Consider the following 72,089-nt stretch of genomic DNA (forward strand, 5'->3'; position numbering starts at 1 on the left):
AAATCAATAATTCCAACAAAAATGCCACCATGTGTACATTATGGTGTCCGATCTCGGCCCGATCGGCTAAGTCATCTCACTTGAGACATAACCTCTTTCAATTGTTCACTAAATTCACATTTCTTTCCCATCTTTCGTTACATGGCACGAACAGCCTCATTTATTAAGTAGTTCTTGGCACTTGGGAACATTTTACAATTCAAGTCTTTCCCTTTTTATCCGTTCAAATAACATCATCATTCATGCTGATAAGTACCATCACATAAGGCATTGCACACATAAGGGAAGGAGCTTGGAAAAAAACATAATTACGTTCTCAAATAGCATGATGACATGGTAACCATCTAAAACAATTAGGGAACATGAATCTTTCAATCCAACACACTAAGACAAACAATTCTAGTATGATCAAGTCGGAACTTACACCAATTATTCGGACACCAAGAGTTCGATTCTAAGAAAAACAGAGTTAGCCATACATACCTCAACTGCGCTTCTTTAGACTCTACAATTATCTGGAACCCTTAGCAACCTCAATCTATTTTAACAATATACAAATTGAACCCAAAATTAGGAAAACGTTCATGGTTCTAGTTCACTTTTTATTTTTCCCACACTCTTTATTACATGCATGAAAGATGAACCACCCTCATACCCATGAAGTATCACACTAATACCCCATTATAGCTATGTTTGAAATTAAGAGCTGAGGTAATGAAGTCTTACCTTTTTGGATGAAGAATTTGGTGCTCTACTTAAATATTTCCAAAGCTTTAAGTGATGGTTGAAGATCAATTTGATAAAAAATTAGGCCCTCCCTCTAGAACCCTCTCTCTCACTCTAGAAATATCAGAAATGAGCTTCAAAATAGACTAAAGGGGTGTTTTAATGGAATAGGGGTCCGGTTTTAAATTAAGAAAATGGGTGCCCCGACACAGGTCTGCGGTCGCATATGCGACCGCATAATGGTTATGTGGTCCGCAAAGTGACCGCAGAAATGGCCCTCAGGGGCCTGAACTTTCGGCCCAGGTATGCGACCAGTATGCAGTCCGCATACTTGTTCTGCGGTCGCATAATGCACCGCAGAACTCCCTCCGCAGGAACCCAAGAGGGATTATGCGACCGATATGCGGTCGCACAATCGACCGCCAAAACTGACCTCCAATTGGCCAAACTTTCTGCTTCACTCTGCGGCCATTATGCAGTCCGCATATTGATTATGCGGCCGCATAATGGGCCGTAGAAATGTGTTCTTCTGCGAAATATTTTCCTCTCAGTCCCAAATTTGCCTAACTATAATAATGCAGGAATCTATCTTGGCGCCATGAAACCCCGAGTTCTTATGTTAAATTTTTACTGGTCCTTACATCCTCCCCCACTTAAGATCATTCGTCCTCGAATGAGTATCAAGGTTCACTTAATACAGCTTCAGTTATACCACATACCATCAGCCCCAAATTTGCCTAACTTCCTAACTTCCTGAAAATTTTGCCAGAGTTTCCTTTGCAATTAGGCCTATCCACTTGCCAGAGAGCCCCAGAAACACATCCTAACATGCATTCGTACGGTCAAATAATGCAACACAACACAAAATAACACTCACCGAGGCCTCATAAAGAACATATAGCTTAGAAGGAATATCTTTTATATTAGCCGAACAAGTGATACAAAATTTATGGGAAACAACTTCATAGAGCTATTACATGGCTATTCAAACAAATGAGGGTACTTTTCTTTCATTTCATTCTCGGCATCCCAAGTAGCTTCTTCGACTTGTTGGTTTCGCCATAACACCTTCACGGATGCAATTTCTTTGTTTCTCAACTTTTTGGACCTGTCTATCAAGAATAGCAATCGGAATTTCTTCATATGACAATTCTTCACTAACCTCGATGGTCTCAACCGGCACAATAGCAGACGGATCTCCAACTACCTTCTTCAACATAGACACATGGAATACCGGGTGTACTAATGACATCTCAGGTGGTAGTTCAAGCTTGTACGCCACCTGACCTATCCTTTGAATGATTCTATACGGCCCGACATACCTCGAACTTAATTTTCCTTTCTTTCCAAACCGCAGGAATCTATCTTGGCGCCACGAAACCCCGAGTTTTTAGTTTAAATATTTAGGGGTCCTTACAATCCCGCAGGAGATAACCCACCTACTTAGCCTCAACTTGGCATTTCACTATGCCCTACCATGGCCATAACCATCATGCAATCACTATATCTTCCCGAGTCTGAACTCATCAACAAAACATAGGAATTTACTTCATCCAATAATTGGACAACATGAAAGATCCCCTAACACACTCATAACTTGAGACTATACAACATATCAAGACAGAAATCAAGCACCCAATAGTCCTTTCCATATCTCTAAGCAAACTCTTCTTGTCACATTCAAACCATCTGAACACATCCCGCAGTCATATCATACTCATCATATAATCATCCAACCAATAACCGAGCCATAAATTCCACTCATAGGGACACTACCATACATATAAGTCCAAAAGCACATGCTCACATAACTGAACCGCCGAGCCCAAACTGTGGTCAAAACCCGGGCTCAAGTTCTCCTGATTGGACCATCTCCAAAACACAGAGAACACGTCTCGTGCCTCATCCATGGAATCACAAGTTGTCGGTGCACAACTGATACCGAGTGCTCACATACGCGTACGAATGAGTGGAAGGAATTCAAAGAGATATGCTTCAAGCTGAATCAATACCGCACGATAAGGAAAGAAAGATGGGAAGTTTATCCTAAATGCCCTATAGCCTCTCGAAGATAGGTATGGACGTCATCATACCGATCCGCAAGACTCTACTAGACACTTGCTCATGACTCGTAGAACCTATGAACCTAGAGATCTGATACCAGCTTGTCATGACCCAAAATCTAACTAGTCGTGATGGCACCTAACCCAACCCACTAGGTAAGCCAATTAACAACTATCCAGTTTAATGAGATTTATTGAGACAAATAAATGATAAACTATCTGAACCTTTATACATTTCCCAAGGACTAGTAGTACAAATTATGAGCTTCTAAGATTTAGAGTTTACAAAGCTGGTATGAAATAAATACATCATTTGTTTGAAATATACATGAACAGATTAAAATTCTAAAGCTACCAAGATCAAGAGGCAGTTATGACCGGAACGTAGTTACATCTTCAAATCCGGCTCCCACCATACATAGCAACATCAACATCCAATGTTTGCACGCAAGGTGTAGAAGTGTAGTATGATTACAACCGACACCATGTACTCAATAAGTAACAAACCTAACCTTAGGTTGAAAGTAGTGACGAGCTGAGACAATGGTCAGAGTCCAACACCAATAGCCAACAACAACTCATAACAATATTATAAAAGTGGTACAAGAAATAACTCAGAGATATAATGCTCAGCTTGTTCACAGTTATGGAAAATAGTCATATTTTTCAAGTATAACAGTAAAACACAGTTCCTTCACCGAAATCACCAAAATATGAGTTAGTCCAAAAAACTGTGATTTTTTCCAAAACTTTTAAACAATAAATAAGATGTTTCATTATCAGATGGCATAAGGAAAGTATATCTCTATGCCTACATGTCAATGTGCATGTGAAGTCATAAATGTCACAAAGTCGTGTAACATGAGGGAATGCATCTCTTTGCCCGTGTGTCAAGTATACATATCGATGCAATGCACCACAGTGATGAACTCATGTACCCACACTCTCAGAGTACTCAATCTCACTGTCTTACACTCTCACTCATCACGCTCAATCACTCAACACACTCAATCACTCAGCACCGAACATGGCAGATCCAGTCCAGGGCAGATCCAGCCCAAAAGCTAATAAATCCCGTTGCGGCGCGCAGCCCCATCACATCGTGAATCAATAGCAGTTGCGCTCACTGTGGGTGTGCAGACTCCGGAGGGGCAGATCCAGCCTAATCGCTATAATAAGCCAATCCTTGCATGAATCAATAAAGCTTGCTGTGGCGTGCAACCCGATAACATCATGAATCAATAATACCTATTGCGGCGTGCAGCCCGATTCCATCAATATCACTCACAATCCGGCCCTCAGGACCTAACTAAGTCATCAATCTCTCTAGTCTCTCGGGCTTACATTGTCATGCAAATCAGTCCAAAAATGATGATATGACGTATAAATAAATAGCAATATGGACTAAGATATGATATGAAAATGAATGAGTATGACTGAGTATGTAACTGCAATTTAAGCAAATAACTTAACAACAGATATGACCTTAGTGGGTCCTAACAGAATAAGAATATAGCCTAAACATGATTTCTAACATGGATCACAGCTCAGTTACCCTAGCACGTAGAGATCTCATGGATAAAAATAGGATTAGGTAGCTACACAGTACCACAAAAACAACCGAGTCATAATTCACATGGTGCACGCCCACACGTTCGTCACCTAGCATGTGCATCACCTCAACACCAAAACATAACATGTATATTCAGGGGTTCATATCATCATCACCAAGTTTAGAAATGTTACTTACCTTGAACAAGCCAAATCTAATACCAAGCAAGCCACAATACTCTAGAAATACCATCCCGCGCGTAGCGACCTCTGAATGGCTCGACACTAGCCAAAAGCAACTCAAGAACATCAAATAATGCCAAAGGAAGCAAACCCAATTGATAAAGGTCAAATCATTAATCATAAGCCCAAAGTCAACCAAAAAGTCAAATCCATGCTCGCACCTCAAAACCCGACAAAACTCACAAAATCTGACAACTCATTCACTTACGAGTCCAACCAAGTCAAAAATACTTACCCCAATCCATGTGGTGAAATCTTCTCAAAAATCGCCCAAATCTGAGTTCCCTAGCTCCAAAAATATTGAAATGAGCTTATAAAAAAAGCTGCCCAATAAAAATACTAATGTGATCGCTAAAAGTCCAATACCCGTCGCTAAAAGTACCAAATCTGGTCACTAAAGGTGCACACTAGAACTTGCTTGCACCAGCAATTTATTTTTCACTAAAAAGACTCTAACTCCCTCATACGAACTCGGAATTCGACGATTGTTGCTCCTATGCGTCACAACTAATAATAAGAACCTAATATTTCATTCGAAACTCAATTCGGAGCTCATTTTCTCAATGCGATACCAACTTCGGTCGTTAAATAATTAATTCATGCTTCAAAGTAAAAACCCAATCGCGACTTAATAAAATTAGACCAAATATTCCAAATCATTCCTATAAATCATTATCAAACTCCCGAAAGTCTCGAAATCGAATTCCGTTCTCTAGAACTAAAAATGGACATATTGGATCATTATATGCTTATGCTCAAAACAATGCCAAAACATCAAACACGTTAAAAACCCATCTGAAAGACATTACGCAAGACACTACTAGATATTTGCTCATGACTCGTACAACCTATGAACCTAGAGCTCTGATACCAACTTGCCACGACCCAAAATTCAACTAGACGTGATGACACCTAACCCAACATGCTAGGTAAGTCAATTAACTATAATCTAATTCAAATGAGATTTACTAAGAAAATAAATGATAAAATAGTTGAAATTTTATACAATAACCCAAGTACTGGTAGTACAAATCGTGAGCTTCTAAGATTTAGAGTTTACAAAGCTGGTATGAAATAAATACATCATCTGTTCGAAATATACATAAACAGATTTATAAAATCTAAAGCTACCAAGAACAAGAGGCAGTTATAACGGGAACGCAGGTACATATTCAGTGCCAGCTCCCGCCATACGCAACAACATCAGCTCCAAAATTTGCACGCAAGGTGCAGAAGTACTCAATAATTAACAAACCTAACCTTAGGTTAAAAGCAGTGACGAGCTTAGATAACGGTCAGAGTCCAACACCAATAACCAAGAACAACTCGTAATAAATATAATAAAATCAGTACAAGTAATAACTCAAAGATATGATGCTCAGCTCGTTCACAGTTACGGAATACAAGCATACTTTTCAGGTATAACAGTAAAACTCAAATCTTTTACCGAAATCACCAAAATATGAGGATATCATGAAACTGTGATTTTTTCCAAAACCTTTCAACAACCGATAAGATATTTTATTATCAGATAGCTTGAGGTAAGTACATCTCTATGCCTACATGTCAATATGCATATCAAGTCATGAATGTCACAATACCTTATAGAATGAGAAAATGCATCTTTATGCCTACATACCAAGTATGCATGTCAAATGTAATACATCATAATGATAAACTCATTTACTCACACTCTCAGAGTACTCAATCTCATTGTCTCACACTCCCACTCATCACACTCAATCACTCAGCACACTCAATCATTCAACACACTCAATCACTCGACACTCGGTTACTCGGTATCTGCGTTCACTACTGGTATGTCAGACTCTGGAGGGGCGGATCTTGCCTAAGCACTAATATAAGCCAACATGGCATGCTGCTCGATCCCATAATGAGTCAATAAAACTTGTTACGGCGTGCAACACTATACAATAAATGTCACTCACAACTCGGCCCCAACTCAATCATCAATCTCTCCAGTCTCTCGGACTCACAAATCTCATGCCAATCAGCCCAAACAATGATAACAATGAATGATAAACAGAGACTGAGATATGATATGCAAACAAAGAATCATGAATGAGTGTATGATTACATTTAGAGAAGACAACTCAAAATAACAGAAATAACCTCATTAGGTCTCAACCGAATAAGCATATAGCCTAAGCATGATTTCTAATACGGTTCACGTCTCATACAATTATACAAGTAGGGAGAACATGGATGTAACAAGATATAACAGCAAAACAAGTTCGGTCATAGTCTAATAGTAGACTAGAATCATGATTTCCTTAATGCATGCCCACACGCTCGTCACCTAGCATATGCGTCACCTCAATAGATCTCTTATAACACATTTCCCAAGTTAAATATACCCTTAAATCCAAATTTAGATAAGTTACTTACATCGAACAAGCCGAATCCAATACCGAGCAAACCAAACAATACTCTAAAAATTTCACCTCGCACGTACCGACCTCCGAACGGCTCGAAATTAGCCAAAAACAACTCAAGAACATCAAATAATTCCAAAGGAAACAAAACCCAAGATAAATGTTGAATCTTTAATCAAAAGCCCAAAGTCAACCAAAAAGTCAAACCCGGGATCGTACCTCAGAACCCGACAAAACTAATAAATCCGATAACTCATTCAATTACGAGTCCAACCATATTAGTTTCAACTAATTTCGAATCCGAATCGATATTCAAAACCCAATTATTCTCTTTAAAAATATTTTTGATAAACCCCCTCCCCCCTCAATTCTCCAATTAAAATATGGATTAATTCACAAATGAACTACTAAAATCGTGCTAAAATACATAAATTGAGATTAAAATTGACCTCCATGAAAATACGAGAAGAACGGCGCGAAAATCACCTCAATCGGAGCTCTAGAACTCAAGATATGCTCAAAATACCAAAAGAACGCAATCTGATTTTTTTTTATTCATAGGCATTTTCGCTTTTGCGCCCAAAGAGCCGCACCTGCACATTTTCAGCTGTCATTTCCGCTTTTGTGGACCATTTTGCGCACCTGCGGGGTCGCAGATTCGGACCCAACTTCGCATCTGAGAAGCACCAGCACCAACTCTCTTCTCCAACACTAAAATGAGCATAACTCCCTCATACGATGTTTTAATTAGACGATTCTTTTTGCTATGACTCAGTAATTATGATACGGATCTAATGCTTCAATCAAAAGAGAAACTGGATCTTATCTGCTTAATATTTTTCCATTTATGCTTGAATAAACGACGTCGAAACATAAAAAAACGAGCGCAGCACAACCCAAACATATCTGAAATTCACCCGAGCCCCTCGGGACCTCGCCTGAATATACCAACAAGTGCCATAACATAACACAGACTTACTCGAGACCTCAAATCACACATAACAACATCAAAACCATGAATCGCACATCAAATCGAACTTAATGAACTTTTGAACTTTCAACTTCCAAAACTCGTGTCGAACCATATTAAATAAACTCGGAATGACCTCAAATTTTGCACCTAAGTCCCAATTGACATATCGAAGCTATTCAAATTCCCGGAACAATAATCCGAACCCTATATCATCAAGGTCAACTCCTGGTCAATCTTATGAACATTTCAAACCTTCAAATTGCCAACTTTCGCCAAATAGTGTCGAAACCTTCTAGAAGCATCCAAATGCAAATTCGGGCATACACCCAAGTTCAAAATCACCATCTGGACCTAACGGAACCATCAAAACTTCGATCCGGGATCAAATATACAAAAGTCAAACTTGGTAACTCTTCCAACTTTAAGCTTCCTAGTTGAAAATCATTCTTCTAATTCAATCCCGAATCACCTGAAAATCAAAACTGACGATTCACACTAGTCATAATACATTGTATGAAACTACTCAATATTTCAAATAGCTGAATGGAATGCAAATACTCAAAACGACCTGCTGAGTCGTTACAGATAGGAAGACCACGATTAGAAACTGGAGGAAGTTCTAGCATTCCTAGATATAGAAAGTTGAATTTCCCATGTTTTAGTGGCCAAGAGGACTCTTTGGGATGGTTGAGCATTTGCAAAGACTTCTTTCGACACCAGCAAACTGCAGAAAAAAAGGTTGGACTTGGTTCTTTTCATTGGATAGGAATGTACAACTCTGCTTCTATCAACTAGAGGCAGATATGCCTCAACCGTCTTGAGATGAATTTAAATATCAATGTAACCTTCATTTTGGGCCACCAATCAGAAGTCAGAAATTGGGAGAATTAGCTAAGTTATGCCAGATCGGGTCTGTGGCAAATTACCAGAAAAAGTCTGAGCAATTAGTTTTATGGGCTGGTACCCTCATACAACCGCAACAAATTTGAGATTTATATCAATGGTCTTGCTGACTATATAGCAACTGAAATAGAATTGCATAATCCTCCAGATTTGGCTACAACAATGAGTATGTCCCGGCTTTATGAGCGTAAGGGACAACCCCTTCATTTGGAGTTATCAGATGTCCATAGATCCAAGACAATAGATTTCTCACCTCAACAACACACCAGATTTGTGAAAAACATTGACCAGGTCTAATATGAAAATATGCCCTGCGACTTTGTTTCAATTGTGATGAACCATTCACCCAAGGCCATCAATGCAAGAAATTATTCTGGTTTGAAGAGAAAGAATTTGACGCACAAGAGTCAAATCCTAGCACTAATTTGACTACTAACAACATTTTTCACACTTCCCGCTTGAGGAAAAGCACGATTTGAAGAAGGGGAGTAATGTTAGCACCCCTTAAGTTTACCAACAATTTACACATGGAAAGCTTCAAAAGATCAGGAAGTAGATGAGTTCAGCAACTTTAGGCATCTACTGGTTATGTTCATACATTTCATGTAGCAGTTATAAGTAGTAGGACAACTGATATTAGTAGTAGCAGTTATCAGTAGTCAGCCACTTTCTCACTCCAGTTGTGTTAGGAAGTTATTTTTTAATTTTTAGGTGGGTGGTTAATCCATCAGTGTTTGTATTTAAAGCTATTTGAATTCAGTGAAAGGTATGCAGAAAATTATTCCAGTCTTTGAGTACTTTAACTCAAGAAATTGCAGGTTCTCTCTTAATGAACCAACACCATAAGTCAAAAAGAAAACCTTTTCCCAAACTCCTAATTTTACTCAATATTAGCTCTGATTTGGTCTTGCGTCGTCCCATAACTAGATCTGTAACAGGGGACCGCAATAGTTTCTCTTCTCTGAGAGCTTCACTTATCTTCCTGAGTTAATGTTTGCATGTGAGAGATCGGAGAGAGAGTTAATTCCGACCGACATAAGCGGATCCAGGATTTAAACTCTATGAGTTCAGCCTTTAAGGTTCTTACCATGAACTCATTGTATTTTTAAAATTATGAGTTCATATATATTATTTATTGCAATTCTAGTGAACGTTTACATACAAACTTATGTTCCGCATCAAAAGTTATGGGTTCAATTAAACCCGGTGTAACTTAGCTTGATCCGCCTCTGCGGCAACAGATGATCAAAACGCGTGCATCATGAAGGTTTGTACATGACCCCTAGCTATTTATAGGCCTCAAACATCTTAACTTATGATTAAAGGGATTACACATTGGAGTTATGGTCTCCCATAACATTTCTCTTCTGCTCGTGTTAATCTCTATTCCCTATTAGAAAATTATCGTAATGTTTTAGGCTTTTAGCGTGAAGCCAAAAAGGCCATCAAAAGTTAAACTCTTTCTACATAAATTTCTAATGTTTAAGAATTAAAGTGCGAGATATATTATATTGATGTTAGCTAATTGTCAAGTCCAATTATAGTTTACAGGATTGGAAAGAGCTAGCTCATGCTACAGTACTTTCCTCCTCCTTTTTTCCCCTCACTTCCACATGCTGCTCCTAACCCAAATGAGATATAACTGAGAAGATTGAACACTTGAACTTATCAGGTGAAAATTGATTTCAGTTAAAAAAAAAAATTAAATCTTATCATAAATGTTGCACAAAAAAAATAGAGCCTGTATTTGAATGAAACTTCACCTTCCAAACAAATCCCATCAGGCATTCATGCGTTTGGGCATGACGGAAAATGAAACGACATTTTCTGATAAGTAAACACTAGAAAATGATGAAAAACCAAACACCCCAAATTAAGAAACTTTTAGGAGCCTTACAACCTAGGGTACCTCCACAATTACCCGATGATCAAATATCAACACCGCCAGCATCTCAACGCACGAGCAACCTAATCATCTTCTATGTTTGCTGCTAAAATAAATTCAATAGCCACTAGCGAAAACAAAAAACCAGGTGTTCCATCTATCTACAAACGTCTAAAAGGAACTACTATTGCTCAATGATGGTAACAGTAACAAAAATTGGAAGCAAAAGCTCACTTCTCAAAGTTACGTAGGTACAACTTCAGCATCATCAGGTGAAATCTGCAAGAGAAACAGCCCAAGGACTACCAGCAATACCAACTGTATTAAAAAACAGGCGCTGTACTTCCAGACTCTCTTCTGCAGCTTTAGCATTTCATCTGTGCTCATGATATCTTCACAGCAATTTTCCAACTTCTTAGCCTGTGTTTTAAGCGTTGCAGCCTTTGATTCTGCATCTCCAAGATTTTTCACAATCTGCGCTTGTTCTGAAGCTAATGTTTTTTGTTCTTCCAAAAGCTTAACTTGTTCAACTGCTGCAGTTCTCAACTTTTCGACTGTTCTTGATATAGTCAAATATTTAACTTCAGCTTCAATTTTCTGTCTGAAGAGATCCTCAAGCTCAATTTCAATATCTCTAGTTCTCTCATGCAACTCAATTCCAACACTCTTTTCTTCCTTCTCTGAGCAATTACTTAAGATGGATTGCAGTTCGGTAACCCTGGCTTCCTTAAACTTAACCAGCTTAGCTGCTTCATACAAGTTATTTTGCAGCAGTGTCACATTCTGCTTTAAGCTAACCACTTCAGAATCCAAGTCAAAAGAATGTTGCATGCCATTCCTGGATTGTGACGGCTCAGATGTGCTCGGTCCTGGGAAATCTCCGCCACCTGAAGTGAACTCTGAAGGTATCCCAACATCCTGAAGTGGTTGGTCATTGATAAAATCTACGTTGCTAATTTCTCTGAAACTCCAAAGTTCTGCAGAGAAAGCGCATCAACTAAATTAATGGCTTAATGCAACTGGATAATGAAGCTCCAACGAGTAACTGATTTCTGAAAATAGAGAATGAAATATATTTCCACCAAATTTGGTAAAAACAAACATGGGCAACCCTGAGGACTATGCTAGCTAATACAAACAAAGGAAAACCAAATGCAATGGAAAAAAGTTGAGAGTGAAACAAGCTGGTCAATGGTTTCAAAGTCCCCAAATATGCTTTTAGATACAACAATAATAACTTCAACACATCCTTGCATGGAAATAAGATGGTGACTTAACTGAGACCCTGAGCTACTTAGGCCTCCGTCCACTAGATTCTTTGGAAACAATGAAGCCTTCTCATAACTATCAAGCTCACATAACACTTTTTGCCTCTGCATAGTTCACTTTATCTACTGTTTCAAAGGAAGACCACCTTTGATGTGGCAAGATTGAACAGGCAAATTAAACAAAATAATTGCAGAAGAATCAACCAAACTTCTTAACTCTCTTTTATTTACTTGAGAGGGTTATATAGCTAAATGAGTCACTTTTATAATCATAAGTAGTCCATTTATATAATGAAAGATCATATCTAGTACATTTTCTTAACACAATCGTTTTGATTTGATAATGACTAGGAGTTCAGATAGAAAATACTAATTCAGTATTTTAACACAATAAACTTTTGGTTCATCATGCTATTCCTCTTGTTTTACATACAGGTAAATTGATCTTTGCAAAAGGTACTTTAGATGATGGTTTGGGACAAGAAGCTAAAATTATGGCCTTCGCTGACAAGTAGGAAATGGAATTGCTTTGACATCCTAAAGTTATCCTGTAATTATTCACATCAGTCGAGTGTGGTTTCATCCACTTGAACTTGAAAAAGACTTTTCTTCTGTTCATTGGCCAATTTTATGTCAGCCAACTTGCATACTTTGACAATTTATCCATATTCATATCATCTTATTCTCTGAACAATCGGAATTTCGTACTTCTGTCGGATCCTCCCAGCGCCAAACCAGTAACTCCAATCAATGAAAAGGGAATTGACAAGCTCAATAGATTTTTATTTTATTTTTTTTGTGGGGGGGGGGGGGGGTAAGGGGGAGGAACAAGATGGCTGAAATCATCTAAGATGCCACAGAAGGCTGGTTTTTGACCTATCACATCACACAATGGAGGAGTTCATGGAGCCAAAAAGGGAAGTTGAAATCTCAATGCCATGATGACGTCTCACTTGCATAGAGCCCTTAACAGAACACCAGGCTAATACTACATTAAGACCCGAATATTAACTAAGCAATAAAGTAAACCTTCATTGGCCAGATCGTGGGCATGAATGCCATTCTTGCTATGGGGTTACTAACCCCCAAGGACAACATTCAAGACCAATTGTAGCCCAAGTATGTTGCCAAGTGCAGTTCAACTGTAACAGCAAATACAGACTCCTAGCAGAAGAATTTCAGTGCTTATGAAGGAAATATTATTTAGTTCTCTCACAGATCCCGCACCAGCACCCTGCAAGTTAAAGTGCTTTACAGAGGTAATCTAAGCTTTCAGAGATCCTTATTTGCAAAGCTTCAACTTGCATCGTGATGTTGATTCGTATAGTTATTTTAAATACCAAAGGTCAAATTTTCAGAATTTGATTCTTCCGAAGTGAGGTACAAAGGGAGAGAAAATTCAGATTTCCAGCCTGTGGGGTGGGTGGGGGGGTGGGGAATGAATGAGTCCAGTAGTTTCGGGAGAAACGTGGGGAGGGGAAGAAGATAGCTGAAACTGAAATCATCTAAGAAGCCATAGAAGGATGGTTATTGGCCTGCCACATCACACAATCAAGGAGCATATATCCATGCTTGTCAGAGATAAATACATGCATAGACTGGGTTGGGGGATAAGCCAGGAAATATATTCGACAATGACAACCTTATTTAGAATGATACTCACTCCGTTCTATTTTATGTGAACCTATTTGACTAGGCACGGAGTTTAAGAAAGAGATGAAGACTTTTGAAACATGTGGACCTAAACACGCCATAACATTTGTGTGGCTACAATTATTTTAAAACTTGTGATCTTAAACATGTCATTTGTGTGGCTCTAAAAGCCTTTCATTAAGGGTATAATGGAAAGTTTAAATTAAATGGTTTCCAAATTTAGAAAGGATTCATTCTTTTTGGAACGGATTAAAAAGGAAATAGGTTCACATAAACTAGAACAGAGGAAGTTCAATTAACATAAAATTGCGCTCTGCACTGTTTGTGCACATGCTTTAAGCTGAAGATTTGTTCCTGATTTATAACAACAATCAGACTATTGCTACAAGAGATTTATCAAACTAATCCTCTGAAACATCTTTTGAGTTTTTCATTGGGAAGTGGATTAGGTTATTGATTATAGCTATGGCCTAGATTCAGCAATACAGGACATACAGTCTAATCAAAACTTGACAAAGCATTAAAACAATCAGTGGACTATGGCACTCTCCAACCGCAATTGGAAAGGCCAGTAGGCTATATATTTAAGCGGAAGGTACTTATAGCTGCAGTAACAACATTGGGACAGCTACAAGAAGCTTCTTTTTCTTTTTTCTTTACTGATAAGTGTTTGCTGGACAACTGTGAAAAGCTTTGGAGGCCTAAAGTAAGGGCTATGGAACTAACACAGATAAATTGCATTTTGTTTCATAGTGGTTAAGTAAGCTGCAGTTCTGATTACATTTATTTCTTCAAGAAATCAACAGTTTTGCATTCGAAAGTAATTCACAGCATGTTGTAGGAATAGGTTTTAAGTTAAAATATAGAGATCTTTTGATTCGTGAAGAAAGAGGTGAATGCCCTACTTCTAGTACGACTTTAGCTTTAGCATTTTCTTAAAGTAGGAAACACTATCAACAAAACAAGGCAACAAGTTAGAATTAAGTTTAATGTGTTTCCTTCTAGGAGTCTGATAATTTGCTCACATTACTCAAAAGATCTAGCCTAGGTGCTAAATTATTAAATAGTTCCCTATATGGTTGACTTGGTATTACAAGAATTTTGAGATAATCATTTCATTTTCCCTCATGTTCTTTTTTTCCATTTTAATCTTTCTGCTGCTGCAAAACCCTGTAGTTCCAGCTCTATTCATCCACTATATGAGCCTTGTAACTCCCTATTATTCTACTACCCCATCGTGAGTAGTGATCCCCTGACTTATCTCAAATTTTCACTTCCCACCCTATCCTACAGCCAATAAGTAAAATAAAACAATGGCTCTTTATAGGGCCACTTCTCTCCCCACCTAGTGTCAATCCTATAACCACCAGATTATTCATTACTCTTATCCCAAATGCCGATCCTGACATCCTGTTAAACCTCTTCCTCCTAAGAAATCCCACAGATAGAAAAAATTTGAAAGCATTCGCTTTTCTTCTTTTCCATGTCAGCACCAGAAAAAATGATCTAATCCCGAACTTATCATACCAACTTTACAATGTTGAAGAATCACTTAAAGGCCAAATGAAGAGCAGGAAGTATACAAAAGTTACGATAGAAGGTGAAGATATGAAAACCAACTATAGAACACAAATGAATAATATATCCTTGAAGAGGAAGCTAGCTACACTCAGATCTTCCAATAGACACATAGTAGTTCAGTTTATCAACAGTACCTCCTGACTTACTGGCTTGCGTTTTATTGTTCCAGCAACAATGCTAATCATATATTCTTGTATAAAGGCCAAACTTTTCAAACATTAAATTGAAGTTCAATTAAACTTGAAATAACAGAAGATAAAAGAGGCTGTTCCAGATGTCAAGCGCACCAAGCTTCCAGCCAAGATATTTTTTTTGATAAGAGGAGCACCCAACTTCCAGCCAAGATATTAGGAGCTCAAGTCATGAACGGGCGCAAAATGACAAAGGGCCACTGCTTTTGGGTAGGGGAGTATGGGAGGGTTTACCAACAACAACAACAACAACAACAACAAAAAACCCAGCAGTTTCCCACAAGTGGGGTCTGGGGAGGGTAAGATGTACGCAGCCTTACCCCTACTCCTGGAAGGGCTGAGAGGCTGTTTCCGATAGACACTCGGCTAGAGAACGACCGAAAAAGAAAAGGTAATTGCAACAAGTAGTTATAACCTAAGTTGCTCTGACACGGCAATTTAGGTGCCGCACCCGTGTCGACACGACACTAGTATGGGTGTGCGTATGGGATCCGTACCGGATCTGGTCAAACAATTCTGGGTACTTTGACCACGACAGACGGAAAAATTCGAGACGAGATACAATTTGATTCCCAAAATCAAAATCAAAACTAGGGTAAATTTGAATAAAATAATACACCTTATCTAGGAAATCAATCCTTTACTTATCTACAATTTGAAAATAAAAAGAAAATCCACACTTTACAAGCTATACGTAAGTAATCCACAAAATTTCTCATAATTTAGAAATATTTTTATTTTTTTTGAATTATTTTTAGCCGGATCCCCGCACCCATATCCGTACTAGGATCCGTATTCCCGAATCTTAGAATTTACATCTCGAAGGATCCGACCTCTAGATTCGCACCCATGTCGGACACCCGCACCCGTGTCCAAGCAACTTAGGTTATAACAGCAAGATGAAATAAAATCGAATCCAAGAATGCAGTCAAGCTCTAGGTGGTAATAGCCATCTATGAATAAAAGATATCATACTAACACTAATGCTAGCGAACTGAGTAAGACAAAGCGAAACGTTCGACTACCTACGAACCATCTACCCTAATCTTTGACCTCCACACCCTCTGTCTAGGGCCATGTCCTGTCAGCTCCAGTTGCGCCATGTCCCGCCTAATAACCTCTCCCCAAGAATTCTTAGGCCTACCTCTACCCCTCCTGTTGCCCACCGAGGCTAACCGCTCGCATCTTCTAACTGGGGCTTCTATACTTCTCCTCTTAACATGCAGTATGGGAGGGTTTACCATTTTCAAAAAATAAAAAATAGCAAAGGGGACGAAGACAAAGAAAAAGGGGCATAAAGAAGCTGTCAACTAAGAACTCTAATAATTTCCACCTTTCTATTCCTTTTTGAAGTTCACAATAGACATTATTTTACGCGCTACAGGTTTGGAATAGATTTAACCAAAAAGTTATTGAATTCATGCAATATATTGAAGATGCAAGCATAACTAATCATCTTCACGAAGAAATGCATCAGCTAAGTAGAAGTACTTTATTGGAATACTCAACAAGAACTACAGACCTACCTCTCTCAAGTGCTTCTTGAACAGCCTGGAGGGTGGAGCTTGGATCCAGCATAGGATCGTGATCTGTGGATGAGCAGTGATTCTCGCTCTTCTCATTCTTAACCTTCTGAGATGACTCAGCAGTTAGATCTTCTTGAGACACACCTCCAACCTCCTTACCATTTCTTCTGTCAAGATCGGCCTGAAGTTCCTTATCAACGGGTCTTTCGCTATCCTGAGCTTCATCGTTCAATTCCCCATCATGATTCATTGACTTTCCACCTTCTGTACTGTTGCTCGTTGACGTATTACTACCCTGCACAAAGAGAAAATTGGAGCTTCGCGAGTCAGATTCCAAGGTCGAATGAGAGTTTTCCTTCTCGATTTTGATCTTTTCTCCTCTAGGCTTTTTACTAGTATCAGCCCGACCCTTCCCCTGAGGAGTTTGTTGAGCTGGAATACTCGAGTTCTTCCTACTCAAACTACTTAGCCCATTCTTATCAGATGCATAACCTATGTACAGAGGTGATTCGTGCCTTGCCTTACTAGCTCTAGCTGCAGTGGAAGACTTGCTACTTCGATCATCACTCTTATCCGAGACCGTCCGACCAAGAAAAGGTAACCCCATAGCCAACCTAGGATCACCAATTAACAAACCTTGTTTCTTTATTACTATCCTCATCCTCGTACACTTACCTCTTTTTCCTTTTTTCCTTCTTCAAGCCAGACCCTTTAGTTGTCGGTGAGCATTTCTCTATAGTCTCAGTTCCTTTACATTTTGCGTCATCCAAATTATTAGTGCTATTCACAACATTACTAGACACATTATTTTTAATTCAAGTACTGAATTATGATGTTCCAAGTCCATCATCACTATAAGGAATAGGGAAATGACTACCTAGAATAAAGAACAGGCAAATACAAGCCGAGTCCAAGAATAGCAGCTATATATTGTCTAGGGCTTAGCATTTTTTTGTGGAGAAAATGGAGAAGTCAGATCAAAATCGAGAACAAGCAACCATCATTCCAGCTCATGGAGAACGAATCTAGTAAAATTCTCAGTAGTATCAATTAAACATGCTCGTGTTAATACCAAGAGAAAAACAATACATTCATTGAAATTCAATTCATTGCAATTATAAATTTATTACGAGAAAGAGACTGAAACAGAAAATGGGGAGTCATAAGCAAGATGATTTTACGGTACTAGTTAAAAAGGAAGAAAATGAAACGAAGAAGAGAGAATTGGCGTACCTTTTCGGCCATGATGGTACTGGATTTGCAGAAGGTGGTGGTGAAATTTGAAGAAGCTGGGGTCAATTTGGAAATTTGTAGCTGCGAAATTGGTAGAATAAATAGTTAAGAAAGCTGACTTTTAATGGGTTAATTAGAAGATAAAAGGATTATAATTGGAACGTGGAAGAGGAAGAGGAAGAGGTTACAATAGAGTAATACAGACTATTTTGTTGCGACACCTCCAAAAAGTTATACCATAATATATTGGATATTGGATTATTAATTTTAACACACAAAAAATTTTAACATAATATATTAAAGATTGAAGCACATGTGCATGAACTTTCAGTATATTATGTTAGAATTACAATATATTATGGTGGAAGTTCAGTATATTATGATGAAATATTTTTTGAATTTTGAATAATATTTTCGTTCAAATTTATTTTTATATAAAAAATGACTAAATTTTTACTACTTTTAAAGTTATAACTATTTTTAACTATCACTTATAAATTTTGTTATTTTTAAATTTCACACGACGAAGAGGCAAATGTTTATGATTCTTTGGTACCGAAATCCCAAGAGGCAATTTTTGCTGATAATTTGGAAACCCACACCCACATAATGACACTACAAAGCAGAAATTCTGAATTTACGATTTGCGAGGACTGTCACGAGAAATTCCCCTCACAGCTTGCTTTAGCGCCTTTCAACACTTGTTCCCAGACTTTTTAGTGGGCGTTTGGACATTAAAATTTCGAAAAAGAGTGAAAAAAATATTTCTAACTGAAAATAATATTTGAAAATTAAAATTGTGTTTGGATATAAATATAATTTTGGGTTGTTTTTTAATTTTTATGAGTGATTTGAGTGAAAATTTTAAAAAGAAGTTTTTTAAATTTTTAAAAAATTTAAAAATTCATCTTCAACTAAAAATTAAAAATTTTAACGCCAAACATTGATTTTGAAAAAAAGTAAAAAAAATTCAAAAAAAAAAAGTGAAAACAAATCATGGCCGTTCTTATTTTAACACTTTCATTTCATTCTTACCATTTTAATACTAAATCATCCAAAAAAAAAAAAAAAGGTCATCCATTAGCACTTAATATAACTGAAACTTGACTGTATCTTTCTTTTCATTTTTTAAGACATATCATGATTCTAGAAAGATATAAGATGTATATCGTTTTTCAGGGGAAGATGAGGGGGCACAGGTTCGAGGTTGCGCTTGTGGTGTTCTGTTCGCAGATGTGAGTTTGAGACCTGAGATGAGAGGTCGCTTTTGCGGAGCTTGTGGCTCAAATGGGAAGGTGCGTCTCTGATATTTGGCTTAAAGTATGTGTATTTATATGCATGTCGCACTCGCATCTTACTCATATTTTGTGAAAATTATATGTATAATGTAATGATTTATGCTAATTCGTTGTATTTTTATGTGTAGGAGTCACTCGGATGCAACGTGGGACAAAAGTGCACGACTTGAAGCAAAAAGAGGACAAAAGAAGAAATCACCCAGGCTAGCGCGTCGCGCTGCCTGGGGCACAGAAATAGGCGTGCAAAAATTTGGGTCCCCAGTCCATCGCGTCGCGTTGCCCTGGACGCTGGGGAGCAGGGACTTTTCCTAGTTCACTCAGGACAGAAAAGAAGTCTAAACCTATTTTGGAGGGACACCACTTTGAGAGGAAAATACAAGTACGGAACTCTCGGGAACAAGAATTTCTAGTTTTTCTTCATCATTCTTAGTATTTTCAACAATTCAAACACTTGTGAAATTGCTTAACATTACATGAATGGCTAGACCCATTAGTTTTGGAGTTGTAATTTAGCCATAAATATTATTGTTCGAAGTTGACTTTTTTTTATTATAATTCGCTATTATATGGTTGTTTCTTCAATTCTGTGTTTAATTGCTTGATTGTCTGGCCAACGGTCAAGTTCTATCAACAATCTGAATTATGCTTGGGAAAGCTATGTTTAAATTAGAGAAGAATTGAAGATGGCATGATCTTAACTCTTAAGTAGGGGGGAGGGGATTTGTGGCTAGGATAGGAATATACCTAATCACCATGCTCAATTTAATATCTTGATCTTAATGCATTCTTGGTAGATTGATTCCATAGGAATATATGCGTTAATATATTCTGAATAGGCGAGTAGTAATCCGGGAGACTACTACGAGAACACTTACTCGATTAATTAGCAATCATAAACGAATTGCATGAAAATGAGAGTTAGCTAGAACACAATAGGATTGGTGAATCGATCACAACCCTGGAATATTTATCTCTACTGAATTCTCAACAATCATTTTCTGATTGCTAAATTAGTTAATTGTTACATTCATTACTCAGTTATAATCACACAATTCAACTCGACTGAATAAGAATTTGAGTGAAATTAGTAGGTAGTTAAACACAAATCTCTGTGGGTTCGACACTCTACTCATCATTATATTACTTATTGACCGCGTATGCTTGCGTGTGGATTTGGGAGCAACAATCTGCGAGATTTTGTGTACACCTACAGAGCCATTGATGCAATGCTTGGTCCGTTGATGCGAGATTGATCAGATTCAACTGGGTTGGCAGATGCGAGCATAAGCTCGCAGATGCGAGGTCGCATGTGTGCCATTATTGTTCGCAGATGCGGAATCACTGGCAGCTTATTTTATTTCGAGGGTTGGCTCATATTTCATTATTTTGAGATTGGGAGCTCAGATTGAGGTGAGTTTTGAGGAATTTTTACCCACTTAGATTGGGTAAGTGTTCTTTTCTCAGATTTGATTATTATTCATGATTCTATCTTTGATTTTGGCATTTGATTGGTAAATCTAAGGAAGAGAAATTGAGAGTTTTGGAAAAACTTTCTAAAGTGAAAAACGGAGATTTGAACCCCGATTTGGAGTTGGTTTTTGATGAAACATGTATATTAGGACTCGTACTGGAATAGATGTTCGTGAATTATTATTTTTGTCAGGTTCCCAGGTACGGGTCCAGGTTGACTTTTTGGTTGACTTTGAGTATTTGATTAAAGTTTCGACCTTTATCGTTTGGGTTCGATTCCTATGGCTTTATTTGATGTTACTGAATTATCTTTTTTGCTAGATTCGAGTCGTTCGGAAGTCGATTCGCGTGGTAAGGCATTTTTGGAATATTGATTTGGCTTGTTTTGAGGTAAGTGTCTTGCCTAGATTTAGTTGAGGAAAATTATCCTAATATTTGTTATTGTTTGCTACATGCGGGGGTAATGTATATATAAGGTGACAAACGTATATACAAGTACCATGGGTATTCATGCTCGGGGTAGATTCTAGATTACTCTATGCCTTGTTTGGTTGTGTGTTCTACTTGATTCTATATATTATTCAATTGATTAACTACGTGAGCACAATAAACCATGTTAGAGATAATATCAAGACTATTGGTGCCTAGTTTGAACACGATGAACTAATCTTGATATTTATGTTATACTGCCTAAGATGTAGATATATGTATGTTATGAACACATATCCGCACTTGTTCTTATGTTGTGCCTTGATTGGGATGCGTGCACGCTATGACCCTTTGTATGACTACTTGAACTTGGTTGCTAAATTGATTTAGCCGTAGTCATGCTTTATATGTTGAACCCTCATCCGCATTCATTTATTTTCCATGTCCTTGTGCACGTTGTTGATAAATTATGAGTGTATGTCTTTGATGATGATTTGTATTTTTGCATTATTGTGATTATGGCACATGCTGACATATTGGACGGATTGATTGGGTGTTGGCATGAGGTTTTATCGTACGATTGTGATTAATATTACTGTTGTGTCAGGTGCAGAGCAATACAGGTGGATACTGCTATTGTGCTAGGACAGAGCAATATGGGTAGATATTGTTATTGTGTCGGGTGCAGAGTGTACATGTGGATATTATTATCATGTCAGGATGGAGTGATAAGGGTGGATATTGTTATTGTGTCGGGAGAGGAGCGATAAGGGTGGATATTATTATTGTGATGAAATGTGGAGTACTAGGGTGACAATCTTGAATATGCATGTGAATCCTTTATGTTGGTCATGCATTTCTACATGATTTTTGTGTTGATTTAACATGCTAATCTATGCCTTTGTTATTATTTGATATTTTGGTTGTCAAGATGGATTTACCTATGTGGAGTTGATATCTCATGTTTTTATTGAGTTGTTGGTAGCATATCAGATTGACGTGATAAGGAAGTTGTCATCGTGCATTGATATATTTGAGTATTGAAAGGTTCTCTTGAACGTGTTTTTGACAATTGATACATAATCAGATCATGTTGGGCACAAGTTTATAATCATGTATGAGTATTGAGCACATATGTTATATGGTGCATAACTCTTTATGAGCGGGGTTGGTGCAAATTGTATTTGTTGAACATTTCAATTGGTAAAGTTGTTTGTTACTCTATCTCAGTTGTGCGCCTTTACTGTTGATATTCTTTATTACATAATTGTCTTTCTGGAGTATTTGCTTTGTATTATACATATTATTGACATGTACAAGTTCTGAAAAGCGAGTATCTTTGACTTAAAAACCTCATCACTACTTCTCTGAGATTAGTCACTTATTGAGTGCATGAGGTCGATTGTACTCATACTATACTTCTACACCTTGCGTGCAAATTCTGGAGCTGAGTAGCTGTGGAAGACAAAGCCTTGCATTGGAGACGTATCAGCATTCCAGGTTCAAGCTACCTTTTGTTCATGGTAGTTTAGGATTTCATTTATGTTTATGTAAACTTCAAACATATATGGTATTTATTTCTCTCATCTGTTTTGTAAATTTAAATCATAGTGGATCATGACTTGTACTACCAGTCCTTGGGGTAGTTATATTAATTTTTTTTGTAGTTTTATTTACAATACTGATGATTTCTCATTGTAATTGTAATTTATACTGTTTGGCTTGCCTAGATGGTTGTGTTAGGTGCCATCACGACTTGGTGGGAGTTTTGAGTCGTGACAAGTTGGTATTAAAGCTCTAGGTTCGTAGGTTCTACGAGTCATGAGTAAATGTCTAGTAGAGTCTTGCGGATCGGTATGATGACATCCATACCTATCTTCGAGAGGCTAAAAGACATCTAGGAAACTTCCCTTATTTCTTTCATTATCGTGAAACCTTGTTTCAACTTGAAGCCTAAATTTCGAGTTCCTTCCTTTTCGGTTCATGTGCAATGTTGGGTACTTGGACCTTAATATGCACCGATGGCTTATGATGTTGCAGATGGACTGCGAAGGGCTATGGATGCTTGAATATTGTCACGACATGTCGTCTAGTCTTGGAAGCAGATGTAGTGATAGATCTGTTAGTTGTTCATTTGTGGGGTGAAGCTGATTCTTGTATCTGGTTGATGAGTACGAACTCAGAAAGGTTAATTGATTGCATAGTGGTTATGACCATGATGGGTTTTGATAGAGAGATGTCAGTTGGAGGCTAAACATGTGGGTTATCTCCTGCGAGGAGGTATGTGTTTGTGTGATCCTTATGAGGGATTCTATGAAGAGTTTTTCCTTCTATCCATTGGTGTGTATGTGCTACGACTGAGGTTCAGTTTACCTGAGGAATTCGGCTTGACTGTCACGAGGATGGGGGTGCACTTGGCAGATGATTTGGAGTGTTGTGACTGGTGTTACATGGGTTTATGATGCATTCAGCTGATTAATAGTGCGAGATCGGGGACAGCTTTAAAGGAAGGGTAATGTGGGCCGCAAACGATACGTTCTATGGCTTCAAGCAAAGTGTCTGCTATCCACAATCAGATCGCATGGTCATGTGTTATATCAGTTTCAGGACTAATGGACGCTTGTGGATTAGCTATGACTTGAAAGGGGTGACTTCAAGGGTGATTCGAATAAGGGATCGGTTGGATGCATGATGTACTACAACTTATGGGTTTATAGAGATCTTGGGGTGATTCAGGTTTGATACTCATTGTGGATGGAGAGTCTAAGGAAAAAGGAATTGCTTGGTTGCTTCTTTTTGGATATTCATGTGCTGGTGGAGCGCGGGTTGTTTGATGCATACTGACTGTGCATTGGATATTAAAGTAAGGTGAACGACTTTCGAGAAAGTCCTAGTAGGCTCAAGACTCATATGTGGTAATTAGGATTTTTGAATTGTGTATGGCTGGGACTTGAGATCTGTATTGGATGGTATGTGGACTTGTGGCACTTCTATATTATTATTGACTCTAAATAGTAGTATTAGAGGGATGTAAAAAATGACTTCGGATACGTAAAAGGTCCCTTCAAAGCGAGCATTTCGGATTGAGTTACTTTTGGGTTTGGCAGTCTGCATGACTTAGTTGAGTTAGAGGGAAATTAGTTCTGATAATTTGATTATGTGCAAATGGGTTCCGAAGAGTTTGCGATGGTTTGGCCACGACTTGCGAGTGATGTACTCTACATGCATGGAAAGTTCGTTACGTGTTGTGATTTTGTCCTTCGTGATTGAGTTAAGTGGAAGGTTTCCGGTTGATGGGATGTCTATCCTACTTGTGACTCAGGGTTAATAATGGAATTTTCGTATTTTTATATGATAGCATGATAGATGCGGTGTGCCATGTGGAATTGAGAGATACAGTTTAGTTTTGAAAGGAATGTCATGAGTTCTAGATAACATGGATGATTTAAGATGTTTAAAAGAATGCCGACACTATTTTGCATCGCCTGAGAAGGGTGTGCGTTTTTGTCACAACCCAAAATTCACCTAATCGTGATAGCACCTAACCCAACCCTCTAGGTAAGGTAAATAATAGTTACACAGTTCTAATGAATTTATTAAGTAATCAATAAGTGAAATAGCTGAATTCCATACAACAACCCAAGGATTCGTAGTACAAGTCATGATTCACTAAGATTTAGATTTACAAAGATGACATGTAAATAAATACAACATTTGTTTGGAGTATACTTAAATAGAGTACAAATCCTAAACTACCAAGGACAAGTTGTAGCTATATCCGGAAAGCAGGTACATCTTCAATGCCAACTCCCGTCATCCACAGACCACAGTAACTCAGCTCCAAGATCTGCACATAAGATGCAGAAGTGTAGTATGAGTACAACGATCTCATGTACTAAGCAAGTATCATAACTAAATTCGGTGAGGTAATAAAGGCAAGAATTATTAATGATACTCGCTAATAACATTTTCAATTCATAAATCTCACAAGTACACATGAATAATATTATTAAGCTATAAATCATAGATAAAGTCTTCTCGGTACACATGAGATAAAGTGCCCAACTTGGTATCTAGTAACAACCCAATATATAAAGAAGATATGCGTTAAGGCATGTATACATTCTGAAGCTAGCAAATAGAGAAGAGATGCAACAAAATCATGTATACATCCAAGGAAGTTGCAAGTAGAGAAGAAATGCAATGACCACATCAAACACTGACCAATTTTCCTCATACCGTGTGTACACCATCAAGAGAGAAACATAAGAGGGTGACCCTAAGGGGATGGATTCTTATCCACACACTGAACGGATAACTAATGTGCAAATAATATCTCAACCGCACGGACCACTCACGTGCCAATAATCACAACCGCACGGACAACTCACGTGCCAATAATCATACCCGCACAGACAAATCACGTGCCAATAATCACAACTGCACGAATAACTCACGTGCCAATAATCACAAGTGCACGGACAACTCACATGCTATCATATCTCGAATCAGCATGGACAACTCACGTTCTATCATAACTCAACCGACGGACAACTCACGTGCTACCCGTCCAATCACACAGAAAGCAGATATATGAGAATACATGTACATGAATAATGGATATCAAATTTCATACTCATGGACTAGTATAAGTGATATGCTAAGGTGTATGCATGTGCGAAGTGTGTTACCATAGCTCAAATCAGACAATTATATCACGAAAGTAGCAATTATCATATTCAATAAGGAGATTAACCAATATATAACCTCATGCATGATTCAAATAGCTCACAAATGGGTACAAACATGAGAAATATAATAGCATGAAGCTTAGCAATCAATTAAAGGCATATCGTAGCCTAAGCACTACACCGAGCATGGATAAATACCCTGGTGCACGCACATGGGCTCAATCCCACACATGTGCGCCACCCATAGCACGTAGCCATCACAGATAACTCAGGCAACTAGTGCCTCAACTAAGTTTAGGTAAGATACTTACCTCAAACAAGACAAATCGATGCTCTAAAAAAATGCCTTCCCGTACAAATCGACCTCTGAACGGCTCGAATCTAATCAACAATAATTCAATAAAATAAAATAATTTCATAGGAACCAAACCCAAATGATAAAGGTCAAATCATTAATCAAATACTTAAAGTCAACCAAAAGGTCAGCCCGGGCCCTCACTTCGAAACCCGACAAAACCTACAAATTGTAACAACTCATTTGAATATGAGTCCAACCATACAAGTTTCATCTAAACCTGACTCCAAATCGATATTCAAAACCCAAATATTCACTTTAGAAATATTTTGTAAAAAACCCCAAATTTCTCTTTTAGATTCATCAATCAAACCAAAATCAAAGATAAAGTCATGAATAATAATCAAAACCAGTCAAGAACACTTACCCTAATCCATGTGGTAAAAATCGGCTAAAACATCGCCTTAATCTGAGCTCCCAATCTCAAAATATAATAAAATAAGCTCAAAGTCCGAAAATAGAATCTTATATGCACTGCCCAAAATACCCTACGCAATTACGGTTGTACCCCCGCGATCGCAAAGCACAAGCTGCCTCTGGCCAAAATCCTTCACCGTGAACGTGAAGCCCAACTTCGCAAACGCGATAACCAGCGCATTTAACAAATCGAGAACGCGTACGCTCCCCATGAACGTGACACACATAACTCCTAGCTCCCAGTCGCCCTTTGCAAATGTGATCCAACTTTTGCAAACGCGATGAACTTCATGTACAGACCCTACGTGAATACTATTGATAAGTGTGAATTTTAACCACTTATTAGTACCTTTTTGCTTTAGTTTTAGTCCGAACGTAGTGATTTTATTTCCAAATATAATGAAATTGTGTGAATTGCAGCATGTTGGAGGATTGAGGCTCAATGAATAAATCTAACTCAAAAAGTAGTATTCCAGCTCAACAAGGCAAAAAGGAGAAATGCTAGCAGAAGTGCGGTACGGAGAAGTAATTCTACGGCCGCACATGATCATGCGATCCACAGAAATAGAAGTGTGGCTATAGATGAAACCTTGAAGCCTTTGAAGAGTTTTGTAGAAGCGCGGTCTACACACCAAATTGTGCCTCCACAAAAGCTTGTCACACTGACAAAGTTTGATAAGTTCAGAGGGTGCAGAAGACCAAGTGTGAAGCCTCTTGAGAATGCGGTCTGCAATCAAAATATGGGGCCGCAGAAGCTAAAGTGCAGCAGCAGAGATAATTGTGCAGCCGCATATTTCCTCCTAATACAAGAGCAGAAGAAAAGTGCGGTCCGCACATGGAATTGTGAGGCCGCAGAATCTCTCAAAGGACATTTTTGTCAGCAAAATTCTAGACACTATAAATAGACGGGAAATATTTTTTAGGGAAACTTTTGTACTGTAACAACAACTAGCAGTTATATTTAGCTATTTTCGGATATTTGGAGGAATAATTAGAGAAGATCCATTAATTTTACACTTTAATTCTAGTTTTATGTCTTCAATTACTTCTTCTCTCTATTTTTCTATGTCAATTATTATGAGTAGCTAGATTTTATCTAGGGTTGTGACCCAACCCTAGTGTGTAAATCTTATTGGTTGTTAATACCAATGCTTGTTTATGATTGGGTGTTTGTTATTTAGCCTTGTTTATGCATTATATCTATAGTGAATGGTTGCAAACATTGATTCATACCTATTTGACTTAGTTTTTACTTGAGAAAGAGGAACCTAGTCTAGGAAAACTTAACTAACAAGAAATGGAGCTAGTTCAGATTTTGACTAGTTTGATTAAAGGATTTGAACTAGATATAGGGATAATCCAACTTGGACTCATATCAATTGCTTAGATTGCTACCCATTTGGTCTTGAGAAAGCCAATTTGGGCATAATCGCTCTATGACTGATAGGTATTGAGTGGCTACTTGAGAATTGAGAGTCATAATACACCCTGATCTACCAAACAAGCACATACTCATTAGGTTTACACCTAGGTAAAGGTTACATCCATAGGCTTTTCCTCAATTGATAAAAACACCAAAAACAATTTACTCTTTAGTTGCTTTTACTTAGTCTAATTTCTTAGTGTTAAATTAGATAACAATCACCCTCTTGTTTGGAAGTATAATTTAGGTATTTCATGTTCTCTCTTAAAGTATTTACCCTTATACCGATTGTAAACTCCATGAGTCTAACGACCCGACCAGTCGTTTTGAGCATTTGTATTTCGTTTAACTGTTTGAAGTCTTGAGTAGTTTCGTATGATGTATTATAACTTGTGTGAATTGTCGGTCTTGGGTTTCAGGTGATTCGGAAGTGATTTGGAAGAATGAATTTCATGTTTGAAGCTTTAAGTTAGAAGAGTTGACGAAGTTTGACTTTTGTGTATTTGACCCCGGATCAGAGTTTCGATGGTTTTGTTAGGTCCGGATGGTAATTTTAAACTTAGTCGTATTCCCAGATTTTAAATTGGAGGTCCCAAAGTGATTTGGCGTAATTTTCTGAAAACTTGTTAACCTTGAAATAGCTTTGAATTCCAAAATTTGGCCATAATTGGATTTTTGTTGATACCAGGTCCCGATTTGGATTCTGAGAGTTTGAGCAGCTTCGTAATAATATTTATGACTTGTTTTCAAAATTCGAAGTTATTTCGAGGTGTGTAGGCATGGTTTCTGTTGGTTTTTGAAAAATTAAAAGTTTTGATTTTATAAAGCTTGAATTCATTGCGATTCGTAGTTTTGATGTTATTTTTGTGTTTTGATCGGTTGAGCAAGTTCGTATCATGTTTTAAGACTTATTGATATATTTGGTTGGGATCCCGTGGGGCTCGGGTGAGTTTCAGATGGATTTTTAATGTGTTTGGTGTTTTGGCATTGTTTTGAGTATAAGCATATAATGATCCAAAGGTTCATTTTTAGTTCTAGAGACCGTAATTTGATTTCGAGACTTCCGAGAGTTTGACAATGATTTATAAGAATGATATGGAATGTTTGGTCTAATTTTATTAAATCATGATTGGGTTTTTACTTCGAAGCATGGGCTAATTATTTAACGACCGAAGTTGATATCGCATTGAGCAAATGAGATTTGAATTGAGTTTCGACTAAAAGATTAGGTTCGTATTATTATTTGTGAATAATAGGAGCAACAATCGTCAAATTTCGAGTTCGTATGACGGAGTTAGAGTCTTTTTAGTGAAAAACAAATTACTGGTACAAGCAAGTTCTGGTGCGCACCTTTAGCGACCGGATTTGGTACTTTTAGTAACGGGTATTGGACTTTTAGTGACCACATTAGTGTTTTTATTGGGCAACTTTTTTTATAAGCTCATTTCAACATTTTTGGAGCTAGGGAACTCGGATTTGGGCGATATTTGAGAGGATTTTCACTACATGGATTGGGGTAAGTATTTTTGACTTGGTTTTGATTATATTCCATGATTCCATCTTCATTTTTGGTCTTTAATTTGATGAATCTAAAAGAAAAATTGGGGGTTTTTATTAAAACTTTTCTATCTTGAATATTTGAGATTTGAACATCGATACAGAGTGAGATTTGAGTGAAACTAGTATGGTTATACTCGTAATTGAATGGGTTGTCGAATTTTGTGAGTTTTGTCGGGTTTTGAGATGCGAGCATGGGTTTGACTTTTGGTTGACTTTGGAATTTTGATTAAAGATTTGACCTTTATCAATTGAGTTTGTTTTCTTTGGTATTATTTGATGTTCTTGAGTTGCTTTTGGCTAGTTTCGAGCCATTCAGAGGTCGTTGCACGCGGGATGGCATTTCTAGAGTATTGTGTGGCTTGCTCGGTATTAGATTTGGCTTGTTCAAGGTAAGTAACACTTCTAAACTTGTTGATGAAGGTATGAACCCCTGAATATAAGTGTTATGTTTTGGTGTTGAAGTGATGCACATTCTAGGTGACGGGCGTGCACCATGTGAATTATGACTCGGCTATTTCTGTGGTACTGTGTAGCTACCTAATCCCCTTTTTATCCGTTAGATCTCTACGTGCTAGGATAACTGAGCTATGATCCATGCTAGAAATCATATTTAGGCTATATGCTTATTCTGTTGGGACCCACTAAAGTCATATCTGCTGTTGAGTTATTTGCTTAAATTGCAGTTACATACTCAGTCATACTCATTCATTTGCATATCATATCTCAGTCTCTGTTGCTATTTATTTATACATCATATCATCATTTTTAGGCTAATTTTCATGACATTGTGAGCCCGAGAGACTGGATAGATTGATGACTGAGTTGGGCCTCAGGGCCGGATTATGAGTGATATTGATGGGATCGGGTTGCACGCCGCAGCGGGTATTATTGATTCATGATGGGATCGGGTTGCATGTTGTAGCAGGCTTTATTGATTCATGCTATGATTGGCTTATTATAGCGCTTAGGCTGGATCTGCCCCTCCAGAGTCTGCACACCCACAATGAGCGCAATTGCTGTTGATTCACGATGGGATCGGGCTACGTACCGCAGCAGGATTTGTTAGCGTTTTGGCTGGATCTGCCCTGTTCAGTACTGAGTGACTGAGTGTGTTGAGTGATTGAGCGTGATGAGTGGGAGTGTGAGACAGTGAGATTGAGTACTCTAAGAGTGTGGGTACATGAGTTCATCACTGTGGTGCATTGCATCGATATGTATACTTGACACACGGGCATAAAGATGCATTCCCTCATGTTACACGTTTTTGTGGAATTTATGACTTTACATGCACATTGACATGTAGGCATAGAGATGTACTTTCCTCATGCTATCTGATAATGAAATATCTTATTTATTGTTGAAAGGTTTTGGGAAAAATCATAGTATTTCGGACTTACTCATAGTTCGGTGAAGGAACTGGGTTTTACTGTTATACTTGAAAAGCATGACTATTTTCCGTAACTGTGAACTAGCTGAGCATTATATCTCTGAGTTATTTCTTGTACCACTTTTATTATATTGTTATGAGTTGTTATTGGCTATTGATGTTGGACTCTGACCTTTGTCTCAGCTCGTCACTACTTTCAATCTAAGGTTGAGTTTGTTACTTATTGAGTACATGGGGTCGGTGGTACTTATACTACATTTTTGCATCTTGCGTGCAGATGTTGGATGCTGATGTTGCTATGTATGGCAGGAGCTGGATTTGAAGATGTACCTGTGTTCCGGTCATAACTGCCTCTTGATCTTGGTAGCTTTAGAATTTTAATCTGTTCATGTATATTTCAAACAGATGATGTATTTATTTTATACCAGCTTTGTAAACTCTAAATCTTAGAAGCTCATGATTTGTACTACCAGTACTTGGGAAATGTATAAAGGTTCAAATAGTTTATCATTTATTTGTCTCAATAAATCTCATTAAATTGGATAGTTGTTAATTGGCTTACCTCGCGGGTTGGGTTAGGTGCCATCACGACTAGTCGGATTTTGGTTCGTGACAAATTGGTATCAGAGCTCTAGGTTCATAGGTTCTACGAGTCATGAGAAAGTGTCTAGTAGAGTCTTACGGATCGGTATGATGATGTCCATACCTATCTTCGAGAGGCTACAGGGAATTTAGGATAAACTTTCCATCTTTCTTTCCTTATCATGCGGTATTGATTCAGCTTGAAGCATATCTCTTTAAATTCCTTCCACTCATTCGTACACGTATGTGAGCATTCGATATCAGTTGTACATCGATGGCTTGTGATTCTATGGATGAGGTACAAGATGTGTTTTCTGTGTCATGGTGATGGGCCGGTCTGCAGGACTTGAGGCCAGGTTTAAACTGTAGCTTAGGCTTGGTAGTTTTAGTTGTGTCATTATATGCCTTTGAACTTCTATGTCCGGTGGTGTTCCTATTAGTGGCATTTTTGGCTCGATGAGTGGTTGGATGGCTATATGATGAGTATGAAGTGACTGCGAAAAGTGTTCAGGTGGTTTGAATGTGTTGAGAAGAGTTTGCATGATCTGTGAAAAGGACTATTGGGTGCTTAAATTCGATCTTGATTTAACGTATAGTTTTGAGTTATGAGTGGGTTGAAGGGTCTTTCATGTTGCCTAGTTGTGGAAAAAATTAGATTCTCATGTCTTGTTAATGAGTTCAGACTTAGGAAGATTAAGTGATTGCGTAGTAGTTGTGGTTGTGAGAGGGTATAGAGGGATGTTTGCTTGAGTCTAAGCAGGTGGGTTATGACATGCGGGGTAATATACGGATGCGTGATCCTGATTATATTGTGTGGAGGCTTTCTTTGCTACCAGTGGGTATAGGTACTGCGATTTTAGCTTGGATTGATTGAAAAAGTTGACCTGATCGTCACGAGGATGAATGCGAGTTTAGCAAATGATTTCAGGTACTATATGATTGTGTTACGTGAGCTTATGAAGGATTTATTTGAATCTCACTATGGTATTATGACAGTAATAGAGTATGGGTATTATGAGTTATCGAGTGTTTTGATCTATGGCTTTGAGCCAAGTGAGGGAGTCTACTATCGATGATTTGATTGCATGGTTATGTGTTGTATTGGTTTTGGCTAGAGGCATACTGGTGGATCAGTTATGACTTGCAGAGGCTGGTTTTGAGGATGACTTAAGCAAGGAAAATTCTGGATGCATGGTGTATTACACTTTATGGGTATATGGAAATCATGTAATGATTTGAGTTTGTTATTTATGACCTATGTAGTGTGTATGGAGTAGGGGTTCATTCGGTTGTTTAGAGGTGTGGGTTACTTCTTGGGTCTTGTCATGCTAATGGGGCACATGTCGTTCGACCTTTTTGGGCGGTGCAATTGAGATTTGAGCAGAGTGAATGACTCTCGAGAAAGTTTTAATGGATTCAAGATTTATATGTAGCAATTGAGAATTTTTCGGATTTGTATATGGCTAGAATATGAGATTTACATTGGATGGTGTCGAGACTCGCGGTGTATTCTATATCATTATAGATTCTACATTTCAGTATCATGAAGGTGAAGGAAACTGCTTTATATTCACAGAAGGTCTCTTCAGAGTATGTGTCTCAGTTATGGTACTTTTGGGGTGCTTAAGAGGGAATACAACGGCTTATGGGACTTAAGGCGGTGTGGTTTTATTCTAGGATCTCGTGGGATGAGTTTTGGTTAAGGATCGTGTTGTTCTGGCAAGAAGAAGTGTCACCTTGAGGGTAATTCGAAAGAAACTCGGAGAAATGGGACAGCTTGGTAGTAGGTTGGATCAGCACGACATTGGATATGATCTGTTCTTTGGGTACTTATGATGTGGTGAGTTTTTACAGGTGTTTTGTGGAAATACTTTTGGGCTTGGTATCCCGCGTGGCTTGGTTGAGTTAGAGAGATTTAGTTCTAATGGATTAGTTATGTGAAACGGGTTTCGAAGAGTCCTTGATGATTTCTACCATGGTTTGAGATAGATATTTCCTACCGGCATGAAGAGCATGTTACGTATTGTGATTTTTTTCTCCTGGATGGGATCCAATGGAAGATATATGACTGATCAGGTATGTGCTCTACTGCTGACTCAGAGTTGATTATGAAATTCTCATGCTTTTCATAGGATGGTATAATAGATGCGATGTGTTGTGTGGGGTTGAGATTTGCATAGACAAGGTCGCAGTTCAGTTTTGAAGGGAAGGTCATGAATTTTTTTAACAACATGTACGACTTCAGATGACTAGATGAATGTTATTACTACTTGGTATTGCCTGAGGAGAGTGTACATTCAGAAGGCGCACTATGCTTTGACTTACGGATGCTTCATTGGTATTGCGGTACTCGCCTGGTTGATCGCCCGCTGAAATTCAGATTTTTACTATGTGGCACAGAGAAATTATAGAAGTATTCCTCGTGGGATGATCGTGTATGAGATATGTGTTAGACATTCGGGCAGTGGATTTGGGATCAGATATGGTAATTCGTGTGTTATATTGATTTGGAGACTGGGAGTTCTTAGAAGCAGATTATTTCGTGGTTGTGGAGTGTGAAGATATGGCCAAAGCTAGCCAGATGATAGTATGTGTCATGGATAAGTCATTGTGGACTTTCGGAGGGTTAATTATCTATTTGTGGATGACCAGGGTTGATTTGGGGGCTCATTGGTAGGCCTAATGAAGATGTGTATTCTACACCGGGTCGGATTGGTTGACTCCATATTGCTATTGTTGAGGGATGTGCCATTCGGGTAGAATTGATCTCATTCATATCTGGTATGTTCGATGTATTACTCTTCTATGCTACGAGGGGTTGTGATTTGTTGGTTATATGCACACATGGTGCAGTTCTGTTTGGGCCTTATAGCTGAATCCGAGCGAGATGGTGATTGGGGTGTGGAATGGTTGATTACGCCTTGGTTATGGCCTTTTTCCGGTTGTGATATATTGGGTTGTTTGCTTCTCCGTGGTTAGGGTCATGTACTTTGGGTACTAGCGGTCAAATTGCGCATGGTTGTTGATTGTGACTTGAGGTATTTCATGTGGACCAGTGTTTGGATGGGGTCACGCATTGCAGTGGAGTTATGTTTAGATATGATCCTCAGTGATAGATTCGTGTGTTTTAGTTCTACGGTGTGTGATGGGTTCTTAGCATTGCATTATGGTGGTGCTTGTTGAGCTTGCGGGACGGTTCTCTCGTTTGAGTCATTTTCCATTTTTGAGTGCATTTGAATTGTTGCGTATTGGTGCACAGATTGTACGGTTTGTGGCTCTAGGTAGTATTGGTGTGGCATGTCAGTAGAGTAGCTTGTATGTGATGAGATGAAGTCATTGGGCCTGAAGTGATTGCTATCGAATTTGATTACAGTGTGTTTGGAGGAATAATATCGGAAGTCAGCTTAGAATTTATCTTTGGTTCTGATTGGACGAGAGAGGGCTCCATGACTTGTTGATCTGATGAGTGGTTATGAGTTTCTGTGTATTTCTTTCATCATCGACATTGTATGAAGGTTTTGAATGATTTTTAATACCGGCACCGTGTTTGTTTTGAGCAGTTACTGTGATCGGAGAATTTTTCTACGAGTATGCGAGTCGTGTGGTATGTCATGTGATTACATTTTGGGTTATGGTTAAGGCTTGATATAACTTGTTCAGACTTATATAGTGTGTAGATGCGAGATTTGGGTCTTGTAAGGAATTTCAGATGTTGGAAATTGGGTTCTGAGGCTTATGGACTAAGGTTGAAATGATGATCTTCGGTTATGATGTGTTTTTAGGCTTATATGGAATAAGGTGATGTGGGATCACCCCCCGTATGTGCATGGTAAGGTTACACGGCAGTTTGATGGCTTTGGAACGAGTCTGGGCACGTTCGAGGACGAACGTATGTTTAAGTGGGAGATAATGTAATGACCCGACCGGTCGTTTTGAGCATTTGCATTTCTTTCAGCTATTTGAAGTCTTGAGTAGGTTCGTATGATGTATTATGACTTGTGTGAATCGTCGGTCATGGGTTTCAGGTGATTCGGAAGTGATTTGGAAGAATGAATTTCATGTTTGAAGCTTTAAGTTGGAAGAGTTGACCAAGTTTGACTTTTGTGTATTTGACCCTTGATCGGAGTTTTGACGGTTCTATTAGGTCCGGATGGTGATTTCGGACTCGGGCGTGTGCCCGAATTTTAAATTAGAGGTCCCAAAGTGATTTGGGTAATTTTCCGAAATATTGTTAACTTTGAAAAAGCTTTGAATTCCAAAATTTGGCCATAATTGGATTTTTGTTGATACCGGGTCCCGATTTATATTTTGAGAGTTCAAGCAGCTTCGTAACAATATTTATGACTGGTGTGCAAAATTCGAAGTTATTCTGATGTGGGTAGGCACTTTTTCTGTTAGTTTTTGGAAAATTAAAAGTTTTGATTTTATAAAGCTTGAATTCATTGGAATTCATAGTTTTGATGTTATTTTTGTATTTTGATCACTCGAGCAAGTTTGTATCGTGTTTTAGGACTTGTTGGTATATTTGGTTGGGATCTTGTAGAGCTCGGGTGAGTTTCAGATGGGGTTTTAACGTGTTTGGTGTTCTGGCATTGTTTTGAGCATAAGCATATAATGATTCAAAGGTTCATTTTTAGTTCTAGAGATCGGAATTTGATTTCGAGACTTCCGAGAGTTTGATAATGATTTATAGGAATGATCTGGAATGTTTCGTCTAATTTTATTGAGTCGCGATTGGGTTTTTACTGCGAAGCATGAGTTAATTATTAAACGAGCGAAGTTGGTATTGCATTGAGCAAATGAGCTCCGAATAGAGTTTCGACTAAACGATTAGGTTTGTATTATTATTTGTGACTAATAGGAGCAACAATCATCGAATTCCGATTTCGTATGAGGGAGTTAGATTCTTTTTAGTTAAAAATAAATTGCTGGTGCAAACAATTCTGGTGCGCACCTTAAGTGACCAGATTTGGTACTTTTAGCCACGGGTATTGAACTTTTAGCGACCACATTAATGTTTTTATTGGGCAGCTTTTTTTTATAAGCTCATTTCAGCATTTTTGGAGCTAGGGAACTAGGATTTGGGCGATTGTTGAGAGAATTTTCATCACATGGATTGGGGTAAATATTTTTGACTCGGTTTTGATTATATTCCATGATTCCATCTTTATTTTTGGTCTTTAATTTGATGAATCTAAAGGAGAAATTGGGGGTTTTTTATCAAAACTTTTCTAACTTGAATATTTGAGATTTGAACATTGATACAGAGTTAGATTTGAGTGAAACTAGTGTGATTGGACTCGTAATTAAATAGGTTGTCGGATGTTATGAGTTTTGTTGGGTTCCGAGGTATGGGCCCGGTTTGACATTTTGGTTGACTTTGGATGTTTGATTAAAGATTCGACCTTTATCAATTGAGTTTGTTTCCTTTGGCATTATTTGATGTTCTTGAGTTGCTTTTGGAAAGTTTCGAGCCGTTCAGAGGTCGGTACATGCGGGATGGCATTTCTAGAGTATTGTGTGGCTTGCTCGGTATTGGATTTGGCTTGTTTGAGGTAAGTAACACTTCTAAACTTGGTGATGAGGGTATGAACCCCTAAATATACGTGTTATGTGTTGGTGTTAAGGTGACACACATGCTAGATGACGGGCGTGTGGGCGTGTACCGTGTGAATTATGACTCGGTTGGTTCTGTGGTATTGTGTAGCTACCTAATCTTGTTTTTATCCGTGAGATCTCTATGTGCTAGGGTAATTGATATGTGATCTATGTTAGAAACCATGCTTAGGCTATATGCTTATTCTGTTGGGACCCACTGAAGTCATATCCGCTGTTGAGTTATTTGCTTAAATTGCAGTTACATACTGAGTCATACTCATTCATTTGCATATCTGATCTCGTCCAATTTTACTCATCTATTTGAGGTTATGAAAACGGTCGATGCAATAGTATACCCAACAAGAGTCGGGGTCGAATTCCACAGGGAGCTATATGAATGGGAGTTAGTAGTATATATCTTAGCGTGTGAGTTTGTATATCTAAATTTGCACTTCCGCAAATTTGGTTGATTAAAAATCTAAATTAAACAATGATTGAAAGTGAAAGAATGAAACTAGGGAATTGTTTTTTGTTGTTTTTCAAATGATATAAAAGGCCTAGGGCTATGACCTGTACCTAGGTGTTTGCTTAATGGGTTGTAAATTTTAATGCTTGTTTTATTGGTCGGGGTGTATTATAGCTATCAACACTCAAGTACCCACTCAATACCTCTCGGTCAGAGAGTGATTTTGCCCAATTTGGCTTTCTCAAGTCCAAATGGGTATTGAACAAAATAGTTGATAAGAAGCTCAAGTCGAGTTTTACTATCTCTAGGTTCAACCCTTTAATTGGGCTTATCAATCTCTCTATTGACCTAATTTCTTGCTAGTCAAGTTTTTCCTAGACTAAGTCTCTCTTTCTCAAGTAGAGACCAAGTCAAATAGGCATGAATTAATATTTGCAACCATTAATTCTTCAAATAAAAACAAGAACAAGGCTAGATAATAAACACCCAACCATAAACAAGCAATAAATCAAATACCCATTAAGTTTACACACTAGGTTTGAGTCACAACTCTAGTAAAAATTTAACTACTCATGCTTAAACTAGAAGAAATAAGAGAAGAAATGATAATTAAAACCATATTGATAATTAAAATGACAAAATCTATGTTCAAATAATTCAAAATAGTAAAAACTACTAAAAAGAGTAAAAGATACCATCTACTGTAGCAGCTGATGTCAAAAGTTAACCTAAAAATGTGATGCGTTCCTAACATCATCAAGCCTCTGAGGGCATCCCATCATATCATTTCCGCTACTGTCGGCAAATCATCAACGTATACCAGCTGATTAGGTGGTGGTGCGTATATAACGCTGTAACCTTTTCCCATATCCCATATAAATATAATATATGCGTATATAACAGCATCTGGTCATGGGTCAATGTACATGTATAAATGCATGAAATGCATAAGAAATACGTTAATCAGATTTCTCGGAATGTGATAAAAATAATATGCCTATCGGATAAACTTTATCAAATACGTATTTTTCTGAGACCCATGAACAGAAGATATAATAATAATTCACATGGGAAATCAAGAATATAGACACCCCTAGTATTTCTATGAATAGAGTCATTTATGGAAGTTGTGCATTTACTCGTTTCGTTCGTGTCGTATAGATCATGCCAAAAAGAAAGAAGGGATAGCCTTAACATACCTGAACCGATTCTCTTGACAAACCCTTTAACACCGTCTTTTGCGACGAAACACGTAACGGCATATCGAAGTAGGAGAAAATTCATATGATATTCTTGATAAAGATTGCACCGTACTCCCTTAGAATCACAAATATCACGCTTTATCGCATCAAGAATTTTCAAATGAATTATTTGAGTTCTATCCGTATGAAAACTCCTAAGCAATGAAGGTATGGAAAGCACTTATCTTTTGAGGTTTCAATTGTCTTAGCAAGCTTAGCATCCGTTGCTGGTCCAATTCTAAGTATGCCATAACTTCTCTTATTTTCTAAATAAAGAGACCAAGCAAATAACTTCTCTTACATTACCAAATAAAGAGACCAAGCAAATGTAATTATCCAAGAAAACCTTTACGTGTAATCAAGGCACTCATGTGCCATGACTCATCATGCACTTTTGTGCCACCTTGGCCTAGTTTAGTGCCATGTGACAGCCTACACAAAAGAAATCTTTATCCACTTAATCCAATTTAATACCATAATTATCCCCACCATTAGTCAATTATCCACATAATTAAGAACTATCTCAAATTACTTATAATACTACCTATTTTTAACACACTTTATACATCTTGCTATCATGGTCATGTGGTTCCTTGTATGGCATTAGTCCATAAATACGGGGTATTATATCTTGGATCGTATTTTATCCCAAAATGTCAAACTTTGACGAAATTCCTTTTCTTCGATTTGCTTACCCTTTCTCCTTCACGAATTTACTCATCCCGTGTTTGAAATAGAATAATGCTTAAAATTTTAAAATAACCTCATTCACGAATTTTACGTCGATTAATTTACGCCGAAACTTTAACATACGAAAATGCGGGATGTAACATCATTCCCCCCTTTGGAATATTCGTCCTCGAATGTCGACTGATGCACTTATCATTCTCATAACCCATAGATCTTGCGAATACTTTAATACTCTTCTTGCCATTTAAGAAACTGTTCTGTGAATAAATCCAAAGGCCAGGGTATTCCCCCCTTTAGGCATCTTTCTCACACCACGGTCTGTGGTCGAAATTCTTCCAATCTCGTAACTCTTGCTACCTTCTGTCATGCCCATTCTGAAAGACCTTCCAATACAGCCCCGCAAACCCGATGATGACATAGAAAATTCCCCAAGTATTCTTCACACTCTGCTGCAAAATCCCGCTCTCCAGCCACATAACGAACCCATTAGAACTACTGTTGAGAGTCACCCACTCTGACTTAGTCCCGAATATAAGCCAAACTCTAGTGCGTTAACGGTACATGAACACTCCCAAAGAAGCAACCAGATGAATTATTTTCCTTGGACATCACATCTACCAGAAGCATAAACTCTAAGTCTCCCCAAAATCCGCGCATGAATCGATAAGGCAAAATATAGCACACATTCATCAAATCCTTTGCCAGAATTAACCTTGATAATTCCTTTTCTTAGTCGTAAATAATCTACCAATGCACCGATAACCAGAAATCGCACAAGCAGACAACCACGCGATCCAATCGTAGATGGTGGGCTCCCCCACTTTACTTTAAGCTACAATCACATAAATCTAGAACCCACAAAGATTCCTTCTTCTCAATCACCATGATCAAGCACCTTTAACCTGCCAAATTTCTCTAACCCTTTTGCTAAGCTTTTCATAAAACATTCCGAATTTATCAGCCACAATTGCACACTCGATTTCCTGCCGGGTAGTAAGTAGAACTCTTTGTAGAAACTTCATCAAAATTACACAACTGCTGACGTGTCCACAGGAGATAGCCCACCTATAGAATTCCATACCGACATCTCCCAGTGACGCTGCACTGTGTACAACTACCACGAATTCAGTAAACTTTCCTGAGCTCGTGCTCATCTACCAGTTGTACAAGTCTGTTCATTCCCCATTGACATCAACTGAAAGTCCGACAATACATTCCAAACTCGAAGTCATGTTGCATCCCAACGATAATCAAGTTTTTACACCCTTCTTCATTTCCAGCAACTCATTTCTGCCATATTCGATCTTCCTCAGTGCAGTAGACACCATTGCAAATAAGGTCCGTAGACCTAATCACTTTCCACCATGACCCCCAAATCGCTCTAAACTTTCTCAAGGCATGTGGCTAACCTTCCACATTATCCATATGCTACTCCGCCATTCTCAATTTGGTTAAACCATCTCCTTTAAGCAACTTTTCGACCTCTGCTTTTCATACTTGACCTACTAATAATTCAACCACCGCGAGACACCTCCCACCATGTCCTTCCTCATCCTTTGCTGCCCAAATGTCGCCTCAAATCAAATCCATACCTGTAGTACCTGAATCAATAAATTGCTACCAACTCTAAACCTCCTAGAAGATCATCCTTCCCGAGCCATCAACATTAGAAACACCAATTTAATTTTCAAAACCGCTACACACCGCCATCTCTAACAAACGCTTCTCAGGAACCATTTCACAACACCCTACCCTGAAGGCAAATCAAGAAGACCATAACACCGGTGAACCTTAATGCATTCAACAAGGATGATGACACCACATCACAAATGAGAATTCCATCGCGCTCGAAAATATCAAGTCTCGCTACTCCATCAACCAAGTCCTGAACACCTATAGTCCGATTGCCTTTCCTCCGCTGGAATTAAGTGTTGAACCTCTAAATCATGCACTGAGAAATCCTCTTTTCAAGTCATTTGCTGCCTCGACACATAAACAAGCACCCTACCAGTACACCAACATCGTGCGATAACAACGCATGAACATCATAGCAATTTGTGCAAAGCCTCAAAACCATCAAAAATATAGATACTGAGCTGAAACGACAGAACATCCTTCCACAAGGAGACGATAATAGCCTGCCCGAATACGCAGGGAAAAACATCCGGCACCACGTTTGCAGTACCACTACAACTCCTCAATGCCCAATGGACACCAAGCACTCTATGTCGCATAAGATTAAGTAGGAAGGAAATAAAGGCATACGCCTCAAAGGAATCAAATCGCACGAAGAGGGATCAAGAAGGGAAGTGCTCCTAATAGCCCTATAGCCTTTCGAAGATAAGTACAAACGTATCTGTTCCGATCCGCAAGACTCTATTAGACTTGCTCATGACTTGTGACACCCAAGTGAACCTAACGCTCTGATACCAAGCTATCACGACCCAAAATTCACTATAGGTCATGATGGCGCCTAATGCCACCGTCAGGCAACGGTGATTTATCAATTTAATTACTCATTTTATTACTTTCAAAATTATAGATTTTAATAAGGAAAGAGATTTATACTTTTAAATCCACGGGAACATACAACATTTGTAGTTATAAAAGAAATGAAAGGCGATAACAACATACGAAACCGTGAGCATCAACTAGTATAATCCCAAAATCCGGTGTCACGAGTGCATGAGCATTTACTAAGGAGTACAATAATAATACAACATTTGTCTAGAATGTAAATAAGACATGAGAAAATAAATAGTACGATGGGGACTCCGTGAACTGCGATGCGTAGCCTGGGATGCAGCTCACATAAAGTCTCCTCAACGGGTGCGCCTACGCGCCAAGATGATCACCAAATGAACTTGTCAGATTTTGCACATTTAGTGCATAAGTGCAGCATGAGTACGTAAATCAATGTGTACCCAGTAAGTGTCTAGCCTAACCCCGGAGAAGTAGTGACAAGGGGTCGACATCAACACTTACTAGAGGTCCAACAAGAAATATAATAAATTATAAGCAGATATGAAGCACACAACAATAATGGGGTAAATCTGTAAGTTATATAATCTTCCAAATATTTCTTTTAAAGTATGAATTTCTCAATCTTGCATTCTACCTTAACAGCTCGGAAAATATCAAGTGCCAATATCAAATAAATAAGGAAATACCGGGCATCAGTGGAAAGATAATCTCGTGAATGTTCGAACTACCAATGATATAACGAACGATTATGCCGAGATCGTTCGGCCCGATCCAGAATAATGGGTACACTGCCGAGGGTCGAGCAGAACGAACCATAGATGCATCTATTATACTGCCGAGGTGTTCGACCCGCTCCACAAGAAAGGAAGGAAGTTACCGTATTACGAGACACGTGCTTACAATACAGTATATGAGCGCAAAGTGAATATAATCTTTACCGTTTCTCAAATAACTAGCCAACAACTCAAGGTGATAAGGCTCGGCCTAGTATACACATATTTATTTCTAAATCAATTTTAATTATAGGTTCAATTAATTAAGCCAGCAGAACGAGTTCAAACAATTTAATTATTTCATTATAAGGTCCTAAGTTTACCCGGACATAAACATGTTTTAGCTACGTACGGACTCTCGTCACATCGTGAATACGTAACACCCACAACTAGTATCACATAGTAATTACATCACCTAGGGGTAGTTTTTCCCTCACAAGGTTAGACAGGAGACTTACCTCGCTCCGAAGTTCCATAACTGGCTCCAACGCCTCTCTAACTCTTCAATTCAAGCCAAACGATCCGAAACTAATCAAACAATGAGCAATTCAATCAAAATATACTCAAATGCTTATAATTAATCAATTTATAACAATCCCCAACTCCGCTCTAAAAGTCAATAAAGTCAACCCTCGGCCCACGTGCCCGGATTCCGAAAATATTTCGAAGATAAATTTTACCCATGACACCACAAAATCAAATATATAATTTATTCCAATTTTCATGTCCAATTTCCTGGTCAAAATTCAAAAATACCAATTTTTAAGTTTTCTACCAAAATCCTAAATTTTTACTAATTTTCATGTTCAAATCCACATATAAACCATGTATTTAACTCACAATATGTGAAAATTACTTACCTTGACATAGATGATGAAATTTCCCACTTCAAGATCTCCAAAAAGTGCCCAAGCCAAGAGAGAATGAAAGAAAATGGGCCAAATCCCGTGTAAAAATCAAATCTGCCCAGCGCTTCCTCGTACCTGCAGAACAGTAGCCGCTTCTGCATCTCCGCACCTGCAGAAAATCCAACGCAGGTGTGGCTACATCTCAAACCAAAAGCCCTCGCTTCTGCAGGCCTCAAGCGCTTTTGCGCTCGCGCACCTGCGCGACCATATCCGCTTCTGCGGCCCAGGCCTTTTTGGCCAACCTTCACTTCTGCACTCCAGTGGTCGCATATGCGATCACGCAGGTGTGAGAATGTCTTCGCACCTGCGACCTCTTCCCAGTTCCCTTCCAGTCGCTCCTGCGATTCATTGCCTCACTTATGCGATGAAACTTTCGCAAAAGCGGTTGCACCAGCAACCAGAATTCTCCAGTTTTTCCTTAAGTCCAAAATCTAATCCGTTATCCATCCGAAATCCACCCGAGGCCCCCGGAACCTTGACCAAATATACCAACGCATCCCAAAATATATTACGAACTTAGTCGAGGCCTCAAATCATGTCAAACAATATCGATACTACGAATCGACGATCGAAATTCTTCTTTAAACTTTCAAACTTCGACGAACGCGTTCGAACCATATCAAAACATTCTGGAATGACGCCAAACTTTGTATGCAAGTCACAAACCACGATACGAACCTATTCCAAGGCTCGGAACCCCAAACGGAAATTGATAACATCAAAATCCACTTCAAACCAAAACTTATGAAATTCTAAAACTTTTAAAAATGCCAACTTTCTACAATAAGCGCAGAAATGCTCCCAGACCACCCGATACTCAACCCGAACATACGCCCAAATCCGAAACCATCATACAAACCTATTAGAACCTTCAACTCCCGATTCTGAGGTCGTTTACTTAAAAGTCAAATCTTAGTCAATTCTTCCAACTTAAAGCTTCCGAATTTAGAAGTTTCTTCCAAATCAACTCCGAACTTCCCGAAATTCAATTCCGATCACACGTACAAAGTCATAAACCATGAAGTGAAGCTATTCAAGGCCTCAAACTGCCGAACGGCACGCTAGAGATCAAAACGACCGGTCGGGTCGTTACAGTTACATGTGCGATTTTTATTAACCCGTAACATGGTGTTTGTCATATAACTTGCTCAATAATTTAATTCAGAGCATATTCCAAAGTCTTTATTCAAGATAGTTCATCTTGATAAGTTGGTTTACATCATAGTTGGTTTAGCAAAAAGATTTATTGAGTGCCTTCACTTAATAGCTAAACTATTACTTATGAGAACAAAGTTATCTATATCAGTTTGATATACACGAAAGTATATTACATTCTCCTCTCACAACTGGTTCAGGGTCAGGAACCAAATAATTCCATCTTATTATTATTGATGTGCAGTGTATATTTTGATTAACACCATAACGTACAAAGATGGGTTCCCAAAGTTGAGGAAGCAAGTTAGTTTTCTAACATGAGGGGGAGAGATGATAAACATTTGAGAAAATGTTACGTGGAATGAATTATTATTTCTACATATAGATTCTCGAATAAGATAATATGAACTTGAAGTTCACAAAAAGATAATTCATTTGTATTATATTGCAAAGCATGTCAGACGCATTTGCTGACCCAAAGAAAGTAACTATATTCTTACTGCAAAAGCTCATATTAGAATAAGTCCTGGAAGGACAGAGTCTATGGTATTCTTAAAGCGTATAGACAAATCGGTTTCAAATAAAATTCTTGATAAAGAAGATGAGCAAATGATCAAAATGATCATAATAAGGAGGCAAGTGATCTAGAAGATCACTTGACATAACACTTCATAAAATCTCAGGAGAGGTTCAGGTACATGAAAATATGAATGAAGAGATCTTTATGTTATGTATTTATGAAAAAAATATTAGAACCAATATAAAACGTTTGTCGACTACATCTATGATAACACTAAATATATATGAGGATCTTAAGTCTAGAGAAATAATTCAAGTAGAATTGATTCCATATGAAAGACATGAAGTTTTGGACCTACAGTTCAAACACTTGAAAATATAAAGTCAACAGAGTGTGCAATCACTTTTATCTATCTTATATGTCTAGCATGACATGAAAACTTGATATGCATCTAAAGTCCATTCATATGGTGTATATGACTTAACTTATATGACAATCCCTCAAAGATTTAAATTGCTTAAAGCATATAGAATTTTTTGTCCTGAAGTACCACATCCTAAGTGCAATTTGTGCACATATGATGCTATAACTATAAGTATGATAATATGATAGCGAGAATCTCTATGGAGATATTGAAAAGCCGATTCCACGACATTTTATGAAGACATTATATATCTCTCAAGAATGATGATTTCAATGTGTAACATATTCATTCAATTTAATATGACTGATTTGTTTATCAAATCTTTACCAACGATCTTTTGAAGATGGTGCACAAGATTGGAATGTGAAGGCTCAAAGATGTAAATTGATTGTCTTATCAGGGGGAGCTAATACGCGTTGTACTCTTTTTTTCCTTACAAGATTTTATCCTACTAGGTTTTCCTTGCATGGTATTTAACGAGGCAACCAAAGGGCATATTGTTAGATATGTGTACTCTTTTTCTTTCACTAGAATTTTTTTTCCACTGGAGTTTATTTTAGTTAAGGTTTTAATGAGGCACATTATCTGGTAAATAGACATTCAAGGGGGAGTGTTATAAATAGAATTGTATTTAAGGTAAATATCTATATTTTAGAGAAATTTTAGGATTTGTTACTTGGTGGCTAAGTCATTTTTTCCCTATAAATAGAAGGACTCTATTCCATTGTAAATCATCCCAAATCAATAAAAAATTTGTCTCTCTACTTTTCTCTGCAATACTCTTCTTCTTCGTTTATTGTTTTATAACAAATAGTTCCTTTTCTGTTTTGCAAGATTGAATTGTATGTCATTTAACAGAGGTTGGATTGCCAGCACTCTCAAAACGCATAAGAGGACCTGAACTTTGTATAAGTCCTCTGCATTTTCTCTTTCTGATATCATTAAAGTTTGGGTCTGTTTGATTAATAAAAAAGAAGAATAAGAGAATAGAAAACAATGAAAAATAAGAAAAATAGAGAAATGGATGGTCGAACAAAAAAGAAAAATAAAAAAGTTAAATTAATGAGGGATAATCTTAAAAATATAAATTTTTGTAAGGATAATTTTGTCTTAAAAATTAATTTTCTACTTCTACTTCTATTTCTTGAAAGAAGCTAAAATTTGTAGGTTCTTCCTAAAAACAGAAAAACTGCTTCTGCTGGTGCTCAAAAGCATTTCTCTGATTTGGCCAAAGACCTTAAGTTTTCAAAAAAAATATTTTTGACCTCTTAAAAGCTTGACCAAACAAGGCTCCGAAACAATTAGATATACTTTTAAGCAAATCAGTTTAGTATGCCTATAAATTAATTTCGATGAAGTGATAAAATAGTATGTAATGATATTTGTTATATGTATATTGTATTGATGACCCTAACCCTATGAGCAAATAAATTGTTCAAGAGGAACTCAATGAGCTTTGGTCCATTATATTCTCAAAGAAATTCTAATTTACCTACTGATTGTGTGACATAATACATGTTTTTTAACAAGTCAAACAGGTTGTTTACTACTATTATTTTGGGTTTATCATAATACTTGTAATTAATTCTTAAGTAATTTGATTGTAGGAGAAATATTTATCTTTTTCAGTAAATAAAATATAAACTCCAAAAGAAATTAAACAATCTTTCTTGATATCAAACTGGCTCGAAAGCTCCATTTAAAATTTCTTTTACAGTCTCTTAGGAAATAGACCTCTGGACCACTCTTTTACGGGAAAACTTCAAGAACTCCGCCTGGTGGGTGAGGCAAGACGGCTGAGATATTTTCTCTCAAGTTTAAGCAGTCGTTTATGACCTTCATTTTTTTATTTTTTATTTTTTCTGTTGGTCGACCATTTGCCCCATTCAATTGAAGCCGCTCAAATTAATTGACTTTTTGTCTTTCCTTTCACCAACCATCTGACTTATAAAACTATTCCTATTGATTTGCACAACAGTTTAAATTTTATACATTTATAGAATAAAAGATTTTTACATAACTAGGCTTTTATACAGTCGGATCGCTTATAAGTTAATATATGTAAATAATTTTTACATTGTCGATATATATAATTTAAATTATTTGTGCAGAGAATTATATTGTGATATTGTATTTGGAAAATTGATCACTTTTCAAAATTGGACTAGTGATTAGAAGTTCAAAAATGACCACCTAATCTACGTTTAAATAAAAATTAATACTCAAAATCGAATATGATTGAAACATGGGAAAAGGTTTAAATTATCCTTTACTTTCGGATATTGTCTACATTTAATCTCTATTATACTATTCGACCAAATTTATCTCTACTGTTATACTATTCGGTCAAATTTACCCCTTCCATCATTAAACTTTTAAAAATTACCCTTCAGTCTATTAGGTAACCCAAAATCTCCCAAATCCCTTTTATTTAAATCACTTATTCTTGTTCTTGATCCACTATTTTCAGAAATTACTATTAATGTGAATACCAAAGGTACTAAACTATACAAATTATTCATGAATATTTTTAATCACCGTTGCACTCACTTCTCTTCTTGTGATAATGATTTTGGAATTGGTTTAAAAATTTTATAATTTTTCAACCATATACACCGCAAAATTATGTGGGTATATTTGTTATGTATTATATGCGGCTGCTCATTATGTATATATATATATATATATATATATATATATATACATAAAAATTTTCGTAAGCGATGTCATCATTTAAAAAAGTGAAAAAATAAACAAATTACTGTAAATTTGTACAACATACAAAAAAAACAACCAAAAAAAAAAGGAAGCAGCAGCATCCTTCCAATTTAAAACAATTTACTGTCGCTAACATCTATAATTATGACTTATGATCCACTGGTTTAGTCGTATTCACGATGCTTAAGAGGTCAGCGATTCAAACCCCTAGTTTCTGAACGACAAGTGGTGTCACTTTTATTATTTAACCGATTGTGGTGTTTTTACATTTGAACTATATACACATAAGTAGTAAAATAATTCGACGAAGTGGTGTTATGTAAGGTACATTCGCCCATGGTTAGTATAGAGTTCGGTCGACTAATTTAATAGTGCACAATACGTAGGTATTTGATTAAAGCAAAGTTGAATTCGACAATGCAAAATCTCCAAAAAACTTCAACTTCTATCACGAATACTTGCAAAGTCTCAATACCTCTGGTGGAACGAATTCATTAAAGCTGACCAGTTGGGTGTTGGAAATACTTTTGAAATTTAGACAAGCTACCTAATTTAGATTCTTCAATATAATTTACTATACTTTATTTACTTACCGCTGCATTATTTTAATTTTTTTTTTCTTATTATTATTTTTCAATTAAGAAAACAGGTAAACGTCAAAAAGAAGAATAATTGACTTAACTAAAATGATTTGGGAGACTCTGGGTCACCTGACGGATTGAGGGGTAATTTTTAAAAATTTGTTTATGATAGTATAACGAAGGTAGATGTAGATAATATTTAAAAGTATAGGGGTAATTTGGGACATTTTCCCTTGAAATAATGACCAACTTCTAAATAAGGCTATGGACACCTGCCACAGGTCAACATCACGAGAATTGGACCACCACTTACACTATTTGACTAGTTTAGTAGTAGAAACTAAAGACGAAATTATCACGAGAAAGAATGATATTATTAAGGGAAAAAAAATATAATTAGACAATATTTAAGAAATAACTTCAGAATCTTAGAAGGAATTAGTAACTAATAAATTTGGCAGTTAATTAATTATAATCATAACCGAAACCTATAATGCTGGACCAAAAATCACGTTTTCATATTTGTGAACAGTTCCAATCAAACAAAGGATTCTTTGTTTAAATTGCCTAGACTGTGTTTGATATAATAATGGAAAATAGAAATTTTAAGAGGAATCTGTTAGGGAGGAACTTTCATAGAAAAATGGTAAGTTTAGATTAGTGACTAGAGAGAAATATGGATAAATTAATATGGTTCAAAATTAATTCCTTAAATTGTGGATTATGTTTTAAAATTTGAAGACCATACTAACAGCTTGTTTGGATGGTTGTTACACACGTTTCATAATTTATCGTATCGTATCGTATCGTATTGTATTGTATTGTATTGTATTGTATTGTACTGTACTGTACTGTATCGTTTGATGAATACAATATTTGGATAGATTGTATCATTTGTTGTTGTTTCATGATATCACACACCAACAATATGAAGAATAAACTTGCAATATTATAAAAAATAATTATGATACGGGGTAAATCTATTATATAAAAAGGTAAGGTAAATGATAAAATAAAATTATTTAATAATAATGAAGGGTGAGATGAGAGAAAAAGACAGGATAACGACGCAACCACATTAAATTGGTTATTACATAAAGTGGCACATTTCGTCGTTATGTAACGACGAATTTAACGATACGATACAATAAAATTTAAGTAACAACCAAAACAAATATCGTATTTAAAGTAACAATACGATACAATACAATAGGTAACAACCATCCAAACAAGTTGTAAAAGTAAATGACCTTTAAAAAATGCGGTATAATTGTAAATGAACGTGCTACTTTTGGAATAAAGCAAAAGTAATATTACTAAAAACAAGAGAAAGGGGAATTATTTGTCATGCGGCAATCCAAATAAGAGCAGGTAGGTGGTGGTGCATAATGCAGCTTCCCGAACTCGTGATACCCATGTGAATTGGCTCCATCAATTAAGAAGGAAAATCTACGCCTCAAAATAAAATCGAAAAAAATATTTTTTATATATAATTAGTATATATATTTATATATTTAACTAGCGATTGTAATTAATTTTAATTGATTAACTAAATTTGTTAAAAGTAAAATGATACAGAAGTATTTTCTTAAATCAGGTCGAAATTGATGTGCTGAACTTTAAGAATCTACTTTGAGTTTTGACACGATAGTCTTAAATTAACGACATCCAAAAAGAATTACGTAGCTTGTTACTCTGCTTCAATCTATGCGGTACTGTTAATTTAGGGACTTAAAGAAATTTTTCTTTGAACATAATATTTTAAATATATTTTCATGATGGATCTTCGGTGGTACAAATTTGAATTAAGTGTAATCGATGAGTTTTGAAAATCAGATAATTGAATCAACTATTGTGAGTTATAACACGTCTTGTGTAATATTTAAATATAAATTTTTTTATTTCAATAAACATGAAAAACTTCTGTCTAAATTCACTTCACTTGAAAACTAAATAGTATGATCGTCATACTCCAAACTCTACCACGTGAAATAGAACGCAGGGATAATTTACAGGATATTCTAAATAAGATAATAGGAACGCCGGCAGCCCCTTACCTGGCAGACTAGAACCAAGTGCCATACCAGTTGGCAGTTGCTTTTTGTGCTTTTCTTTTCGATTCTCGACCAAGAGGCTGTGAGTTCGAGTCACCCAATAGCAAGGTGGAAAGTTCTTGGTGGCAGGGAGCCAATGGTTTATCGGAAACAGCCTCTCTACCCCAGAGTAGGAGTAAGGTTTGCGTACACACTATCATTTTCATACCCCACTAATGAGATTATACTGAATTGTTGTTGTTTTTCGACTCTCCAATTACCAATCTAATTTTACAACTTAAATTACTAAAATAACATTGTTTCTATAGTCGTCTTAAAAAGAATGTTAGCATCATTCAAGCGACCAGAGTGAATGCATCTGTATTCTATATGTAAATCTGAACATCAATTTCTTAATTTTATAAACTAAGTTTTACATTTTAGAGACTTCATAAAAACTACTATAAATAAACAAATTTTATAGCTAATAATATCAAAAAATGTTTGGAAAAATTATAGTTTAAAAAAATTGTTTCATACTGCAATACTGCTATTGGCCAAACTCGTGGCAAGTGAGGACCATGCGAATAGTTGAGAGAAGAAACAATTTTGGAATTAAGTCATATGCATATTAGAATAAGTCAAAATTGACAGCCTGAATCGCTGACAAGATGGTATTTTAACAAGTATTAAACTGTAATTCCAAGAAAATATGATATATTGTGCAACTTCCCAAACATTTGATACTTATTAGAGTCAGATCCAACATTTTGGCACTTCCGCACTAGGGGTGCTTATCGGGCGGATAATTACGTTTAACGGTTCGGCTTATCGGTTATCAGATTATAAATGTAGTAATCCGCTAGCCATCCAATAAGATAACAGGCAGATTGATATCGAATTGACAATTACCAGGTGGTTTATCGGCTAAACCAAGTAATTTTTTTTTGAACAATGAATATCAAACGGCCAAATGCATAGTTCAAACTGTCTCTGTTAGTTGTAGTAGCTTTTCCTGATTAGACGACTGCCAATGCCATTAGCTACAGACAGACGACAGTTCTATTGACAATTAGAAGGGATTTAGCCATTTAGGTTTTAATAGTACTTTATATACATAGAGGTAAAAGTATAAATAAAAAAATTCTTAACGGGTTAACGATTTACCCGATAAGAAAATTGAGGAATCCGCCCCCAAACTGTTAAGCCGTTAATTCTCAATCCGTTCACCATTCATTACTACGATAATCCGATACCAATAAGCCATCAGTTCGGTTCGGTTAACGATTTCGGTTCGGTTTTGAACAGCCCTATTATGCACTACTCCCTCCGTCTCATATTAACAATCGTGGTTACTAAAAATAGTTGTCTCAAATTATTTGTCATTTTGTAAGTTCAAGACAAAATTGATTATATATTTTTTTTTTACCCTTACCAATAATTATCCTAGAAAATTACAATCACCTTAAGTATGGATAATTTTAATCAAAAACCAAGAAGTCAACCTTATTATCTTAAACACTTTAACCATATTTACACTAATACAATCAATACTGTAAAGACCGAAATTCTTTATAAAGTCTATTTCAAATGGGAGTAAAGTAACTTTCAAGTTGAATTTTTTGGCTCCGGAATAATTTTAGTTGGAAAATTTTCAAATCACTCGTTTGAAAATATTTTGAAGGAAAGATGAATTCCATTTCATGCAATATCTGTTGGAAGAGTTAATTTTACTAATTTGTTAATTTTGTCCTAGATGTCTCTAAGCAAATCAATTGCATTCACATTTAGTAAAAATATGAATAATGTCATTGATGGAGATGACACATAAATTGAGAAAATATTCAATGAAAAAATATTAAATATTAAGATATGAATAAGGGTAAAATAATCAAAATCTCATCCTAACTATTTTTTCTTAAGTGCGTGCACAAGAGAATCATGACACATAATATGAGACAGAGTGAGTACTATTTTATAAGATATAGACCTAAAAACTCTTTTATTGTCGTCTTTGGATAGTTATTTTGCATTTTGTTTCATTTATAGTTGCATCATTTGGACCACTGTTTTATTCCCTTGAAAAAGATGTTTAACATGGTTCTATTTAATAGAGCATAAGCAAAAGCTATGAGATAGTTCATCTTGTAATTGTTTATTTCTTGTATCCCTTCTTAATACATCTCAACTTTATGTCTTTGAAAATAAAATATCCTCTTAATGATTTCTTATTTAAAAGTTACAAGTGTATTCTATCATTTTTCACGATTGGATAACATAAACAATTTTTATGATCTACATTGAGTATCGCTAGTTATATTATACAATATAAAAGAAAATCATTACTCTTTTCGTCATACGAAGAAGGGTGATTATCAACAAATGATAGTGAATGCATTTGATTTTTATTATAGATATTACCGTCAATATCTTCCTTTTTGAAATAAATACTTATTTAAAATTTCATACATATACTCCTATTATATTTTAAATTTTTATAGTTTCTCAAAAATAATTTGGTATGATAGATAATAATTAAAATGAAACAGAAGCAATATTATTTATTAATAAAAGAGAGAATTGACGGTAATTAAATAATAGACTTATTGCAGTACATCTTAGATGTGCGAAATTTAATTTCTAGAGAATCCTCCAACCTTTTCTCTTTCTCTTGTGCTTTACCTAGAGGTATCATCGGTCCAATTCGATCAGTTATTTAAAAAATATGCTATTCCAACTTTTCAGTTTATTTACTATGTATAATTATCCCAATCGTCTCAATTTCTTTTTTATTTCAGTTTGATTCGTGTACTTTTAATATATTATTTTTAAAAATAAAACAATAATACTAATATTACTAAAATACTCATTAGCTACCTAAAATAGCAAGATCGATATATCATAAAAATTATAGTGTAATAGATCTTGGCAATGTTGATCATTTTGATTCATCCTTTTCTCATTTAACTAAAAAATATATGGAGAAACTAAAAATCCAAAACTTATATAGTGTAGAGGGAAAAAATTCAAAAGGATATTGTAAAGTTACAAATTTTATTCGGAATAAATCTCTACTATTTTATTTGTTGCACTTTTGTTTTTTGATAATTTGTTACACTTTAAAAATAAGAAAAATGGGAAAAATTAATTTAAGGGAAAGAAGTAAATGAATAATCTAAAAGAAAAAGAGAGCCAGGTGATTGGTGGCTGGCGCTTACTGCTGGAGTCTGGACTGCTCTCTACTCCGTGCAACTTCTATGACTCTCCCATTTTAATTCAGAGAAATACGGCGCTGGTTTTTCCTATATATTATACACATATAACTTCCTAGTGTTTAACGACCCACAGATCTCCTTCTTCTCTGCAAATTAACCAACACACACACACACACACTCTCTCTGAAACAATGAGCGATCTCAAGTCCAAGTTTTTGGATGTGTACGCTGTCCTCAAATCTGAGCTGCTTAATGACCCAGATTTCGAATTTACTGATGATTCTCGTCAATGGGTCGACAAGGTATTGCTTTTTCTTTTGTCTTTATGTGAATGTAGATCCATTTGGTGCATTACATTACATGTGTTATGTTTCTGCTGATCAATCTTGCTTAATTGCTTTTCTTGTTTCATTCTCATTTTCTGTCTCATTCATAAAGGCGTTTGTTATGGATTTTAGAAAAAATATGCCACCAACAAGAAGGTTGAAAATAGGATTGATAACTCTCAAATTTTATTAATCATAGGGCTTTAAATACCCAAATAAATAAAGCAGTAGACTCCTCCTACAACTAAATTACTAAACTCTTATTATAATTAAAATTCTGAATCTTCTAGCAGACTCCTCCTAAAACTAAACAACTAATTATTCTAGAAAACAGTAGTAGTAACAAATGCAAAATCCAACAGCTACTTTGATTATTGGCTCATCAAAACTAAAAGCAAACAAATGGATGCAAAGATCAAATTTTGACTAGTCTTAAGTAAGATGGAATTAAAGCTAGAAAAGTTTTTATTTTTATCTTGTCTCAGCCAAATGATTTGGTATATATATTAATTTCAGAGGATAAATCAGCCTCAGTCAACATAGCATAGATACTAGAATGTATATATAAATGGAGCTTGTTGTAATTTTCCTCAAGCTTGAATTTAGTCCAAACATCCACTAGAAACATGCTTGAAAGCAGAAATTACAATGTTCTTCAACATTTCATTACTCTAGAATCTATGCATTTTTGCTTGTTGTTTATGCTCGCCTGTGGGGGTGGAGTATGCTTGATAACCACCTTTCATATAGTGTTGGTTCAACATGTATTATCTTCTGATGCATTTGGCAATGCAAGCTTGTTGGTTTTTCTTGTGTATGTAATTAATTGTCAGTTCAGTACTGCTGATGTGGTAATTCTGTACCTTCATTTCGGTTATTCAATTTGTGGTTACCCTGAGGCTCAGCTTCTTTTCATTTTATTCTTTTGGAACTATTAAATTTTTTGAACCGTCTATATCTCTCATTATCTTCATTTTTACATGTCTAATTGTTACTTTTATTGATTTGTCTCAGATGTTGGACTACAATGTGCCTGGAGGTAGGACTGAATTTCTCCATTTAACTATTCTAAAATTTTCTACTTCATTTACAGTCTTTGATAGCTTAAGAATTTCTTCCAGCGGCTTTATAATAGCATACTGTCTATGCAGGGAAGCTTAATCGGGGGCTCTCTGTTATTGACAGCTACAGTTTGTTGAATGATGGGAGAGAACTAACTAGTGAGGAAATCTTTCAAGCATCTGCCCTTGGCTGGTGCATTGAATGGGTATGCAAAATAAATACTCTTAAATTTGTGGCTGACTCTGAATTCTTTGGTGACCCCAATAAATATAGTTTTAGTTCCGTATTTCTTCTTTTCAAGCGTGTGATTGGTGCAATGTATGTTGCAGCTTCAAGCATATTTCCTTGTTCTTGATGATATAATGGATAACTCTCATACACGTCGAGGTCAACCATGCTGGTACAAATTACCAAAGGTGTGGTCCCACACAAAGAGATTACTTGTTTGTTACTCATCGTATTTTTTCTTTTCAGTCGGTGATTTCTTGTTTCAATATTTCTTATAGGTTGGCATGATTGCGGTTAATGATGGCATACTTCTCCGCAACCACATCACGAGAATTCTGAAGAACCACTTCAGAGCAAAGCCTTATTATGTTGATCTTCTCGATTTGTTTAATGAGGTAGGATTCTTTGCACACCAAAAGGCCTTTGAATTAAACCTTATATAATGCTGACCTTTTGCTTTCTCTCTTTTGCTTTGGGGACGTATCCTGACAGGTTGAGTTCCAGACTGCCTCTGGACAAATGATAGATTTGATCACAACACTTGTTGGAGAGAAAGATTTATCAAAGTACTCATTGCCTATGTAAGGAGACATCTTCAAGACTTTTACAATATTTCTGCTTTCAGTATTTCTTGCGTGATTTAACTTTGATAATGATGTGATTACATGCAGTCATCGCCGGATTGTCCAGTATAAAACTGCTTATTATTCATTCTACCTCCCAGTGAGTATAAATCTTCCTTTCTATTTGTGCTATTTTGATAATAATGTGATTACATGCGTTCACAGTTTTTTGTGCTATTTTGAGAATGATTCCATGTCTATTATGTTTCTAAGCACTTGCTTCGTAGTTCTTTGAACATGGGGAACCATTATGTTTGTTGATTTGAGGTTGATGTTCTCTTAAAACATTCAAAGTTCTGAATCTTCTTCGAATTATATTAACTATATGCAATTTTCGGAAAGTCATAGCAAAGTTTCTTATTTTGATGTCTTTCTGAGTTAACTTAGAAACACCTTTCAATTTTTTTTCTATCTCCTCAAGATCTAAACTACAGCTACTATTACTTCGAATCATAATTGCTGCTAACTTTGTGTTTAATTATTCTGGTCCTTTTTGCAAAAGTTGTCTGTTAAGAATTATAGAATGAGCATGTTTAATTTGCATATAAGCTATATCCGGAGTACTCACGGTTATGATTTCCAGGTGGCATGTGCACTTCTAATGGCAGGAGATAATCTTGACAAACATGTTGATGTCAAGAACATACTTATTGAAATGGGAATCTATTTTCAAGTCCAGGTGAGAATTATAACTACTCCCTGATAACTTCCTTCGCATTTAAAGTTCTATATTTTATATTTGAAGAATCATATTCAATTGGAAATTGACCTTTGATGAGCAAAGTTAGACATTCACCATGAACAGAAGGACAATTTACTTCTTTTTTTCTCAACATGGATTATGCTTTTGAAGTTTCACGGCTGTAGTCTGACCTTGCATCTCATTGGGAAAAAGGAAGGAAAAAAAAAAAGCCAAATAAAAACGGAAAAGATGTTGCTTTAAATATGGCCTAAATTCAAATCACAAAAGAATGTAGTCTATTTTCTGAAAAAGCTTGAGAAACATCGAGCGCCATGTAGTCAAACTGTGAAAAGAAATTTGTATGTGGTCAGAATTATGAATGTGGTTTCCAACACAGTGGCCTTATGAAATATACATATGATTAGTTCCCAATATACCAAAGACCTCATTGACAAAACTCAGTTTCAGAACATCTATGATTTCGTGCTACCGATTCTCACTAGTAGCTTTCTTGACTTTGTAGGATGATTATCTGGACTGTTTTGCTGACCCAGAGGTGCTGGGTAAGGTATGTTGTAAAGGAAGCTCATAGTAAAAAACTCCTTTAAAAATATTCAGAAAGCTATTTTAATTTGAAAAAAAATTAGAAATCTTATGATGACCTCCTTTTGCTATCAGATTGGCACCGATATTCAGGATTTCAAGTGCTCTTGGTTGGTAGTGAAAGCTCTAGAACTCTGCAACGAGGAGCAAAAGAAATTATTATATGTAAGCTCATAACTTCTTTTCCCTTTGTTTGTTTCTATCACCACTTAGTTCTATTTGAAAATGCTAATTAGAAGAGCTTGTTTTGCAGGAGAACTATGGAAAAGACGACCCTGAATGTATTGCTAAAATAAAGGCGCTTTATAATGATCTCAAACTTGAGGTATTCCACCTTTTTCCCTAGCTTCATAGTTTCGATTTCTATCTGCTCTTATTTAACTCAAAGGTTTTTTAGTCATTGTTTCTCTTCTCTTAGCAAGTGGTCAATCTCACTTGACGCCGAACTTCAGCTTTTAATCATACTCTTCGGAATCTTATAGGAAGTATTTCTGGAATACGAGAAGAAATCGTATGAAAAGCTGACAAGCTCCATTGCAGCTCATCCAAGCAAAGCAGTGCAAGCAGTGCTACACTCATTCTTGGGAAAGATATATAAGAGGCAGAAGTAGGAAATAAACTAATTCGTCAATTTCAAGAGTCTATTGTTGACAAGTATTTGTGTTCTCCCAATGGGGATGACATGTCTGTATTTCATGCATTTTTTTGCTTTCTTGTATGGCTTTCTGGTCTCGTGTTTCTTATTTTGACAGATTGATGATGTATTATGATTTTCCAAGAAATGCAAACTCTACCCTTTTTCACCTTCAATAATTAGTACACATTTGGCGAAATAGACCAATGAAATCTTTTACTACTCTGCTCTGTCATTGTTGCTTGACTGCCCTTAGCATCATTGCTTCGATGTAGCCAATGTTCTAATTAAAATTTGAAGTACTGGGAACTGTAAGTTTGGAATTATCTCTTATTATTTGTTTACCATGATTGTTCTTAAGAAGAAAAAAGACAAAGATAAACCAACTTTTAGACCCAGAACATATTAAGAAACAAACTTAACGAAAATTTACAAAAGAAAGTCTAATCCTTTAAAAGAATCCTATGAAGAGTCATGGAATTAGAGAGTATAGGAACTGAAACCTCTGCTGTAATGAAATGAGAAGTGACTATTCCCACACTTCCGTTGGAGGATGCATTATTTGTTCTAACTACAAGTCTACAACCAAAAGTTCTCATTTTTGCAATCATAGAGGACTATCTGTGGTTATGTTGTACTATAATATCAATTTAGACGTACCTCCAAACATGAGGAATCATTGACGGAGGCGGATGCCCCGTTGTACTGCAAGTTTAATCGAATTCATTATTTTTGACACAAAAATATTTTTTTTATATAAAGTCATTAATATTACAATAAATACTAAATCTGAACTCATAAATTTAAACTTCATTTAATACTAAACCTTAATGTTAGATTCATCAAATTTATAACGAGATGTTTCATGTTATCGTTTTATTCAATTATTATAAAAATATTGGACATGGGACAAATACCTTATTGTCCCCAAGGAAAAACAAGCTAAGAGATATATAGAGAAAGAGAGAAGAGATTCTTATTTCTTCTTCAATTGTGTGTATTTTCCTATCTATTACAAGACATAATTGAGTCGTGTTTGTTCTATGAGTGTTCAACTACGTATTGTATTGTGGTTAATTGAAAGGGTCCTTGATTAATCGTGTCTAGTTATCTTGTGTTGCTTGAAAAAGAACACTTGGTTAGATTGTTATTGAACAATACCACTTTTGGGTAAGTTAAGAGATTAATTACTTGAATTTAAAAGTGGGGTTAGAATCTGAGTTGCATAAATTGTTAACTAGAGTAGTTCGAGAGAATGCTTCTAGTAAATTATCGTAATTGATCGAGAGATAATTACGGTAGCCCGGAACTCATAATCCTCATAGAGTATTACGACGAGATTATAGCTAAAGAGTTAAGAATTAATCCGGCAATTGGGGAAATCAATAGCCCTAGATCCTTTTACCTTTGAATTTAATTTTAGTCTTGATTATTGCTAATTTTATTGTCATTTTTCCTTAGCTAAATAAATTTCACTGATTATTCATAAAACTCTTGCATCCGAAAGTTGTCTGAGCTTATTATTAGTATTATTTAAAGTTGTAGTAAATAGGTTAGTTCCCTGTGGGATTCGACTCCGGACTTGAACCGGGTTATATTTGCAGCGACCGCTTAGTCTTTTTTACAAGGCATAGTTGGGCGTGATCAAATTTTGGCGCCGTTGCCAGGGAACTAACGGTGTTATTTATTACAACTTAGAAGAATTGCTAGGATTCTTAGTTTAGATCAATTTCTTACGGTGTTTAAATTTTTCCATTGAAATTCCCACGTTTCAATTCTCCCGTGACTCAGGTTTATGCCTAGAAGCTCTTCGAGGACCGGTGAACGTTTTGAAGGTCTCTCAGACCCCGAGAAAGCATTCAGGGTATTAAATCGAACCAACAAGAAGAACAAACAGTTACAACAAAAACACACACTCGAAATTGTATGGACAACGTGGACGATGTCAACGGAAATAATCGAAATAATCGGGTTGACCCAAACAATGGAGTGGTGGCACCTCTTGTGCCAGAAGCCGCTCTTTATGATTGGGCACAACTAACTACTGATAACCTGGCTACTGCTATTGCTGCACCTCAAATACAAGCGGAGAGATTCCAGATCACCAACAACATGCTGCATCTGTTGCAAAATAAGGGACTGTTATCCGGGTCATACATTAAAGACCCACAACAACATCTGAAGAATTTCCTATCAATATGTGTGACCCAAAGACAGTCGAAGGTGACTCCTGAAGCCATCAAACTATTACTGTTTCCATTCTCTATGACTAGAGAGGCCCAAACTTGGCTGAATTCGCTCCCAATAAACTCCATTGCCACTTGGGAAGAATTAGTCAAATAGTTCTTAAACAAGTTTTATCCTCCAAACAAGACTGCAAGTCATGTTGATGAGATATTGCAGTTCAGGCAGAAACCAACTAAGACCTTGCAAGAAACTTGGGAGAGGTTCAATAGTATGCCAGTGAAGTGTCCACACAATGGCATTCCAGATCAGATGCTGTGACAGAGATTCTACATGGGTTTAGCAGACAGTTTGAAGGCCAATGTAGATGCTTCAGCTGGGGGTGCATTTTTGAGCAAGACATTCACAGAGTGCAAGATTCTTCTTGACAAGATGGCTCAAAATTCAGGCTGGATGACTAGAGGTACAACATTTACACCAATAGTGCATTCTGTTGCTCTTGACCCAAACAATTCCCATGCAGAGAACATAGCCACTCTCATGACTCAGATGAGCATACTGACAAAGAAAATTGATGACATGGGTACAAAGAAAGTGCACATTGCTGATACAACAAATGGAGGATTGTGCACTCCTTGCATAAACCAGCCATATGTGTGCTCGTGGAGTGGAGAGAATGACAACCAGGGCTTCATAGAAGACATGAATTATGTCAATAATTTTGGAGGTCAGAGGCAAGGTGGGTAACAATGGGGACCAGTACCAAACCAACAGTACAGACCCAAACTGCCATAACACAACCCCAATTCTAGAGGCGCACGACCACAAGGTCAAATTCTGCCTTATCAAAGGCAGCAGGGCTAAAATTAGCAGCTCCAGTAACAGTTGGCCTACCAACCACCTCATCAACAACAGGACAACAACATGGTAGAAATCAGGGGCAAGCTGCAACAACCCATTGGAACAAATGGTAAGATGGAAGAAAAGTTAGCAGCACATGATTCAGCAATCAAAGGCATTGAAACTCAACTGGGACAACTGTCTATGTCCTTGAACAATCGCCCCCAAGGAACATTGCCTGCAGATACAAATATTAACCCAAAGGAGCAAAACCCAAATCAGCTAATGGTAGTGAGTCTCAAGAATGGAAGCAATTTAGACAGAGAGCAAGCAGTTGCTCAATCTAGGAGATAAACTATGCCAACTACTCCAGTTACATTAGAGGCAGATGGGTCAGCAGAGCTCACCGAGGTGGTAGTTGAACAGGCACATGTTGACAAGGGTAAGGCAAAAGAAGGTGAACAAGTCTCAGAACAGGTGGCACCTCTTGTGCCAGAAGCTTCCAACAAAGAAAAGACATCAAGTATTGGACAAAGGTTGACTCCTGCACCATTCCCTCAGAGATGGCAAAACAAAAGAAAGATGATCAATACAGGAAATTCATGGAAATGCTTCGATAGATTCAATTGAATATTCCACTGATGGATGAGTTTAGGGAAATGCCAGGGTATGCAAAAATGATGAAGGACCTGATGCCGCGAAAATTTGACTTCCAGGACCTGTCCACTGTAACTCTGACACAGACCTGCAGCGCGGTAGTGACAAGACCTATGGCCCAAAAGGTGTCTGATCCAGGTAGCTTCACTATCCCATGCACTATTGGGAGTTATGCTTTTGCTAAAGTATTGTGTGACTTGGGAGCCAGCAAAAACTTGATGCCCTTGGAAATCTATACAAAACTGGGCATTGGCAGAGATAGAATGACCTCAATGTTGCTGCAACTGGCTGATCGCACAGTCAAAAGACCGACAAGAATTCTCGATGATGTGCTTGTGCAAGTGGGGAAATTTGTATTTCCTGCAGACTTTGTTATTCTTGACTGTCAGGTGGATGAAGAGATACCCATCATTCTGGGAAGGCCATTCTTAACCAATGGGAGAGCATTAATTGGTTGTGAGACTGGAGAGTTAAAAATGAGGTTGAACAATGAAGAAATAATATTCAACGTTTAACAATCCATGAGGAGACCCAGTGAATTTGCAAACTGCTCACTAGTGGAGGCTGTGGATGTGATACTGCAAGAAGAGAATGAGACCCTTAATGTCAAGGATCCACTAGAAGCCTGCTTGATGAATTTGGAAGAGATGGATAGTGAAGGGTTGGCAGAGTGGGTCATGGCTCTCGAAGGTCAAGGATTCTAGAAAAGGGAACCTCAGTTCGAGCCCCTACGCTTAGAAGAGAGAGCAACACCACCTGCAAAACCATCAATAGAGGAGCCACCACAGCTGGACTTGAAACCGCTTCCAGCCCACCTCAGGTACACTTTCTTGGGGCCTAATTCTACTTTGCCTGTTATTATATCATATGGTTTGCTAGCTGTGCAGGTAGAGCAACTATTGCAGGTATTGTAAGAATGTAAGACTCTCATTGGTTGGATCATGGCAGACATAAAAGGTATCAGCCCAGCCTTTTGCATACACAAGATTCTTCTGGAAGAGGGGCACAAACCTTCCAGGGAACATCAACGACGACTGAACCTGAATATGAAGGAAGTAGTAAAGAAGGAAGTGATTAAGTGGCTGGATGCGGGTATCATCTTCCCCATCTCTGATAGCAACTGGGTCAGTCCTGTCCAATGTGTGCCGAAAAAGGGAGGAATGACGGTCGTACAAAATGAGAATAACGAGTTGATCTAGACTCGTATAGTCACGGGGTGGCGGATTTGCATGGACTATCAGAAACTGAACACAACCACTAGAAAGGACCATTTCCCCTTGCCTTTCATTGACCAAATGTTAGACAGGTTAGCCGGGCGGTCCCACTTCTGTTTCTTGTATGGATACTCGGGGTATAACCGGATCTCAATAACCCCGTAATATAGAGAGAAAACATCCGTCACTTGCCCATATGGCATCTTTGCCTTTCAGAGAATGCCCTTTGGACTTTGCAATGCACCAGCTACATTCCAGCGGTGCATGTTAGGCATTTTCACTGACATGGTGGAGGATATTATGGAGGTGTTTATGGATGATTTCTCCCTGGTGGGGGATTCATTCGAAGATTGTCTTCACAACTTAAGAAGAGTTCTCAAAAGATGTGTGGAGACAAATCTGGTGCTGAATTGGGAAAAGTGTCATTTTATGGTACAAGAAGGAATAGTGTTGGGGCATCGAGTGTCCAGCAAGGGCATTGAAGTCGACCATGCCAAGGTTGATGTAATTGAGAAGCTGCCATCGCCCACTTCGGTAAAGGCAGTGAGAAGTTTCCGTGGGCATGCCGGGTTAACCCCTTATGTAAGCTGCTTGAAAAGGATCAGCCCTTTGTGTGTTTCTAATGATTGCAGGTTGGTTTTTGAGGACCTGAAGAAGAGATTGGTGACTGCACCCATCATAGTTGCACCCAACTGGGAGCAAACATTCGAGCTCATATGCGACGTCAGTGATTATGCTATAGGAGCAGTCTTGGGGCAACGCAAAGACAAGATGATGCACCCGATTTACTATGCAAGCAGGACGCTCAACGGTGAATAACTCAATTACACTGTAATCGAAAAGGAAATGCTGGCTATAGTGTTTGCCTTCGACAAATTTAGGTCGTACTTAATTGGTTCAAAACTTATTGTTTATACTGACCATGCAACAATTAGGTACTTGATAGCAAAGAAGGAGTCAAAGCCACGCTTGATTCGCTGGGTTCTTTTGCTATAAGAATTCGATCTGGAAATTCGTGACAGAAAGGGGACGGACAATCAAGTGGCAGACCACCTCTCAAGATTGGAAGGAGCTGAAAAGAGAATGGAGGTTGAAGACATAACATAGACATTCCCGGATGAACAGTTACTTGTTGTGACAATGGAGGAGACGCCATGGTATGCTGATATTGCTAACTATTTAGCATGCGGTATTGTACCTTATGAACTCACCTCAATTCAAAAGAAAAAGTTCTTCCGCGATTGTCGAGCCTATTATTGGGACGAACCTCTATTGTTTAAAATATGTGTAGATAACATGATCCGGAGGTGTATCCCTTAGCAAGATCAACCTTTTATTTTGCAGGCTTGCCATGCTTCACCATATGGTGGACACTTTGGAGGAATTCGGACAGCAGCAAAAGTGTTGGAATCAGGATTGTATTGGCCTACCCTGTTCAAGGATGCCCCTGCTTGGGTCAAAAGTTGCGATGAATGCCAAAGGACAGGCAACATATCTCGCCGTCACGAGATGCCGATGACCACAATTCAAGAGGTAGAGGTTTTTGACATGTGGGGGATCGACTTTATGGGGCCGTTCGTCAGCTCGTATGGTAAAAAATATATATTGGTAGCGGTTGACTATGTCTCCAAGTGGGTCGAAACGATGGCTCTCCCGACCAATGATGCAAAAGGGGTAACAAATTTCCTAAAGAAAAACATCTTCACACGTTTTGGCACCCCGAGAGCTATAATCAGTAATGGTGGAACCCAATTTTGCAATAGAGTGTTCGCACGTCTGTTGGAAAAGTATGGAGTTCGCCACAAAGTAGCCACACCGTACCCACCCACAGACGAGCGGGAAAGTTGGAGTGTCCAATAGGGAAATTAAAAGTGTCCTGACAAAGACAGTGAATGCAGCAAGGACTGATTGGGCGAAGAAGCTGGATGATGCATTATGGGCGTACCACACAGCATTCAAAACTCCAATTGGTATGTCACCGTACAAGTTGGTTTTTGGAAAGGCATGCCACCTTGCGGTAGAGCTCGAACATAAAATACTTTGGGCACTGCGGCAGTTGAATCTGGATATTGAGACGGCAGGCACCAGCAGAGTCACTGAGTTACATGAGCTCGAGGAATTCAGGTTCCATGCATTTGAGAATGCTAGATTATACAAAGAAAAGATGAAAATGATCCATGATAAGCACATCTTAGATCGGAACTTCAAGCCCGGAGATCTAGTGTTGTTATACAACTCGAGATTGAGATTTTTTTCGGGTAAGTTAAAGTCCCGATGGTCAGGACCCTTCAGAGTGGTGCAAGTGTTCTCAAGTGGAGCTGTAGAGATTTAATCCGAAGATGGGACAAACAAGTTCACGGTAAATGGGCAAAGGTTGAAACATTACCTTGGAATGGTCGAAGAGAAAGGGGATAGAGTGGTGATAACTTTGGAAGAGCCCCAGTACGCGAACGAGGAGTGATAATGAAAGCCTGCGTCATGCCGCGATGTTAAATCAGGCGCTTCCTGGGAGGCAACCCATGGTTTGTTGTAAAACGTCGTGCCGCAAAGTTAGATTAAGGCACTTTTTGGGAGGCAACCCATTATTTTTCTTACTTTGGTTGTTGTAATTGATTTTGAACGACTTTGACCGATCTACTAGTGTGCAGGGCAAAAATTATGCACATCGAAAGGATTCGGAGGTCGAAATTAACCCGAGAATAGGTAAAAATACGGCAAAGACAAAATTTGGCTGGAGACGGAGATCTGCAGCCGCGAATTGGACCGCGGATATGGCCGCAGATTTTGGCCTGTGTTCTATCCCCAGTCCACGACCGCGAATTGGACCGTAGATTTTTGGTCCCCCTCTGCCTAGAATCCGCGACCGCAACCTTTAAGGAAGAGAAGCGCTACTGGGGCCTCATCAAGTGGTCATGGAGGCTCATCTAGGGGACGGGCACCAGCCAGTGCAACTTCGTTTGATCGTACCAAGTTCGTTTCCAGAGCTTCCCAAGAACGGTTCAGTTTGAAGGCTACCAGGAAGCCTGTACCGGAAAGGGGTATTGATAGAGCATCTCTCCAAAATGACTGCCCTAATATGGATCGGGAGCTGATCAGGCGTGGGTTGGAGAGCTTCTTCGAAGAATTGGAGGAAGGTAACTTGATGCTTGTCCGGGAATTTTATGCCAATTGCCCCGAACATGAGAATAGAATTTGCACTGTACGGAACACGAGGGTGAATGACTCCTTAGAAGCCATCCGGAGAGTATATCGCTTGCCGATTTTCGATGGGGAGGAGGATTTCTATGATAACTATAAAAGAGAACCCATCACATGGCACAGGTTTTTTCGAACTATCTGTGTACCTGACAAAGATGTCTTGTGGGTGGTGCCAAGTAAGATCTTGCATCTGCCTTGCTCACTTTTGCAGTCAAGTGCTGATTGCACATCATCAACAATCGGTGTCACAAGTGCATAAGCATTAAATAGGAATATAAAATAAAATACAACAGCTGCCCAGAATACAAATAGGACAGGAAAAATAAAAATACTCTGAAGGAGACTCTGCCGGCTGCGGGTCGTAATATGGAATGCAGCTCACGTAATTCCCCGCATGCATACACGCCTCTGTTCTCACAAGACCACTAGCCACATATGTACTTGCACAAAAATGTGCAGCAAGTGGAGTATGAGTATGTAATCAACGTGTACCCAGTAAGTATCTAGCCTAACCCCGGAGGAGTAGTGACGAGGGTTCGACATAGACACTCACTAATTGTCCAATAATATCAAGTACAGTGAAGAGGTAAGTAAATATGAGGCAGAGTAAATAAATGAGGTAAACAAGTAATAAATCACGAGGTACAAATTCCCCCTCTTTACGAGGAACTCAAGCTCTCCATTAGAAATTTCCTCCTTAATCGGAGCATATATATATATATATATACATAGTGGATCTCATCAGATAGATCATCATAACTCAAATCGGGAAAACTCACCGATATACTGGCTTTTTGCCAAATATTACGCACGAATCCATGAGGATATGATATAGGAAATGCCGAGGCATACGACCCGATCCAACATAATGCCCGAACCATATGATAAATCAATTGACCTGCCGAGGTGAACGGCCCGATCCCATAAGAATTGAAATACAATTTCCTGCCGAGGCGAACGGCCCGATCCCATAAGAGTAAGAAGCTTTGATGGGCCCTTGACCCCACTCACGAATAAACGTATGAGTTGTAATTTCTTTAACAAAACCTTTCAATGAAGTATATATATCGCGGAAACATGCCGTAGGAGGAGTAGAATTATTCGGTGACTAATCATGAACTTGTGAAGTCTCTACAATAATGAGTCTAGCCTCAAGTAGTAATGTAAAACAGAGGAATTTAATTGGCGAGAGACTGCTCAAATAATACATCTATAGCATGATGTGAACCTAAGCCTACCCAGACAATAACATGAATCTAGCTACGTACAGGCTCACCTCGCGCGTATGTATTGAGTAGCACACATAAATATACAACACCTAGGGGTAATTTCCCCATCACAGAGTTAGACATGAGACTTACCTCGCTTCGAAATTCCATAACCGGCTCCAAAGCCCTCTAACACCTCAAACCGATGCCTGTTGCTCCAAAACTAGTCAATGAAGATGCAACCCAATCAAAATATACTCTAATACTCATAATTAATCAATTTATAACAATTTCCAACTCCGCTCGAAAAATTGATAAAGCAACTCTCGGGCCCATGTGCCCGGATTCCGAAAATATTTGAAGGTAAACACTACCCATAACTCCACGAACTCAAATATGTAATTTATTTTCAATTCCATGCCCAAATTTGTGGTCAAATTCCAAAAATACCAATTTTTAGGTTTTTCTTCAAAAATCCCAAATTGCTACAAATTTTCATGTCTATATCCATATATAATCCAAGTATTTAACTTGCAATAGGTGGGAATCACTTACCTTGACATAGATGATGAAGATGGAGCTCCAAAATCGCTCCAAGACCAGCTCCCATGGAGGAAATGGCCAAAATCCCGCTATAAAACAACTCACTGCCCAGAAATCTCTCTTCGTATTCGCGACCCTTTGATCGCGTTAGCGAAGGCCAGCTGACCCGCCCTCTCGCGTTCGCGTACCCCTCTACGCATTCGCGTAGGCCAAATGGCCTTAGGCTTAGCTCCCTCCTTTCCTCTTCGCATTCGCGTCGCCGTGGCCACGTTCGCGAAGGCTTGTCCAGCTCTTGCCTCGCGTTCGCGTCCACTGGATCGCGTTCACGAAGGCCAAACCCAGCAGCCCCATAAATTCCTCTTCGCGAACGCGGGACTTCCTTCGCGTTCGCGAAGAAGGAAACCAGACACCAGCAACAGTAGTCCAAAACAACTCCAATTTGTTCCGAAACCACCCCGAAACACACCCGAGGCCCCCCGGGACCCCGTCCAATCACACAAACCAGTCTCATAACATAACACGGACTTGCTCGAGGCCTCATATCACATCAAAGAACATCGAAATCATGAATCGCACCCCAATCCAAGCTGAATGAACTTTAGAACTTCAAACTTCTACATTCGATGCCGAAACCCATCAAATCATGTCCGATTGACCTCAAATTTTGCATACAAGTCACATTCGACATTACGGACCTATTCCAACTTTCGGAATCGGAATGCGACCCCGATATCAAAAAGTCCACTCCCGGTCAAACTTCTCAAAAACCTTCAAATTCCAACTTTCACCAAATGACCTCAAAATGACCCACGGACCTCTAAGCCCACATCCGGATGCGCTCCTAATATTAGAATTACCATACGGAGCTATTCCCAGGCTCGAAATCCCAGACGGACATTGATAACATTGAAATGCGCTTCAGCTCAAATCTATGAAATTCTTTCAAAATGCTAACTTCCATAATAGGCGCCGAAACGCTCTCGGGTCATCGAAAACCCGCTCCGTACATACGCCCAAGTCCAAAATTATCATACGAACCTGTTGGAACCTTCAAATCCCGATTCCGAGGTCTTTTACTCAAAAGTCGTACTTTAGTCAATCCTTCCAACTTAAGGTTTCCGAAATTAGAATTTTCTTTCCATATCGACTCCGAACTTCCCGAAATTAAATTCCGACCACGCATACAAGTCATAATTCCTGAAGTGAAACTGCTCAGGGTCTCAAACCACTGAATGACTTCCTAGAGCTCAAAACGACCGGTCGGGTCATTACATTCTCTCCCACTTAAACAAATATTCGTCCGCGAACATGCTAAGAACTGCTCTGGAGTTGTCCGAAATCATTGTTTAACACCTCGTGCATCTTCCCGTGCTACCACATCCTAGTTGAGCACATTTGCTCAAGCAAACCTAAAAATCCTACCTTTTATCTAGTCAAATAAGCCTTAGAGCCAAGTTCGAACATCTGAAATTCTCTACCAGGTCAGTTTCCAACATACGAACACCGTATCCATCACTACATGATATACCAATACATGATTGTATACCCTTACTAAATTCTTACCATGCACCGCGTAACTCATTTGCCTAAGGCATTCTTTCCAAGGCACAACAGTTAAAATTTCCACTGACCCAAAACCCGTGGTGTACCTCATGACTAATTAAGCCTTGCTTTAACTCTCATAATACTTCCATGACTGAGAAGATGTGTAGAACTCATAACCACCTGCCGAATCACAATTTATGGAGTCTCCCCTCCCGACAAGAACCATTACCTCATTCTGGACTGAATGACAATACTTACTCTTTAATATGCTTCATATAAATCTGATCGCACTGATCCCAGGTCCAATAATCTCGTCTCACCCAATACAAGCTGCTCAGGAAATAGGACACCTCAGACACTGCCAAAAGTCTCATATGATGCCACAATGTGCCAACAAGCTACAAACTCGAATGTGATACATAAGGAAACGAACTCTGGAAAGAACTACCCGACCCACGTAACTAATTTAAACAACTGAAAAGATGTTATGAACCTTCCTCAGAAAATGAGAAGCAAAACACACAATAATAAATATGGGAAACTGTGCTCAATATCACACTGTTGCGGCGTGCAACCCGATCCAACCATGATACCATTGCGGCGTGCAACCCGATCCAACCATGATACGCGTGGCGGCGCGCCACCTCATCCAAACAATATACCCATGGTGGCGTGCCACCCGATCCAAACAATATACCCGTGGCGGCGTGCCACCCGATCCAAACTATATACCCGTGGCGGCGTGCCACCCGATCCAAATAATATACCCGTGGCGTCGTGCCACCCGATCCAAAAAATATACCCGTGGAGGCATACCACCCGATCCAAACAATATACCCGTGGCGGCGTGCCACCCGATCCAAATAATATACCCGTGGCGGCGAGCCACCTGATCCAAACAATATATCCGTGGCGGCGTGCAACCCGATCCAAATAATATACCCGTGGCGGTGTGCCACCCGATCCAAACAATATACCCATGGCGGCGTGCAACCCGATCCAAACAATATACCCGTAGCGGCGTTCCACCCGATCCATATAATATACCTGAACATCAACCACCAGCACGCTATGAAAGTCAAGCACAACTAAGGTGCAATAAATGACCTGTATCTTGAGAGCCTTCCTGCTCTCACAACACCACAATTTACATGGGATCTCAATACGAGTGCGAATAATCAAACCACCTCACAACCCACCTGGCATAATATAGATTACACGGAATAGCTGACGACAGAAATAATATGCAAGGCCCGAAGACCCCTCTGAAAACAACGCTATGCTAAAATGAACATATCCGGCATGATATAGAGCCCACATTCATATTTAGATCCATCCACGGACCTCAAACTGATTGCGATCGTACCGCATTGGGACAATAACCTTTCAGGGATCCACAATAACCCTTTTTCCCATGACACACAAGAACAGCTGTCAATCCGGAACAAACTTCCTTAGTCCACAACCAAATGAACCCAGTGCCTTTCAGGCATAAATTCTCACATTAGCGATAGTACCACAATCTCCATACTTGGTTTTAAATCTTTAATCAATCCAGTGACTACATGTCACACTCATACAATATTCCCGTGGGATACACTCACACGACCTTTCGCACCAGGTAACAAGTCTGCACATCTATACCACCGGTCATACTAAGGCTGTAAAGCAAATAAAAAATCCGCAAATCAGAACACAGGGCCCCTTACACAGGACACCGATCTCAAGTGACGCTAAAGGCAGTACCAAATCACTCTAAACATCTGAATTCTTCCCTGCTCATCCGAGCTCTTGACATTCTTGTCGACATCAACTACAACCTTGATCCTCAAATTCCATTTCCCATGCCGCTCACTGCACCTAACATGCCAATACGCGAGGGTACAAGAATTTCATAATAACCATCTGATCCACTAATAGAATAAACACTCT

The 72,089-nt window shown here is 37.8% G+C and overlaps 3 protein-coding genes across 4 annotated transcripts; 2 read left to right on the forward strand and 1 right to left on the reverse strand.

Moving 5' to 3' along the window:
- Positions 1 to 10,663: 10,663 nt before the first annotated feature.
- Positions 10,664 to 18,336, reverse strand: LOC104113109 (WPP domain-interacting protein 2-like). The gene is made up of 3 exons (XM_009623203.4): positions 18,193 to 18,336; positions 16,960 to 17,254; positions 10,664 to 11,717 (listed from the first exon to the last, which is right to left on the reverse strand). Exons 1-3 carry the CDS (start codon positions 18,202 to 18,204, stop codon positions 10,984 to 10,986), a joined length of 1,041 nt encoding a protein of 346 aa, XP_009621498.1. The 5' UTR covers positions 18,205 to 18,336; the 3' UTR covers positions 10,664 to 10,983.
- Positions 18,337 to 54,589: 36,253 nt separating this feature from the next.
- Positions 54,590 to 58,967, forward strand: LOC104113110 (farnesyl pyrophosphate synthase-like). 2 transcript variants are annotated; one of them, XM_009623204.4, is made up of 12 exons: positions 54,590 to 54,912; positions 55,951 to 55,975; positions 56,088 to 56,203; positions 56,328 to 56,414; positions 56,505 to 56,621; positions 56,719 to 56,807; positions 56,898 to 56,949; positions 57,433 to 57,528; positions 58,055 to 58,099; positions 58,210 to 58,299; positions 58,388 to 58,459; positions 58,617 to 58,967. In XM_009623204.4, exons 1-12 carry the CDS (start codon positions 54,802 to 54,804, stop codon positions 58,743 to 58,745), a joined length of 1,029 nt encoding a protein of 342 aa, XP_009621499.1. In that variant the 5' UTR covers positions 54,590 to 54,801; the 3' UTR covers positions 58,746 to 58,967. The 2 variants fall into 2 exon arrangements, with proteins under 2 accessions (XP_009621499.1, XP_070033378.1); XM_070177277.1 differs by lacking the exon at positions 55,951 to 55,975 and having other exon boundaries at positions 54,663 to 54,937.
- A 3,466-nt stretch (positions 58,968 to 62,433) lies between these two features.
- On the forward strand, positions 62,434 to 62,964 carry LOC138893812 (uncharacterized). The gene has a single exon (XM_070178476.1). The coding sequence runs from the start codon at positions 62,434 to 62,436 to the stop codon at positions 62,962 to 62,964; it is 531 nt and encodes a 176-aa protein (XP_070034577.1).
- Positions 62,965 to 72,089: the final 9,125 nt, after the last annotated feature.

Source organism: Nicotiana tomentosiformis, chromosome 6 (assembly GCF_000390325.3).
Source record: "Nicotiana tomentosiformis chromosome 6, ASM39032v3, whole genome shotgun sequence".
NCBI classification, from domain to species: Eukaryota; Viridiplantae; Streptophyta; class Magnoliopsida; order Solanales; family Solanaceae; genus Nicotiana; species Nicotiana tomentosiformis.

Excerpts from the sequence above, each read along its gene's own strand:
- LOC104113109 (XM_009623203.4), bottom strand. Across the intron at positions 11,718-16,959 it reads TCAAGAAGCACTTGAGAGAG|AACTTTGGAGTTTCAGAGAA; the intron begins GTAGGTCTGTAG and ends CTTTCTCTGCAG.
- LOC104113110 (XM_009623204.4), top strand. The coding sequence starts at position 54,802 with ATGAGCGATCTCAAGTCCAAGTTTTTGGATGTGTACGCTGTCCTCAAA. Across the intron at positions 55,976-56,087 it reads GGACTACAATGTGCCTGGAG|GGAAGCTTAATCGGGGGCTC; the intron begins GTAGGACTGAAT and ends CTGTCTATGCAG. Across the intron at positions 56,204-56,327 it reads TTGGCTGGTGCATTGAATGG|CTTCAAGCATATTTCCTTGT; the intron begins GTATGCAAAATA and ends TGTATGTTGCAG.
- LOC138893812 (XM_070178476.1), top strand. The coding sequence starts at position 62,434 with ATGGATGAGTTTAGGGAAATGCCAGGGTATGCAAAAATGATGAAGGAC.